A 72,089-nucleotide genomic window follows, 5' to 3' on the forward strand; every position below is an offset into this window, starting at 1 on the left:
TGCTTTTGGGATTTGGCCTGTCCTGTGCATGACGGTGGAGACGTTTGCAAGCCATTGTTTGTCCATATAGTCCCAGGTTTTTGTTTAGATAACGGGACGCAGGCCATCGTTATCCCAGTGCGTTTGGGGATTTTGTGGGTCTGCGTTTGTGTGTTATTCGCCCATAAGGGTCGCCGTGGAACAGTTTATCAAGATACAATACGATTAAAACATATCACGATTCGACGATTATTACGACATAATTTTACTATAATTGCGTGCCAAATACGCGCAATTGTACTTAACATTTTTAATCGTAACGTTTAGCATCGATGCACCTCAAGTGATAGCAAAAAAAAAGATTATACTGCAGTCCACTCGACATAAGCATGCACGAGTCTTCCCATCGTAACAATGTATAATGATCACATTGCACGTGCAGTCAGTTACACAACGCCGGTCAAATCATAAACACGCAAGAACAAAAATGATCAGGCCATGTAATCGCCGTGCCGTCTGTTACTCCGGAAATACATTTACAAGCAGCACATTTATGGGAAGCTGTATATGTAGACATAGCTTGAAATGTAGATATTTAATTGTCTCGTTTGTGAAGGAGCATTTTATTCGGAAATAAAATATTTTCGGAAAAGAAAATGAGAGTAACGATAATCACGATGAGACAATAATTTACGAAACGGACAATACGATTATCTTGGAGCTTATGTCTTAAGATCTATTGTAGTACCGTATCGCGATATCGTGGCAACCCATGCGCTCATTCATTATCATATATATAGAGAGAGACAGAGTGATGGCTCTATGGATAGGTTACTGAGACCGGCTGAAACAGGGGGGGGGGGGGGGGGGCACTGTGTCACTCGGATCAAGTGGTGTGGATCGTGACATCCTGGGAGACTCCCCGCTGCATTCCTAACATGATAAACAGGGACGCTGCACGGCAATCACATCTTCAGAGCCCTGCAGGTCAGTGTGAATGATGCAATATGCAGTGTCGGTAAGATGATAACGCAGCCGTGAGATCCACAAGCAGGAAAGCAATAAAAACAAATAATACATTGTAACGGGCCGACTCTGGCAATGAGGAAACAGGCAAAGGCTTGTAAGGGAGCACCCTTTTAGCTAATTAGGTCATGGAAGTAATGATAATCATATAGTTAAAAAACAGCATCTGACACCAACCCAGGGATCGGCAAACTACGGCGACAGAGCTGCGTGCGGCGCTTCATGGACTGCTTCGTGACGTTATGTATGTACGTGCGTATTCACGTGCATTGCGGCTCTTGCGATATATTGAGTTGTGTACCGAATTCGAGAAAAATGGCGTTTCTTGTTATTTTGGTTGCTGAACCCTGCACTAACCGGAACAACACTAGCCAACCAGACACTAGCCATAATCCTAAACCACACTAAACAAGCAGGCACTAACCCTAATCCTAAACCACACTAACCAACCAGACACTAACCCTAATCCTAAACCACACTAACCAACCAGACACTAACCCTAATCCTAAACCACACTAACCAACTAGGCACTAATCCTAAACCACACTAACCAACCAGACACTAACCCTAATCCTAAACCACACTAACCAACCAGGCACTAACTCTAAACCTAAACTACACTAACCAACTAGCCACTAACCCTAATCCTAAACTACACTAACCAATCAGACACTAACCCTAATCTTAAACCACACTAACCAACCAGGCACTAACCCTAATCCTAAACTACACTAACCAACCAGACACTAACCCTAATCCTAAACCACACTAACCAACCAGGCACTAACCCTAATCCTAGACCACACTAACCAACCAGGTACTAATCCTAAACGACACTAACCAACCAGACACTAACCCTAACCCTTAACCACACTAACCAACCAGGTACTAACCCTAAACCTAAACCACACTAACCAACCAGACACTAACCCTAAACCACACTAACCAACTAGCCACTAACCCGAATCCTAAACCACACTAACCAACCAGGCACTAACCCTAAACCTAAACCACACTAACCAACTAGCCACTAACCCGAATCCTAAACCACACTAACCAACCAGGCACTAACCCTAATCCTAAACCACACTAACCAACTAGCCACTAACCCGAATCCTAAACCACACTAACCAACCAGGCACTAACCCTAAACCTAAACCACACTAACCAACTAGCCACTAACCCGAATCCTAAACCACACTAACCAACCAGGCACTAACCCTAAACCTAAACCACACTAACCAACCAGGCACTAATCCTAAACCACACTAACCAACTAGCCACTAACCCTAATCCTAAACCACACTAACCAACCAGACACTAACCCTAAACCTAAACCACACTGACCAACTAGCCACTAACCCTAATCCTAGACCACACTAACCAATCAGACACTAACCCTAATCCTAAACCACACTAACCAATCAGACACTAACTCTAATCCTAAACCACACTGACCAACTAGCCACTAACCCTAATCCTAGACCGCACTAACCAACCAGACACTAACCCTAATCCTAAACCACACTAACCAACCAGACACTAACCCTAATCCTAAACCACACTAACCAATCAGACACTAGCCCTAATCCTAAACCACACTAGCCAACCAGACCATGACACAACCCTTAACCCAAACGCTAGGCAACCAGATGTTCACGTTAACACTACCACTGATCTTTAACCACACTCGCCAACCAGACACTGACCATAATTTGAACCCCAACAAGCTTCCATCCAGGGCCTAGCACTAGCTAAACTCCTAACCATAACCACACCAGCCCTAACCAAAAAAACATCCATATCCTTGACCCTAACAGATTACCTACCCAACCGGTCTGTAGTATTAGCCCTAACCCTAACATGGACCCAAACCCGAGCCCCAGCTCTTAGCGCCCCACCCCAGCGGCGTAGCATGGTTGGCACGGGCCTAGCTGATGCAAGGAATGAGATAGAGACCCCCGGTACCTCGTCGCTTAATCTATTCACACATCGAGGGCCTGTGCACTCAACGTCTACGCCAATCGGCCCTCTTCACTTTCGCCGTCTTTACCGAGCCCAAACGCTGCACGGATATCCGACGTCAAGAGAGGAGTTAAACGTCACAAGGGGGGATGGGGGGGCCGCGGGGTAAACTCGTGCGCTGTGGGCTCGATGCTGACGATGGCACAGACGTAACTGGGCGGGCGAGGAGGAATTTATCCGCGGCGCTCTGCTTGACGGCGCTGCGGCCAGAATGTCTGTCGGGAGCCCCCTCCCGTGGCGACATGCAAATAAATCCGCGGACAATGACCCTCCCCTCCATCTCCCTCCCCTCCCTCTCATCCCTCACTTAGGAGTTCACGGCGGGTTTCGTTTGAGGCAGTGCTTCTTCACTTTGGCTTCAGCCTTGCACCCCTTTGGTGCTCAATCGTAAAAAAAATGCATAATGTTAATAAATCCATGGGTTTGATGAAATACAGTGGTTGCGCTTACGTGCCCGTGCTTATTTTGTGTTTCGATTATGAAAATAATTATTTTCCTTCTAATAAAAAAAAAATCTGCCCATGTCTCGCACCTCCGAAAAGGGCATCTGGCACTCCCGGGGGTACGTACACCGCAGGTGAAGACGAACCACTGGCTTGAGAGATCTGCTCCGCCGCATCGACGCTAACCAATGGGCCTCACTTTACTTACGGGGCCACAGTCACGATCACGACACCAGCCAACAATAGCAGCACCAAATCCTTGGTATTTCACGCCAGTTGTTTTTTTTTGGCGCACGTTATTTTTGTTGTCAAATTGCTGTTGTCTTGTACAGCTTTGTGAGATGTGGTTTTGCATTCACTGCGCTATATATAAAAAAATAAAAGTAACGTAACATTTTATTGTAATTATTATATCATTTTTTTTCTCTGACTGGCTGTGCGTGTTCTCGAGTTTAGTGCCTCTGAGCAAATGACCTTGAATGGCGCTTTGTTCGTCCTCACAAGGACACATTTTCCCACAATGCATTGTGCCAGCAACATTTTTTGATTTGCTTTCTATGTAAATTAGTTCATTGAGTAGTAACTCTTTTCATTATTGAGGGATTTGTCTGGTAATAGCTACGATTAGGTAACTATGCATATCTATTTAAAAACTGGTCATAAAAAAACAAGTTTACAAGTGTAATTCTCAGGAGGCCCCATGGTATAAGGTGCTGTCCTAACTCGATCTGGACTCCACTTAGGTGCTATGAAGAAGGACCGTAGCCTGAATTGTCACATTATATTATTATTTTAAGACGGTGGTTGTTGATGAGTGTGTTGAGGGTATGTTCATGTTAATTGTGCTTTCACACCACTGCCAGTGCAGCAGCGGCATCACCAAGTAATTTGAATGTGCTCAATCTCGTCAGATCTCAGAACCTAAGCACGATTCAGTTTTCCTGACCTCTCGGATGGGACACTGCCAGGTAAATTCCAGCTGGTGTTGGGGGTAGATGGCAGGCACAGCAATTCATTAATTATTATCGCATTAACTTCGTTTTGACGCCGGCGACTTTGCTTTGCTCTTTGTTAATACTGCTCCATCCTGTCATTATTTAAAGCTGCAGGGCAAAAAAACGCACAGGAAGCAACAGTGCAGCAGGCACGTCCGTGAACCATCCGTGCAGATCTTTGAGAGGGTCATCTTTTAATCATGCGCGTGGGTTTCATCCAGGCACGCCGGTTTAATTCCTGCCGCACGAAGCCAAAACCCTCATTAGTGGAAATGGGCACGTATCCCAAAGTACAGGGACCACTACTCGCAATAAACATTCCTGAGACTGGGAGATGTTGTTCTGTCCGGATAGAGGGCATTCTTCATATGAGTAGAGCTTAATGCGAGCTAAGAAGGCTGGAGCCCAGTTTAATAACGTAGCACTTACAGCCTCTCGTAGACTACCGTGCATGGGATTTGATTATATATATGAAAAAAAATTCCCTCTGCGAGAATAAAAGTTACCGCTCCAGCCGAGCGGAGCAGCACGCCGGCCCTCCTTTATCAACGGCGCTCCTCCGCCTGCAGATAATCCCGGACCGGGAGTCTCAGGCGCCGCCGCCGTCCAAATGCGGGTCGCTTGCTCCCTCCATTAATTCCCCCGCAGGGGACGAAAACGCTCCGTGTGTGTGCCGTCTCCTGCCCGGTGGCCTTGAAATTAACGAGGCGTGGGGCAACACAAATTATAGCCCCCCACCCCCATAACCCCCCCCCCCCCCCACTCAAATTCCCGGCCAGATGAACGGAGGGGCGCGTCCGTCCGTTGCGCGATCGGATAGTGCAGCCAAGGAAGTGCATGCTTTTCCTGATGGAGGTCACTCCTTCTTCCTCTAGTCTGGAATTGCCTTTGTCTTCTGGCTATCCGCAATGAATACTAAGACACTTACCCCCCCCCCCCCTCCTTCCCCCTATGAGAAAATACTTTAAGACGCGGTGGAGTAATTGCGATGTCCAGGCTCAAGACTTCCCCGGATATTTTATGTCTGTGTCTGCTTCTCTCTCTCTCTGTGAGGTGTCTTTATTTACCTTCTACCACCATAGCATTGACCCAACTCCTATCTACCCTGTGGTATACTGTATATTCCTCGCAGTGGCATTTGGCTAACCATCGAACAAAGATGGTCACCACATCGAACGCTTTCAGATGCGTTTCTGTGCCCGTCTGGAACGCTCTTCCTTCCGATGTTAGGAAGCCACTGGAGCTATGCACTTTACAATCAAAATTGAAAACTCATTTCTTTAGAACTGTTTTTTATGTTTAGTTTGATGTCCTTTCCCCGCATCTCCGATTAGCACGGTTGAATGCTTACGGTGCAAAAGAAGTTCAATAAAGACAAAGATCCCCCGTATAGCCTTAACAGACTGTTGGGGCAAGTGCTGTTAGCGAGCACCTATGAAGGCCGGCACGGCACACGAGGGGGTGGATGGCCAACACCACGCCCGGCCGCCTTTGTCTCCCCAGTGGCGATGTTTGCACACCGCACCAGGTACTCATTTGAGGCTGTGTCGACCTAGGGGAGGCCGAGGACCGGTTCAGACAATCTTCATCGGTGTTGGCTGTGAGCGGGAATCGAACTCGGGACACCGGGTTCGTAGCGCAGCGCAAAAAACCGCTACACATACATACATACACATGTATATTTCTACCCACAATACTCTGCTCGAAGAAAAATCCTCAAATCACTCTCCCAACAGCCCCACTCTCCCCACTCTCTCGATGGACATGCTTCCTCTGTTCGCACAGCATCCCGAGGTGCGGTTGCATTTCAATTCTTTATACATCCACGATGTGTCCCTTCGTGTGAAACCTCACGAAGCGGGCACTGGAGTAGATAATTCTAGGTGGCAATTGTCTAAATAAATCACCTTCCAATTCCCTATTTCCACATAAAAAAGAATACCTCTTAGTTTATTGGATTTACTGCCTGATTCCGGTCCTATTTCAATCAATCCCAGGGTGTTGTGAACATACGTCTAAAATAAGGGAGAAGGGCGTATTTAGGCGGGTAGATTATAACTAAAAGAGGTCTTGTTATTTCATACGGAGGCACCACAATCGAAGGTGATTTGCTTAAATTGTAATTGTTCCTTTGGGCTGAATATTTAATTGGAATTGTTGAAGAACTGTAGGAATCAATTTCGCCACTCGCGATTTTGTCCACAATGTTAGGCCTCGCTGATTGTGTGCCAGGCACTCACGCCGACGATGAGAAACATCATCCTCATCCACCCATCCCCGCAGAGGAGCGGCGTGATTAGCGCTGTGCCTCCTTTTGCCACGTCCCGCGTCTCTGCCGCTGCACAATCATCTCCTAAATGGGCTGCTACTCTTAACAACAAAGATTACATACACACACACGCAAAAAAAGAAAGACAAAGATCCCCCGTATAGCCTGTAACAGACTGTAGGGGCAAGTGCTGTTAGGTAGCGCCTATAAAGGCCGGCACGGCACACGAGGGGGCGGATGGCCAACACCACGCCCGCCCGCCTTTGTCTCCCCAGTGGCGATGTTTACACATCGCACCAGATATTCAATTGAGGCTGAGTCGACCTAGGGGAGGCCCAGAACCGGTTCAGATAATCGTCACTGGTGTTGGCCGTGAGCGGGAATCGAACCCGGGTCGCGAGGTTCGTAGCAAGTGCGCTAACCGCTACACTACCGCTCCCCACAGCCGCAACATACACACATCAAAACGTGCTTCACTTTAAATTACGGGCCCAGGAAACATCTGACTCGCGTTGCGACCACTTCAAGCGTTATATTGCGCATCCGGCGCAAGCCTCCAATGTCCCTGCCGTTCGTGTGCTCCACGACGATGTCCACATCGTCATTATCATCAGCCATGATCAATCCACCGCTGGATGAGGGCCTCCCCCCCCTCCTCTCCCCTACCAAGCCATCGCCATCCCTCACGGTCTTGCGATGTAACAAATATACCAAGCACCTGCGCACAAGCTTCACATTTTCATCTCTCCGTCTCCACTTGGTGGACGCAAGCCCTCGCCTAACCACCCACGGGCATCATTCGATCACGTGCGAATCCAGTGTGTAAAGATCAGCGCTGGTGGGGAGACAAAGACGGTTGGGCGTGTTGCAGGCCACCGGCATCCGTTGTGTGCCGTGCCCTCATTTATGGGTGCTCGCTAACAGCACTTGCCCCAACATTCTACTAAAGGATGTACGGGGGGGGGGGGGGGTGGTGGTCTTTGTCTTTGTGTGCAAATTTTCTCCCGTTTTCCCGGCGCTTCCCAGACAGAGAATTAAATTTCCGATCAGAATCACGGAGCCGCGGTACAGCTGCATACCACTGTAGCCGCTCAGAGGTCACCGGGCATTCTCTACCCCCCCACGCCCCCCACCGCGTCCTTCCCCCAACACTCCCCATTTCTCTTTTTATTCTTCTGTTGCATCCCTTGACCTCTAACCTTTTGCGCCACTCTGTCGAGAGAGATTTATGTCTGCGCAAGGCAAGGCTTGACGGGGACGGATGCGCTCTGGACAAAGTGGGTGGCGTTTTTTGGCCAGATTGCTCCGATAAGTTAGTGCTGGCAGAGGGTAACCGGCCGAGAATGGAAGGGTTTGTCTTGTAATTGATGGCTCCAAATTAAAGGCGCATCTACTTACACGCAAAGACGTAACAAGTATCCCCTGTATATCCTATTACAGACTGTTGGGGCAAGTTCTGTTAGCGAGTACCTATGAAAGCCGGCACACCACACGAGGTGTTTGGAGTGCGTGGCCAGCAACATGACCGGCCGCTTCTGTCTTCCCAATGCTTATGCTTTACACACCACAGCCAGATACTCATTTGAGGCTGAGTTGAATTAGTGGAGGCCCAGGACCTGCTCAATTAATCGCCCGGTTTCATAGCGTAGCGCGGTAACTCTCTACGCACTAGACGCCCTCTCACGCATACACATAAACAAACCCAACTCCATTAAATGGCATTCATAATTGCTAACTTATTTTCCTTTTCATGTACTTATAGACCACGTCTGATGTAAGGCTCCCATCTAATGCTACCTGCACCTATAGTGGCATGGACTCCTACATTAAAAAAGCAATGTTCCAAGCGTATTCTAATGGCAAATACAATCACATCACTGACCCTTTTGGCCAAGACCTTTAAAACGCAACAAACAATTTCAAGTCACTATGTTTTGTGTTTCCTTTCGAGCGCGTGCGGCATATGATAGCAGCATTGCTCTGCTGTTTGTGAATTTTTATCAAGGTGCCTGTTAAAGGCTAGGCACCATTGCCTCATATTTCGTGTTCTGTTCGGAATGAAAACGCATGAAATGTTTAATTTGTAAATACGTAGTCCTGTTATTCTTCAGTCCTGCCTGCAGGTGGTTAGAGCTAACTGAAATATCGTAGCAAAACAAATGCGCCGACAATACCATTCACAGTTAGTTTATTCTGGGGTTAGATTGTGTATATTTTCAACAATAACCCTCCAATGACAACATGTAATCACGTGGGGAAATATGCAAATTGATGAGATTGTTTAGCACACCAGAGGAATGTTAAAAAGCAAGCAACATTATGCCCATGGTGTGACAACTTACTAAACTTTTATTTTTTATTTTACCAGGTAAGGCCCACTGAGCTATGTAGCTTTTTTTTTAGAAGCCAACTGACCACAAATGACAGCTCAACGGAGTGGCTTATTACGTGGAAATTTATACAGCAGCCAAACACTCTAAACACATGTTGATTCGAAGTGTGGAGGGAAAATCTGAGGACCTGGAGAACATTCCACGCGACCAGGGAGACATGCCAACTCCAAATATACAGGCGTCAGGGTCGAACCCATAGTCTCCTGCATAGCAGGTGCTTTTTTTTCTATCAGGTGGTGGTGGATTACAATATATATAAACAATTATACCAACACGATAATCATCTAACCGCCCGGCCCAATTGTCTGCCAAATGATTTTGTGATATCCTCCACGACGACGGCACTCGTGAATTATTTAGCGTTACGAAAGGGCACTTTCATAACATCTCGGTCGAGAGTTTGTTCACTCGTCGTGCTCGAGAATTGTTGGCTTTGTTTTCCACAATACGATGCGGAAGAGGTAAATTAAAGGGCCCAAGTCCATTTGTGCGCCTGGTTTTCGAGAGACGGGCAGCAGCAGCAGTCAGGCTGGAAAGCGGAGTGCACTTTGGCGAGTGCGCTTAATTATATTAATCAAAAACAACAATGCCACACAAACACGGCCGCTCTGGCACACGTCAAACTGAATTTAATGTCCGTTTAACACGTAGGCTTCCGCGACCAATATTCGTAATAAAGTTTTTTTGGGTATATATGAATGTGTCGTAACCCTCCACCACCCGACACAGCCAATTAGTAAGGGATTTGTCACATAAACAAAACGCCGATAAGTTATTACTTCAGCGCACCGGTGTGTTGGAGAGTAAATCTACAACATTTACAATTTGAGCACGACGTTTCACTGGTAATTACATCCAACATCATTGGGCGATTTGCCACCGGTGGGGCTGAAGTAATGCAGCCAAGGTGGGTGGGCGGGGGGGGGGGGTTCCACCGTCGAACACTTTCCACCCGCGGCCCGCGCAACCTCGCGCCCTCATCCCAACCAACACCTGCATCCGAAGCCGCACGGGTAACAAGGCAAAGATCCCTGCTGTCGTGGTGGTGGTGGTGTGGGGGGCGAGGTGGCGAGGAGACTCGCACATTTGCTTAAATTCTCGCGGTTGAACAGCAGGGCGGGGCGGGGGGGGGCGGGGCGGGGGGCTTGGCGTGCGTGCCGCCGAGTTGACGTCTGGTAGTGACGGCGGCGGTGGTGGCCACGCCCACAGTGCCACGGGGGGGGGGGGCACGCCCGCTGTGCCACGGGGGGGGGGACACGCCCACTGTGACACGGGGGGGGGCACGCCCGCTGTGCCACGGGGGGGGGGACACGCCCACTGTGACACGGGGGGGGGGGCACGCCCGCTGTGCCACACGGGGGGGGGGCAAGTCGCGCTGGAGGTTTAACACGTCTGGCTGCCGCCTGATGCAGCTAGTTGTATTTACTGGTGAAACGTCGTATTCAGATTGTAAATGTTGTGGCTTGGCTCTCCAACACACAACCGGTGTAGTGCTGTACCTGTGACGAATTGGCCACCTTCTTATTCTTAGCTCTTTCGGTAAAGTCACGTTGAAGGGAAACAATAAAATAATAAAATATATATATTTTATTGTTTCCTTTCAACGTGACTTTACCGAAAGAGCTAAGAATATTAATTACTGCAGTCACGAAAGCTTTAAATCAAAAATTTGGCCACGTTCTGTTTACGTGACAACCCTTCCTAGTTGGCTGTGTCGGGTGGTGGCGGGTTCTAACGACACAACATTTATATATTTACGCGATCTAACCCCCCCCCCAAAAAAAAAATCTATTATGCGGTGAAGATGATATGCGGTAGGGCCCCTCGTTAGTTATTGGGTTGGCGTGTGTTCACACTCCGAAAGGGAGGTTGGGGGAGGTTTTTGGGGTGGCCACGTTCAACCCGCCACGGCTGTGAGGAAGATTCCCATTGCTCACGTACGCACGCCGGCCGAGCTATTTTTTTTGTTTGGGTTAACTCATTCGATCGTTTGTTAAAGTGGGGCATCGTGGCCAGGTGGTGCGGTTTCTGGGGCGCTCACAATTCTCCCGTGAATGCAATCTTCACCCCGCACACGTGCACGCCCCCCAACCTTACACCCGCTGTGTTCCACTGCACGCCTCCCCTTGGTTATCCCCCGCAACAGCACCCCCCACCCCCCCCCCCCCCCCCGTGCCACGCCAGACACCCTCACGTCTCACCACCTCCAGAACCTTCGAGAAATACTCCTAAACCTTGTGCCCAAGTTGCCTTCTTCACCATTCCGATGAACACGGTTGGCTAGGTACGGTGCAAAAGAAGTTCCACATAGGTACATATATTATTCCTCTCTTCGCCTTTTTAGCCACCTCTACCCGTCCCCATATCCCCATCCTTCCCCGCTCTTTTCCTTTTCAATTCCATTGCCAATCTCCTGACCCGTCACCCCGCGCCCCACTCCCACCCGACCCTGATTCCTGTCGCGTTTTCAGAACCGGTACCTCCACTCCTGGCACCTCTATCAATTTATTCCTACGTTTTGATCCTATGGTATGTAATTGCGGTTTATTCTTACGGCATATACCTAATTAGCGGGGAGCAACTCTCTCAAGTCGTCCCTTAGACTTTGTATTGGAGCTTTAGAGTCCACGAATGAATGGAGCGTTCCACTCCTGACGTGTATATGGCGCACATGCATTATTCATATTTTTTCACGTATTGATGTGTACATTTTTTTTCGTAGGAGCGATGCTTCAGAGTTTGGCGGGGAAGACGTTTATTTTGAAAGCAACTTTGAAAGAGCTGTGGCGGCGGCATTAAGTAATGAATGAGAAAATGCTCTGATGAATGAGCGGATGGGATGGGAACTCCTCTGCATTGGTTGGTCACGAACGAGCGATGGAAATTCCACGTTGCCATGGTGGGAGTCAGTTTATCCACACAGCAAGTTGTTTAATAAATTGTTATAAAACACGAGTGGACAAATCTATTATACTGAATGATAATGATGCCCGGGCATGCTTCGCTGTTTGTAAAACGCTCTATTTTCACGGGCGTGTTATGAATAAGTTTTTTTGGCAGGAAACAGGAGTCCCCAGAGAGATAGCCATCCATACGAGGAGATAGCTCTCCTCTACATTTTAGAGTATTTGGTTTATTCTTCCAGGCTGACCGCATGTCTCGAAAGAGGTGGGACTGCCCACCATCCACCCTAGGGCACACAACCTGCCGATTGACAAAGCGCCGCGTGCCGGTGGACACTTCGCTGCCGGGTGGACAGACGCAGCGGTGGTGGGTGGATTTTGAGAAAAAAAAAATACTTGTGCCGTTGTTTCAACTGCGGGGCAGGGGAGTTCAATCGAACTGGTGACCTTTGGATTGCAAACACAGTGTGCTGACCCTTACCCCTAAACGGTAGCAGCAGCAGCATCCCTACAGGAGCTATAGCCACTCAATAGAGTAACGCGGGTACCTTATGAACACGCTGTTCCCGGCTTAACGGGGATGGCCATGCCGAGTGTAATCAATGAAACAATCAACGGCCTCCTTGTACAACGGCCCCGTGCCACCCAAGGGTGGTGACCCTGCGCTAAGCGATGAATAACACGAGGCCGCGCAGTGGGTGTCCTGCCTCTCCGTGTGCGGTGAGCGGCTGAAGTTAATGGGTCACGTCTGACCACTGCGTAGGGTTTTGCGCGGTTGTGCTGCTTTCTGCACGCTTCTCCGGTCTTGTTGTTTTCGGGTCGCCCCGCGTGTGGTTTAGGCACGATGCCCGACATTTAGCTCCCCGTGCCGGGAGTGCGGCCCACGCTGCTGTTGATGGATCGACTCTTCAACGTCACGATCGTGAGCTCGGGCCGTGGGACGCAACGAAGCAGAGGAACACCCCCCCCTCCTCTCTCTCTCTCTCCGCAAAGAAAAATTAAGTTGACTGCGTTGGCAGTGGTGGTGTCCAGGCAGAACTCAATAAAATACCCACCGCATCAATCATTACCTCTCCCCTTTATAACAAGTGCCAGCACATCATGCAATCATTTTTTGTTTATATTTTGAAAGTGCTCCGATGTGTTTCCAGGTTGCACCGCGTGTTGTTCAGCACGACGTCCGACGTTTCGCTCCACACGCTGGGTTCTTCATTGGACATGGGGCGAAACATCAGACATCATGCCAAGCGACACGCGGTGCAACCCGAAGACACATCGGAGCACGACCGGGGTCGCGTCGTTTGTTACGCTGCAGGTCAGATTCTCTTGAGCACACCTCAACGTGGAGCTCACAGAGGAATGGCCTTCCCTGCGACTCGCCATGACGAGCCCAGTCCCACACGGAGCCCAAGCGGAGAGGCCCTGGTCCGTCAGGACCCAACAACTCATCAGACGGAATTCGTTTTAAAGCTTTCGTGACTGCAAGGATTCATCTTCTTTGGTTCTTTCGGTAAAGTCCCGTAGAATGAGAATAAAATAATAAAATAAGACGATAAAATTCTCACGACGTTTCGGCCACAACACAAGTAGCCTTCATCAGGTGAAAAAGAACAGAACTGTCGGGACGACAGTGCTCTCATCAGCCGGAGTTGGCCACCCACCTCCTATGGGCCCCGTATGGGGTTCGAAGGGTGAGAACGCAGGTGGTGGAGCGAGCCAGAGGCAGGCGGTCGCCCAATACGTGCGTCTCTTATCGGGCCCGCCTTAAATTACAAACAAAAAAACATTTCGACGCGCGTTTATGCTCGTGTGTCTGAGGGGCCGCCCATAAATGACGTCACGCGATTTTTGACCCCCCCCCCCCTTCGTCACACGGCGTCACAAAAAGTCAGACCCCCCCACCCCTTCAAATATGACGTCACAAAGCTCTGCCCCCCCCCCCGCCGCGCCCCCCAAAATATAAAACATGCTTCAAATCGGACTTGATTCGAAGCTTTCGTGACTGCAGGAATGCTTCAAATCGCTTTAAACTATTGTCATTGTAGTTGCGTATTTAATGTGCCGCTGCACTCTGATGTTGTAGGAGAAAACATTTATTGAAAAGTCTATTTAATTAAGTAGAACGTGTTGTCTATATTTATTTAAAGTTGCGCGTTTTGATGTGACGTCACATTTCTCACCCCCCCCTTCCCCGCCCCTTTGTCACACATCGTCACAAATGTCTGACCCCCCCCTCCCCCCCAGGTGCGTGACGTCATTTATGGACGGCCCCTGATTCAAAAAAGAGATGGAGGTCTATTATTCCAGGGAACATTATAATTATTATTTTTGCAGGACGGTTCGATACAGACAATTATATTCTCCATAATACAGTTTTTTTTGGGGGGGAGGGGGGTGGATGAGATCGCGTAAATATAAATGTGTCGTTAAACCCGCCACCACCCGACACAGCTAATTAATAAGGGTTGTCACTTAAGCAGAACATGCTAATTCATTACTAGTACAGCACACCGGTGTGTTGGAGAGTCAATCCACAACATTGACAATCCGAGTATGAAGTTTCGCCAGTAATTACAACCAGCATCATCAAGTGACACGCCAGAAATCCTCCCGTTTCATTCTGTTAATGGAGGGATAGGTGTGGTGACGTCACTTGTTATCTCTTCTTGTGTGAAGGCCAGAGTGGGGGGGGCGGGGTTAATTAATGCATACAGATTACAATGGGTATCGTGTACCGGTTTGGTTATTCATACGGTAATCAACGCGCATTATGCATGCACGTTGTTCTTGTGCATCCTGTCGTTTGTGTGCACAAAAATAGCATTACCTCTAGATTTGAAGTTTTCGTGACTGCAAGGATCCATACTCTTGATTTATTTCGGTAAAGTCACATAGGTAAAAAAAATAATAAACTTTATCCGCCACTCTCCCCCATTCCACGTTCCCCACCCCTCCATCCGTGGTAGGGGAGCAATAGCAGGAGCAGCTTTACCATCCTGGCTCCCACCCACCCTGTGTCTGTCCTCCCTGGCTCCTTCCCCCTCCTCTTACCCTATATAATTAATCTCTCATCACAAATAGCTCTCTCTACAGTAATTTTGCTGTGCTTTTTACACCTGATGAAGGAAGCTTGTGTTGCCTCCGAAACGTCGCGATTTAATTTAGTTGTTTTCATTTTTCGATTTAAAGCTTTCGTGACTGCAAGGATTCATCTTCTTTGGTTCTTTCGGTAAAGTCATTCTACGTAACGTAAAGTCATTCTACGTGACTTTACCGAAAGAACCAAAGAAGATGTTTTCATTTTTGCTCTATTTTTTTATATTTGTTATTTATTTTTTACCTACGTGACTTTACCGAAAGAACCAAAGAGTATAGCATTACCTCTTACTCTTTGCTCACAGGTAATCCCTATTGACGTATGGTGACCTGTATAGGCATGCATTTAAACAATGTATTACTTGATGATTCGCTTCCAAGCAGCACTAAGGCGGTAGCTATCCGAACGGTTAAAGTGACTTTTATTTCTCTCAATTTCGATAGATTCTCTAATTAGTCTTGGCCAGTAGTAACTAGTTTTGCACAGAACTTCAACGTTATCAAAATCAATTGAGTGTCCTTGTTGGCACACGTGTTCTGCCACTGCCGACGGTTGTGTTTCGGAGTATTATTTATTTGGTGTTCTTTTAATCTCGTGCTGATGATTCGTCCTGTCTGACCAACATAGCATTTTCCACAAGAGAAATTAATCCTGTACACACCTTCTGTTGATAGCTTCGGTAATGCAACTTTAGTACAAGATATTAGTTTCTGTATTTTATGTACCGTGCCAAATCTGACTGGAATGTTTTGTTTAATGACTTGACCAATTCTCTGACTCGAGGAGACACCGACGCCTCGACCCAGCTGAGCCCTAAAACTTTCAATTAACTTGTAGAGAGAGGGAAAAAAAACAGAGGGCACCGATAGAACCGGAGTGCCACGCGGCGCTGGAGCACATTGGTCTCGCAGTTATCGGATCGCCAGGCTCGAGAGACCCGGACACCTGCACAGGACCAGGGCTGTAATCGCAAACGCTGCCGCCCGCTCAACAGAAAATGATTGTCGCGGCCCGGGAGATGGATGGAAGTGCAGTTGACCATCCCGAATTGCTTGTCGCCTGCCTGGCAGCGTCCGAGAGGGAGGCGGTTGAGGCTCAGAGACCGGTTGTCTGGCGAGGCGGCGGCGGGCATGGCGGGGCGGAGTTGGGCTACACCAGGGAATCAGAAAAAAACTAAATAATAAGAAGAGCCATTTTCTTTTCCGAATTCGGTAAAAAAATATAAATGAAGATTTCAAGAGCCGGCAATGCAACGTGAATACGAGACGGTGGTTACTTAATAAATCACGTCACGAAACTGTCCTTAAAGAGCCGTCGCATGCAGGTTGCCGACCACTCGAGGCTACATCAATTGGCACCGCTGGGAAGGGCCAGCGGTTGCTATCTCCAGACAGGTAAAGGTGCAGCCCTGCAATTTTTTTCTCCCACTCCTGCTTGTGGAAGAACGTCGTCCACTCTATAAGGTGGCTCCAAAGAGTCCCTCTAGAGCAGCGGTTCCCAAACTTTTTGGCACCAGGGACCGGTTTCATGGAAGACAATTTTTTCACGGACCGGGTGGGGGGGGGTCATCATTGGGTCTTTCCCCCTTTTCAAAGAAGCTCTCCAGCGTCGTTTGTTTTTTACTCATTGTGGCTACTAGGGGTTAGAGCTTGTGGGTTTACCAACACCACGTGACTGAGACAAGTGCGCAGTGCGGGAAAGAGGCGCGGACGGAAGTGGTGAATAATAAAATAATGGGGGCAGGCCACGTGATCGGACTCACCGCTCTCACCTCCTGCTGCTGCTGTGCGGCCCGGCTCCTAACAGGCCACGGACCGGTCCCGGTCCGCGGCCCGGGGGTTGGGGACCCCTGCTCTAGAGTATGTGGCCTACGCTTCCACGCTCTACCTTTTGTGTATAGCGTTTGTTGTCCTTTCCCCCGCGCTTCCGGAGAGCACGGTTGGCTATGTACGGTGTGAAAGAAGCTCAGCATGCATACCTCCAGAAATGCAATCATGCTTTTTAGGTGTGCAGGATATTGAGTTCAAATAAATTAGTCCTTATTTTACGTGCCAATATCGCCCTCAATAAAGTAGACATCAGTGCACAAACCCCATGGTTGATTGGTGCATTTTTTATCGCCCGTTAATGTTTGCGTTATCGTCACCATTATAAACATCTCAGCTTCCTTTTCTATCAATATTATTATTTTAATTGTTGCCATCATCTCAGTTTCCCGTTGTATCACCATTATCACTGTCACTATGTCAGCTTACTGTCCTATTATCATAAATTTTGCTGTAATAATCTTAATGAATGTTGATCTTCTTTTGCACCGTACGTATCCAACCGTGCCAATTGTCAGTGCGGGGAAAGGACAACAAACTAAACACAAAAGCAGTTCTAAACATGTGAGTTGTCAATGTTCATGAGCATCATCATCGCCATCTCCGTTTTTTTTTTAACCATATCAGTTGCTTTTGCATTCTCGTCCCTCCCAATTATACAATCATCCTCTTCTTTCTCTTTCAGGGGGTCGATAAAATAAGTAGCATCAATTTAATGAAGTCAGCGGTGATCATCCTACGAAAAGTCAGGTACCTGGCATAGGAATGTCGAATTTACATCACCCACCAGTGGAGATGAGCGGTCGCTCCGTGATCGCGTGAGCACAGGGACACAGCCGTTGACTCTGCTGGAAAACGCTGAGTTTCAAATGCGGTTCTTTGAGCCGTTTGTGTGCGCAGAGGGGGTTTCAGATGTGGTTACACTTCACAGTTCCCTGTAATGGCTTTTGCGTTATTTAAATTTCGAATTTTCCATCGTAAGAAATGCTACCAGCACTAATCCATAAAATGTTAGCTTAACACCAGCTGAACATTTTATTCCAGTTTTTTCTAACTCGCAATGCAAATTGACAGAATCTAAAATGACTTCGGTCCCTTTCCGTAAATGATTATTATAATCTTCGTATCTCGCTTATATCTGGCGGATTATTTTACTGCCGGGACGGCACAAAGGAGAGCACACACAATCGCCTCCGCTATTGTCCGCTCCGTCCATTGTCCCCGAAGCGAGCGTTCATTCGGGGGGGGGGGGGAAACAAAAACCATCGAATCGACCCGCTCCACACCCAAGTATTTCCAGCAAGTTAACCTTTCCGCTTCATTACACGGCCACCTCCAATGGCTTAGCCCGCCGCGGCGTGTAACGATTGGCACGCAAGAGTCGCCGCCGGCTTCCATTCCATGGCCCGGCACGGCAAATGAAACAATGGGGCAATTATGTTAAATGCCTCCCCCCCCCCCCCCCCCCGGTTCCTTCCACATAAATTGTGTTGAATATCCACCCAACAGTCGATGGGCAGGTCGAGTGTCATGGGGAGATAAAACGTGGGTACTATTCATTTTTTTTTTACATCTGCCCAGCGTTGAGGAGTAGACAAAAAAATAAACCTCGTAAGTTGTGTTCAGATTATTTTTTGTGCGCAATCATTGGTGACAGAAATGCACTCTGGAGCTCCCTCGAGTGGAGTCCCTTCCGCCAGCAGTGGCGTGAGCGAACAATTGCAGCGCTGCACCTTTGCCCTCTTACCGTTACATACACCACCCATCTGCCTCTCTCCACCCAGAACCGTACTAATCCTTCAGGGGTGTCTGTCCACTTAGCGGCACGCGCAAGACACAACGTATTTTGCGAATGGTTTATTTTTATTTTTTTATTTTACCAGGTAAGGACCACTGAGCTACGTGGATTTATTTTTTCCCAGAATCGACCCTGGCTATCACAAATAATAGCTCAACCAAGTGGCTTATCGTGTGGAAATTGATAGCAGCCAGATACTCTAAACGCGCGATTTGGAGGGGAAAAACTTGACGGAAAAACCGGAGGACCCGGAGAAAATCCACGCAACCACGGGGAGAGAGACATGAAAACTCCAGATATACAAGCGTGAGGGTCGGGATCGAACCCACGACCTCGTGCATACCAGACGAGGGAATTGACATCTCACCACCGTGGTGTCACCGAACCCAAAATGTTGAACGTGGCCGATGAGATAAACGCAATCGACCTCGATTTGCGCAACGCACGCGCCGCCATTGTACAGAAGCGCAGGAGCGACCTGACCGCGTGCGTGGGCAGCCGGTAATTGGAGTAGCGTAGAGCGGAGCGGGGAGATGTCACACTGACTGCGGTGGAGTTGCTGGAGTTTGATATTTTTTATCTTCCCCCACCGAAACTCTCAGGTCAACTTGGCCTAGGGTGTCTGCAGGTTGGTTTGTCTCGAATCAGCATCGAGTGATGAAGAATTGAAAGCGCCAATGCTGGATAAATAGCCTCAACACAAGCGGATAATCACCTCCTTAACACGAGCAAGCATCACTTATTTTGAGACCGTGTTTCAATTTAATAATGCTGGTTTATACTTCACTTTGTTACCACAATGAGGGTCTAATATGAATTTTTCTGAAAGTGATTTGAAACGAATCATATTCCAACCGTGCGATTAGTGTCATTTCTTTAAGAGAATCATTTTTTCTAAAATGTGGAACCCTCACAGTAAGCAGTGCACCTCCTTGTGTCAAAAGAGTGGCCCCATGTGATTCCTTGTCAGAAATACTTCTCAAAGGTCCTGTCAATAGATTTTCTGTTTCAACATCATGGGCACACCTTTTAAAGACCGTACCTTACACAGGGTTTTGGTTCCATGGCAATGAACCCAAAATGTTGAAATCTCAAAACAGCATTGAAGCCAAAATAAATAAAAACCCATGACTTTTTTTGACAGGACTGATGCCATCAACCCACTACACTGCAGAACCCAGTTTAATGATGGGTGGCTTTAACGCGTATTCAAAACCCAGGCTCTCAACGGTGCTGGCTCCGTTTTCTAACAAAGCCATTAAAAATCGGCGACTTCATCGATCGTCAAATTTACTCGATCGCAAAGAATGTTCGTAACCAAAACGATGCCGTTACAGAGACACGCAGCGGGCTCAGTGGTGCGGTGCTTGCTGCGCTGTGCTATGAACTTCGGCAGCCTGAGTTGAATTCCCGGTCACGGCTAACGTCAGTTGTGAATTAATCCGAGCCAGTTCTGCCCCCCCCCCCGCCGCCCGGTCTTCATCACTCTGCATTGACCAGCGTGGTGGAGTATGGTTAAAAAAAAAACACAGTTCAACACGGCATGTGGAAGAACTTTTAACCAAGAGCAGATTCGCAAACAGTTGTACTTTTTGGTTTTTCACAAAGTAATCTCTCTGTGTGCTGTGCCCTTTCTCAAAGACTTTCACAATCATGGCCTTCCATTTAGCTCTGTCCATGATATTACTCAAGAACGTTTTATTGGATACTCCTAGTCGCATCCAATTTTTGAAATTGGCCGTGCAACTTCATTTGCTGTCTTCTCCGGCTTTTTGTTGTTTCTATAATTTTCACAGTGAAAACATTTACATTCAATATCTTATTTTCCCATTGAATGTACAAGAAATTGATAACGTGCCTTTCCCTAATTATGTTTAGTAATTTTACGTGTTGTACCTGCTATTCGTAATACATTCAATTTGCTCATCGTGTGTCTGTCTGTGAGCTATTTAACATACGTCTTCTTAGAAGCCACATTTCTGCTGCCTCCAGTTTGCTTCGTAGGTAATGTCTCTGCAATACTAAAACCAAATGCCCTTCAATTTTACCATTCGAGGGGAAAGTCACTCGGCACACGAAGCATGGGCACTACTTAGCATGAGGAATATTAATATGAGCGCTGGAGGAACGCGGCTTTGTGTTTGGAGAATCGGTGGCTTGAAACCTGGTTCCACAAGACTGGGAAATCCAGTTTCATTTTCAATTTTGTTGATGAGAACGAAACGAAATATTAATTGAACACGTAGGTTTTCGCAGCCAATGGTACAATTCATAAAAAAAAAGATTGTTCATGCATCGTAAGAACTTTTTTGCCATTCTAAGACGGTGACATTCTAGAATTTAATTACATGCCAGTCTCACAATAATACGTATATAGGTTCAACAAAAAAAATATATACTTACAAATGTAATAGCGTGAAATATTTTAACCTTGTATAAGTATGACAAAATACTTATCTAAATTAAAATATTGGGCATAAAAAATAAGTGAAATTCTAATTAAAATGTATGCAAAATTAAATGAATTACAGCCGTTCTCAATCAACAAATGGAGGAAGGACTCCCCACGCCATGCCGAGCATAGGGGTTCTAAAAATATATTATATTGCGCATGATGGCAGAAATACGTTAAGGACGTGAATGCTAATGTCGAGGTCTGCTGGCCATGAGAGGGCTTCAAAAGAGAGTTCGTGTAGCTTGCTTATTTCTCCTTCGTTGTATACAGAGATACAAAGTAAAATAAAACGTTTACGTTGTAAGAAGATATTTTAAATAAGCACCACGAATCGCTGTTACAATTTTTTTCACACACCGTGAGCGCAAGGATTATTTTGTCGTCGATTAGTTTGCTTTGGCTGCAGGAGGAATTTCACCGCAGGTTGTCCCTGATGGGCCTCGCACAGGTCAATGTTAAGTAAGGCACATTGTCTCTTTTCGCGAATCGCCACTCCTGTGGACAGGATAAACGAAGCGCACCAGACAGAAACAACGTGGCGACAAAAATACAAACTGACAAACTTTTTTTTAAAATCGCTACATGCGTGGACGCAAATAATTCCTGCACAAGCTTTTTTCAACTTTGATCACATTTTGACAAGACCGCCGAACGTCGGCTAAATTCGTCGGGCAGACATGCCATAGCAGCAAGCACCCCCGGTGCTGTGCGATTAACGCACATAGGTGTCTGACTTGAAATCGAATCTTGTAACCTTGATTTAAAAGGATGGCCTTGGAAGATGGCATCATAGGACTACTTCTAAAGCCACTTCGATATCCACACTTGGGGCATATTTTTTTTAATGCCCTGGAAATGTCATTTAATGCGATGCGATTTCTTGAGTGTGCAGGCATTGGTGACAGGGCTGAGACCATCACCTCACTACACCTGAGAACCCAGTTTAGTCACGATCACTTCCTAGTCAACCATGTTCTCCAGCAGGAATATATAAGCTTTTTTACGCGGAATCTAATAATGTAACTGTTCAACCCAGTGTGTGTATTTTGCTCAAAGGGCAGTTTTTGTAACGTGTAATTAGCGAGGTCCTAGTTTTGAGCGCACACACTGGATCATTCAAATAAGTAGCTGGTGCCATTGAGAGCTTATGAAGCACAAGTGCGGTGAGATGGAGTAGGTCACCGTGGCGTATAGCGCTGGCTGCTGGCAAGATGGAGCTCGGCTGCCATAGCCAACTTGTCGGTCAGCAGGTGATGGGGTAGGCGGGTGGAAGGGTTGTGGGAAGAAGGTGACGGAGGGGGCAGGAGAGAAGGCTCGGGAACCTTCTAGGAGGTTCGAGAAGGGGGGCGCAGCAGAGGCGGAGCGAGGCTGCGCTCAGGGGGATAAAAGGGGGACCCACGGGAGAACTCGTGGTCGTCGTTGGAGTGGCCACCTGGAGCCCGTCCAGTCTTCGTCATCGTCTTCACCATCGTCTTCAGCGTCGTCTTCACCATCGTCATCGTCTTCACCATCGTCTTCAGCGTCGTGGGTCAGGCAGCCCGTTGCTGTCCTGACCCAAGTATAGTTATTCCCTGTGCCTGCGAGGGCTATACAAAACAGAGGGCCTCCTACTATAAGTGTCCCTGAAGTGCATCATTACACAAGTTTAGTTGTATGAGTGGTATACTCATTTAACATACTGATTTGTCCGCCTGGAAGCTAGTCATGTGCTATTAAAAAAACTGGTCATCAGAAAACATTTTAAAAACTAAATGTCGTCAGGCCCCACGGTGTAAACTAGTGCAGTCTTCAACTCTTATTATCCACTATATCTTTCTGGCCTTTCTTTTTTTTATTTGCTATAAAGAAAATGTTGCCGATTTTATATATATATCTTTAATTTTAAGGTCACAGTGTTATTGACGAGTGTGATGAGTTTTTTTTTTGTTATATGTCAGCTTGAGTATTTATTGAACGTAATTTTTCACTCTGGCCATGCCACGAATTGCTTTCGTCAACCGAATCGAACGCAGCAGCCTTCAGTGGACACACATCGTCAACACAAACAATGTTCACACGCTAACGATGTTTACATTCAATGTGCGGCCATCGTTCACTCATGCTGCAGTGAAGCATCGTGGGTAAATAAGTCAATACAGCGCCCCCCCCCCCCCCATTCCGCATTGCTACGTGAACACTCTCGGTCTGGAACGCTCTCCGATTATTGGGAAGCCACCGAAATCTGCCACCCATTCATCCATCGCGCACCGTCACAGCGCCAGGAGAGTTGCACCCAAACGCCGTGCGACCTCTCGCGAGAACATTCCCACCGTTCAACAGCTCTTGCATTGCCCCGTACACCGGTCGCGTCTCGAGCGATTTTCTTTGATCCCACGCATCACGGCTGGTGCCGTGCACGGGGAGGCGGCGACGTTCCTTTGAGGGTCGCTGCCCTCGCTTGGAACGTTGACCGCCAAGCCCGAAGTGAGCGCAGTTTTGCCGCAGGAGGTTCGCGCGTCGAGACTGGGCGAGCAATGAACCTTTCAACGTACGGTAGATTGGAAACCCATTTCTTCAGAATCGCTTTTTGGTGTCTAGTTTGTTGCCCCCGCCCCGCCCTGCCCCGTCGCGCACCTCCGATGAGCGCGGCTGCGAAAGAAGTTCAACATACAAACTAAAAACAGTGATACCACGTTTTGTTAAGTCTATTGGACCGGTTGGCCTCCCTCGCCTTCTCACTATTAATCGGGGGCATTTGTTCAAGCAAACAAACTCTCATAACTGGCGCGACCTTCTTTCTGGGCCTCGTCGTTATCTCGGCAAAGTCAGGCTTCCTTAAACAAATAACCGCCGGATCATCGTTACGTTATTGGCGAGGGCTATTAGCCAACTGCTCCGTTGTTCATCGGCAGCGCTCTAAAAAGCAGCAACTTATGATTAATCCAGCGGTGTGTTTGCTTTAGCAAGTCAGTTTCAGTTTTTTTCAGTTTTTTTTATTTTGGTATAACCCTGTGAGCCATTTGGCTCTTGAATCGGGTGCAACCACAACAAAGAAAAAACAAAAACACGAACAAGAAAACATCTTAAAGTGACTATGTGACTGTGCAAACAGAAAATCCATGAAATAAAACATCAAAATATTCCTGAAAAAGCACCGTACACCAACGCTGTGTGCAGAAAATCCCAGTGGGATGCAAGTCAAACAACAACAACAACCACAAGAAAACTTAGATTAAGGCCATCAGTCTAACTCCGTACTACAACAAAACAAACATGTCCAAACCAAAAAACTTTTCGAAATCACCAAAAAATAAAGCCATAATTGCAACGTAACAGTGATCATAGGGACTGTGATCGAATTTTTACAATAAACTACATAAATAACATGTAACACCAAATCCTAGACCCATAGCTGGCTGCATGAGTTACTCCACAACAAGAGACGCATCAGTCGGAGTATCACATTTTTCAATGCACCTTTAAGATCAGCACGCTAAATCTAAATACAGATATTACTTTGCAGCGGTTCATCCGGAGCGAAACATTTTATTTTATTTTACGCCAATGAATAGGAGTGGCAGCTAGGGGTGTACAACTCCTCTTGAGCAGTTTTGAGAGAAGATCTCATTGGTCGCGATTTAAGTTGCAGTTTATTGGCAATAGCATTCCAGACCCTGGGGGCATCAATAGCAAAGGCCCTTCCTCCAGTTTTTGTACGGCAATAGGGAATGTGAAGCTGGTAAATGAGTGAAGACCTGAGGTCAAATTTGTTCTTTGAAACAGAGAGGAGATCCAGCAGGTAGTCTGCGGATTTTTTTGTAAGTACATCGTGAATAAATAAGATATGGTGCACAAGCCGTCGAACATTAAGATATGTTAAGTTTGACCCAATGTAGAGATCACAGTGGTGAGTCCTATATGGGCAGTTCAATGTAAATCTTAAGGCCGAGTGATAGATGGAATCAAGCTTCTTCAGTACAGTACTTGGGGCTGATTTATACACGATGTCACAGTAGTCAAGTAGAGGCAGTATGGTAGCTTTTATCAATTCCAAACGGAACATTGGGGGGAAGCAGTGCTTGTGTCGATACAGAAAACCAATTTTATTTTTTGTCTTTTTACCAATATAATCAATGTGATCTTCAAAAATTCAGTTTTGAATCCAGGATGACCCCAAGATACTTATAGATCTTGACATGCTCTATTTGATAATTATTTAAGGAATGTAGTTGGGGAAAAGTAACTTCCTGCCTTACTCCTGGTGAGAAGCATAGCACCTTGGTTTTGGAGGTACTCAGGAGTAGTTTAAGAGCAACTAGCTGATGTTGTAGTTTGTTGAAATCACCATGTAGCTTAGCAATCACGTCATCCGCTGATGTTTGTCTAACAAGGCGGGGGATGAGAACCCGGAAGGTCAAAACGGGCCTCGGAATTTGCGAGCTTAAACAAATATTATTTGATTTTTTAAATTGTTTTTTAATTGTTTTATATTTTTATTATTTTATTGTTTCCCTTCTACGTGACTTTACCGAAAGAACCAAGAATATAAATCACTGCCCGGTTATCTTTTCAGTGTTTTATCTCCGCGAAAGAGACGTCACTGCGACACACTTACTCCGATACTCCTGACGCGTTCATCTGGCTTGACCCACCTTAATGTGAAACTGTCGTCGTTGCTCTGAATCTACATCAGCCGTACGAAAGAAGATCTACAATTTTTGTTGTATTTTATCAGGCGAGGCCCACTGAGCTGTATAGTTCGTTTTTCGGAAGCGTCCTGGCCACAAATGATAGCTCAATTAAGTGGCTTATCACGTGTGGATATTTTCAGCAGCCAAATACCCTAAGCGCATGTTTCTAAATTTGGAGGGAAAAAAACCGGAGGACCCGAAGATAAATCCACGCGACCACGGGGAGAGAGACACACGCAAATTCCAAATATACAGCAAGGCGTCAGGGTCGCGATCGAACCCACCACCTCCCGTATACCAGGAGAGGTAGTTAACATCTCGCAACCGTGGCGCCCCATAACTGCGCTTGACCACCTGAATGTGAAATTGGAGTCGTTGCTCTGCATCTATAGCAGCAGCCATGTGACGGCGACGGCGACGAGAAGAAGAACAACAACAAGTTCGACGTGGAAATTCGGCCGGAAAAGTAAACCGTGTTCATGCTTTCCTTTGTTCCATTGGCGATGCACACGCTGGCGGCGAGTGTCCGCGCGGGCAAATGTCTCGGCACGGCCTCGGGCTAGGGGCAAGGTGCTGTGAAGTTCCCTTAATCAACGACCCTGCTGTGAGGGGTTGACCCCTAGGGGGTGGGGAGGGGGCGGTGTGGGTCGAGGCGCTGGCCCTTTGGCACTCGTCAGCTCTCACGTGGCGCGGCATTACACGCTCGTCAAGGACCCCCGCCCACCGCCGGTGAAAGATCGCGATTTGAGCGGCTCCGACGCGGCTCGCAGAGCGATGGCCTTGGTCCCTTGTGACCCGCCCAAGTAGTCGTTTGCAAATGGGGGGGGGGGGGGTGAGCGACGGCGGGGGGGGTGAGCGACGGAGGGAGGGGGGGTGAGCCACGGGGTGGGGGGGGGTGAGCGACGGGGGGCGGGGGGGGTGATCCACGGGGTGGGGGGGGGGTGAGCGACGGGGGGAGGGGGGTGAGCGACGGGGGGAGGGGGGTGAGCGAGGTTAACGGCTTCTCGCCAATGACTCTGATGCGACTTCAGTGGTAGCGGCGCCTCGCGATGGGGTGGGGTGGGGGAGAATTCACTCACCCCTTCGTTCTTCGGGCGGTTGCACACACGGCAACGCACGGCCCCATTCGGCCTCATAGATCGTCGTTCGGGCCAAGTGCCGCGAGCCTCGTGATGGGGCCTGTGCGTGACCAGCTCGCACCACGCCCAGCATCCATTGTATTTTGTATTTACAGCGTTGTGTTGTGTGCGTGGGTTTTTGGTTTTTACCCAAAACACCACGCGGGTAAATGTACTCATTTGAATCGGAATATTTCGTTATCCTGGAGAAATCTCGATGAGCTATGAAGCTCTTTTTTTTTCACAGGTGTTCAGTAGGGGCGGGTCAGAAAGCTACATCAACAAACAATACGAAAAAAATAAACAATATGAATTCAAAGTACAGGACATGTAAGCAAATCACTAAAAATACATAAATTAAAACTAAACTTTATTTTACCACATCATGGGACCTCCTTTGCCAGTACCAACATATGAGAATAAGTTTTTCCCCTTTTATCTGGCAACAAAACACCAAACTGAAAACCTTTTCCAAGGAATCATGTCTGCATTAACCACAATACTTGTGGTCAGAATGCAAACAAAAAACATACTCTCATAACATATGCATCGTCTTTGAAACTGATTTATTTTACCAGGTAAAGCCCACTGAGCTGTTAGTTCGTTTTTTGACAAGCGACCGGGCCACAAACGATAGCTCAACGAAATGGCTTGTCATGTGGAAATTTATACCAACCAAATAATCCAAACATTTAAGGCTGGGTCAACCTATGGGAGCTCAAGTACAAGTCCAGATACCAATTGCCAAGAATGTGCATGACTGGGGATTGAACACGTGTCACGGATATTGCTTTACCACTCTCCTCCACGCACACAAAGACACGCACACTAACATGCAACAACAGAGATCTCTCGTGTAGTCGTTAACAGGCTGTTGGGGCAAGTGCTGTTAGCGAGGCCGGCATGGCACACAAGGGAGTGGGTTGTTGGCTGCACCACCACCCCCGGCCGCCTTTGTCTCACCAGTGCTCATCCGTGTGCTAAGTGAAGGCTGAGTTAACGTAGGGGAGGCCCAGAACTGATTCAATTATACGCTAATGATCGGGAATCGAACTCGGGTCATCCACTTAGCAGCAGCACGGTGCACTAACCACGACACTACCGCTTCCTTGACACGTACATCCACATGCACACGTACACAAACGCTCACAAACATGTTCAGACTCTCTCGCACACACACACGCACACAGAGAGAGAGAGAGAGGCACACACACACACACACGAGACACAGGCTCTGTGTTTACTACATCAAGTGCTCCGGGCATTCAGAAGGGATCGTTTTGATCTCTATGTGATTCACACGGATCGCCCCCCACCCCCGTCCCCCGCCACTCCTCCACCTGCTCACCCACCCAACTCAGTCTCATCCATCCCGCACATACGCAGCTGCTCCAGGGCCACTTAAGGCTGTGGTCAGCGTCGTGCATCGGAGGCGCCTCTGAGTTTAGCCCTTGTTCTTGGCAAGGCACCGTTCTCAATTCTATCCGTCCAATTTCCCGGGACCTTTTCAAGACCGACTTCACATCAGGGCCCCCTGATTGTGCCCGGCTCTGGATGTTTAAGCGTCAGCTCGGCGGACGCGAAATAATTTGCGGCGCGCGCAGCCGCGCGGCACTGCGCTGGCCGGGTTCACTCACACGCGGGTTCACACACACACACGCGGGTTCACACACACACACGCGGGTTCACACACACACACACGGGGTTCACACACACACACGCGGGTTCACACACACACACACGGGTTCACACACACACACGCGGGTTCATACAGACACGCGGGTTCACACACACGCGGGTTCACACACACACACGCGGGTTCACACACACACACACGGGTTCACACACACACACGCGGGTTCACACACACACACGCGGGTTCACACACACACACACGGGTTCATACACACACACGCGGGTTCATACAGACACGCGGGTTCACTCACACGCGGGTTCACACACACACACACGGGTTCACACAGACACGGGTTCACACACACACACACGGGGTTCACACACACACACACGGGTTCATACACACACACACACGCGGGTTTCACACACACACACACGCGGGTTCACACACACGCGGGTTCACACACACACGCGGGTTCATACACACACACGCGGGTTCATACACACACACGGGGTTCACACACACACACGGGGTTCATACACACACACGGGTTCATACAGACACGGGTTCTCACACACACACGCGGGTTCACACAGACACGCGGGTTCATACACACACACGGGGTTCATACACACACACGGGGTTCTCACACACACACGGGTTCATACACACACACGGGGTTCACACACACACACACGGGGTTCACACACACACACACGGGGTTCACACACACAGACACGCGGGTTCACACACACACGCGGGTTCATACACACACGGGTTCACACACACACACACGGGGTTCACACACACGCGGGTTCACACACACACGCGGGTTCATACACACACACGGGGTTCACACACACACACACGGGGTTCACACACACACACACACACGCGGGTTCTCACACACACACGCGGGTTCTCACACACACACGCGGGTTCATACACACACACACACACACGGGTTCACACACACACACACGGGGTTCACACACACACACACGCGGGTTCACACACACACACACGCGGGTTCATACACACACACACACACGGGGTTCACACACACACACACACACGGGTTCATACACACGCGGGTTCACGCACACACACACGGGGTTCACACGCGGGTTCACACACACACGCGGGTTCACGCACACACACATGCGAGTTCACACACACAGGTTCGCACACACATAGGAGTTCACATACACAGGTTCACACACACACACACACGGCTTCACGCGTTCGTGGGTTCACAAACACACACGGGTTCACACACACACGGGTTCACACACACACGGGTTCACACACACACACGGGTTCACACACACACACACACGCGGGTTCACACACACACGGGGTTCACACACACACACGGGTACACACACACGGGTTCACACACACACACGGGTTCACACACACGCGGGTTCACACACACACACGCGGGTTCACACACACACACGCGGGTTCACACACACACACGGGGTTCACACACACACACACGGGGTTCACACACACACGGGGTTCACACACACACACACGGGTTCACACACACACACGGGGTTCACACACACACAGACGCGGGTTCACACACACACACAAGGGGTTCACACACACACGGGTACACACACACACACGGGTACACACACACACACGCGGGTTCACACACACACACACGGGTACACACACACACACGGGTACACACACACACACGCGGGTACACACACACACACACGGGTTCACACACACACACACGGGGTTCACACACACACGGGGTCCACACACACACACACGGGTTCACACACACGCGGGTTTCACGCACATGGGTGACGCCGCGGCGTTCCGTGTTTCCAAGGCCTCGCTTGCAAAAGTGACCTTTAGTGTTTTTTTCAGGCGTAAAATAAATGAATGGCAATGCGGTACAATTTCAGTTTGTAGAGCATCTGTACGGAGTGAAGCGGTGGTGGGGCAGTTACACTCCGGCTCACGACTAACATTGCCGTGGTGGTGAAGGAGATTGCGGTGGCGAGATGGGGCAACTGCGGTGGCTGAATGTCAAATACCTCTCCAGGTATGCAGGAGCGCATGGGTTCGATCCCGACCCAGGCGCCTGCTGTATATTTGGAGTCTGCATGTTCTCCCCGTGGTCGCGTGAATGTCTCCGGCCTCTTTCGGTTTTTTTCCATCCGCATTTAGAAAACGTGCGTTTAGATGCTTTGGCTGCGATGAATGTCCACGTGATACGCCTCTCCGTTGAGCGTTAATTTTTGGCCAGGTAGCTTCTGAAAAAAACAGCTATACAGCTCGGTGTGCCTGATCTGGTAAAATGTAAAAGTTTGGTTTTAGATCATAACTGGTCTTAGGTACTTCTCGAGGTCGATTTAGCCTTAAAGGAGTAGCCACACCCTACCCCTCCATTCCCCTTCACATGCTGGGACTAACCAGTGAAGTGTGGTCAAGTGTTCCCAATGACCGACATGACATGGGAAAGGGAATTTCGTCCGCAGTTGCTTGACGAGGAGACTTTTAGCGCAATAAATTACAGTGCTTAGAATAAACCACATCTCAAGTGGGACAAATGCATCATGCTGAGAAAGAAGGCCTCGTTACTGAAACACAGGCAAGCCTCTTATAGCGGCCGCCCCATATAACGCGGATCAGTCCCCCATATATGGAAGTGGGCCTGGCACCTCCTGTAGGGGCGCTGTCTCTGCCCATATATGGTCTTTGTGGAACGGGAATCGAGGCGTGTCTTGTATCGATCCTGCTCTTAGTCGATGCGATATACACGGTAAGAGTATCGATTCGTCGAGGGTTAAGCACCGCATCGATTAATTGACGACCACCACGGATCGAGTAATCCCATTGTTTAGCACTGTAAAGTGGAACGTGTGCTCACGGCAGAACGGTGGTTCGTTCATCTTAACGCAAGCTCTGACCGAATGCGTTGGTGAGTACACAACTCATTGCATTGTTTCAGTGTCATGATTTAAAAGTTAGTATTTCCTTTATTTATGAAAAAGCTTTAATAGATGTATCATTATTATTAAGGCTATTGCCGATACCCCCAATGACGCCCTCGTATGTCGCCCATAGGTACAATATATATAGCGGTGGAGAACGCATCCCCCATTGGAACCTTGTGACAATGACCTCCTATAGCGCCGTTTCGTATAGCGCTCCGGTTTTTAAAAAAAATCAAGAACGCATGCTGGGGCGCTACCAAGATGTATAATGCCTGTAAAGAGAAGTTTCAGTCATCGGCAGAGGAAAAGAGGGAAGGTCTTGAGCCGACCTCAAACAGAGAGGGAATGGGAGTTGATGATGGGATCAGGTCCGTGTGGGGGTGCCGGGTGGATTGTCAGCCCACACGGCGGCGGCGGCGGCACGGGGGAGGCTTTCATCTAGCAGTGGATTGATCATGGCCAACGACGATGATGGTTGATTGTGATGATGATGGGAGGGAGTTCCAGATCATGCGGGCAGCAAAGTAAGGAAACGTGACCTGCCACAGAAAAAAACATGTGTGTGCATCACCATTTACTAAAATAATGAGCCAAGAATGTCTGTGTGTAACGCGCGTGACGTCACTCCACGTCGACCAGCCCCCCGTCATTAATAATCATGAACAGGTGGGGTCACATTTACAGTAGCCTTGATAATAAGCAGTACTCTGCCTGTCTTTTTCTTGACCTGTCCAAAGCTTTTGATACAGTAGACCACAACACCCTGCTTAGTAAACTAAGTTGCCTCTGTTTTCCCGAAAACGCAGTAAAATGGTTAAAAATTACATCTTTTCTCGCACCCAAACTGTATTTCCAGATGGTTGGAGGTCAAACAGTGTTAAGATAACAAAAGGGGTTCCACAGGGTTCCATCCTCGGCCCCCTCTTGTTCTCTCTTTATGTCAATGACTTGGGCACTGACCTGGATCATTCCTGGGTACATCTTTTTGCAGATGACACGATACTGATTACTGCTGGCCGCTCTCCGGATGACGTGATTGCTAAGCTCCAGGGAGATTTCAACAAACTACAAGATCAGCTAGTTGTCCTTAAACTAGCTCTGAATACCTCCAAAACCAAGGTGCTATGCTTCTCACCGGGATTAAAGCAGGAAGCTATTTTTCCCCAATTACATTCCTTAAATAATTATCAAATAGAGCAAGTCAAGATCTATAAGTATCTTGGGGTCATCCTGGATTCAAAACTGAATTTTGAAGATCACATTGATTATATTGGTAAAAAGACAAAAATAAAAATTGGTTTTCTGTATCGACACAAGCACTGCTTCCCCCCAATGTTCCGTTTGGAATTGATAAAAGCTACCATACTGCCTCTACTTGACTACTGTGACATCGTGTATAAATCAGCCCCAAGTACTGTACTGAAGATGCTTGATTCCATCTATCACTCGGCCTTAAGATTTGCATTGAACTGCCCATATAGGACTCACCACTGATCTCTACATTGGGTCAAACTTAAAATCTCTTAATGTTCGACGGCTTGTGCACCAGATCTTATTTATTCACGATGTACTTACAAAAAATCCGCAGACTACCTGCTGGATCTCCTCTCTGTTTCAAAGAACAAATCTGACCTCAGGTCTTCGCTCATTTACCAGCTTCACATTCCCTATTGCCGTACAAAAACCGGAGGAAGGGCCTTTGCTATTGATGCTCCCAGGGTCTGGAATGCTATTGCCAATAAACTGCAACTGGAATCGCTGCCTATGAGATCTTCTCTCAAAACTGCTCTAGAAGAGTTGTACACCCCTAGCTGCCACTGCTATTCAGTGGCCTAAAATAAAATTAAATATTTTGCTCCGGCTGACCGCTGCAAATTATTATCTGTTTTTTGATTTAGTGTTCTGATCTTAAAGGTGCATTGAAAAATTTGATACTCCGACTGATGCTCCTGTTGTTGTGGAGTAACTCATGCAGCCAGCTATGGCTCTAGGGTTTGGTGTTACATGTTGTTTATATAGTTTATTGTAAAAAATTCGGCCACAGTCCCTGTGGTCACTGTTACATTGCATTTATGGCTTTATTTTGGTGATTTCGAAAAGTTTTTTTTTGTTTGGCCATGTTTTTGTTTATTGTAGTACGGAGTTAGACTGATGGCCTTCATCTTAGTTGTCTTGTGGTTGTTGTTGTTTGACTTGCATCCCACTGGGAGTTTTGCACACAGCGTTGGTGTACGGTGCTATTTCAGGAATATTTCGATGTTTTTTTTCCTGGATTTTCTGTTTGCACAGTCACATAGCCACTTTAAGATGTTTTCTTGTTCATGTTTTTGTTTGTTGCGGTTGCACCCGATTCAAGAGCCAAATGGCTCACAGGGCTATCTATACCTAATAAATGGAACTAAAATGGGTCCTCCACGTGGACTCCCCCCCCCCCCCGTCATTGATAATCATTAACGGGTGACGTCACTCCGCATGAAGGTGGAGCGGAAACGAACATTTGTTTACGCAAATTACCTTTCATTTTGACATTTCTTTATGTAAAGTAAAGCTAATAAAGAAATCAACGCAGCAACTAATGTAACGAGCTAAAAAAGGCTGTGTGTGTGTGTGTCCCGCGCGTGACGTCACTCCACATGCCCCCCCCCTCCCCTCATTATTATTAAGTCACGTGTACCTGGATTTTTTTTGACCAACGCAGAAGAGAGTCGAGCGGCTATGATAAAAAAAAGTACGCAAATTCGCTTTAAATTTCACGTATCCTTATAGAAAGTGAAGTCAGTAAACGATCCTACGCCGCATCGCAGTGCATTTGGCGCCTTTATTTATTTCCTTCGGCGCGTCCAACAAGAGGCAAGTCGACTTTACGCTTCCAAGTGATGCTACGAGAAACACTTCCCTCCTGCTTTGCAGACGTTGCATCGAATTCCAATTGTTTTCAAACCCCCGGCGAGCGAAAGCGAAAGACAAGTGGGTATGAGTGCAGTGGATGCAAGTAATTGAACGTCCGTTAAATGCGGTACTACTGTGACATTTCGATTTAAAGCTTTCGTGACTGCAAGGATTCATCTTCTTTGGTTCTTTCGGTAAAGTCACGTAGAATGAGAATAAAATAAAAAAAAATTGATAAAATAAAATAACACAATAATATTCTCACGACGTTTCGGCCACAACACAAGCGGCCTTCATCAGGTGTTTTATGGCTTAGTCGCGTGCAGCAACCACTGCCATTAATACAGTGCTACAGTTAAGTGCAGTGAAGTGTTTGATGACATTCTTTTTTTCAATAGTCCCTACATTTAGGCGAGATAAAATTACACTCTGATCAATTTATTGGTAACTCTAACGCTTCTTTTTGGTCTTCGTCATTTGCTAAGTTGCTTCAGACAGTAGCGGCACTCGACTTTAATCGCCCTTCGCTGTCAAGCGGCAATCGGCGAAGATAAATTTGTCAGGTAACAGCTTCAGGTGATTTGAAAACAGTGCTAAAGTGAAGTTGCGGGGTTTTTTTTCAAATTGTACATCCACAGAGATTGTTGTTCGCCTTTGCAACCGAGGCGAAATCGTCTTCATCCCTAGACTCGACCTAGCCCCAAGTGATGTCACTCTTCCCTACGTACTAAAACGACAACAAATTCCGATAATTCCTGCGTATGCGATGGCGATCAACAAGTCGCAGGGTCAGACTTTTGAAAAGTTGAGTATTACATCTCAATGAACCCGTATTTTCCCATGGCCATTTGTACGTGCCTCTGTCTAGATGAAAATATCCTCAGCGGATCAAAGTGTTCATCAAGGATAGCCAACTGCAGGGAAAGCTTTCGAACAGTGATAAGAGATTCACACAAAATATCCGATACCGAGAAATCTTCCAAAGTCCTTAATTTAATTCAATAAGTTAAGAATAAAATATTTATGTGCTACATTTCCTAATAAAATAAAAAATCACAGAATATAACGTTAACTTACATCTTTAATATTACAGCTTCCGTCCTAGGACGGGCTAACAAGCTAGTTACTAATATGAGCCAAGAATGTCTGTGGAACGTGTGACGTCACTCCACATGGAGCACCCCCCTTCATTAATAATCATGAACGTGTGACGTCACTCCACATGGAGCACTCCCCTTCATTAATAATCATGAACGGGTGACGTCACTCCACATGGTGCACCCCCCTTCATTAATAATCATGAACGGGTGATGTCACTCCACATGGAGCACCCCCCTTCATTAATAATCATGAACGGGTGACGTCACTCCACATGGAGCACCCCCCTTCATTAATAATCATGAACGGGTGACGTCACTCCACATGGAGCACCCCCCTTCATTAATAATCATGAACGGGTGACGTCACTCCACATGGAGCACTCCCCTTCATTAATAATCATGAACGGGTGACGTCACTCCACATGGAGCACCCCCCTTCATTAATAATCATGAACGGGTGACGTCACTCCACATGGAGCACTCCCCTTTAATAATCATGAACTGGTGACGTCACTCCACATGGAGCACCCCCCTTCAATAATAATCATGAACTGGTGACGTCACTCCACATGGAGCACCCCCCTTAATTAGTAATCATGAACAGGTGACGTCACTCCAGATGGAGCACCCCCCCCTCATTAATAATCATGAACGGGTGACGTCACGTCACATGGCGCACCTCCCCTCATTAATAATCATGAACGGGTGACGTCACTCCACATGGAGCACCCCCCTCATTAATAATCATGAACGGAGTGACATCACTCCACATGGAGCACCCCCCTCAATAATCATGGACGGGTGACGTCACTCCACATCGAACAGCCTCCCTAATTAAGAATTAATCATGAACAGGTGACGTCCTTCAAATGGACCCCCCCCCTCATTAATAATCATGAGCTGGTGATGTCACTCCACATGGGGGGGAGGTGGGGGGGAGGCGCCTCCTCCCCCCTCCACAGCGTCAACTCACAACCCTCACTACAAAGGCAGAACCCTCACGTCACGTGATCTCCGTCACGCTGTTGAGACATAGAAGTAAAAAGGACGTTACGATGAACATTGGATTATAACCTTTAAACGAATTAAGTCTGCGTCACCGCGCCCTTACAAATTTCACACAAATGGATGCAATGAATATCACGTCACGGTCTGCTTTTCGCTTGAATGTTTCCGATTTACTGCAATACACCCGTCCTTGGACGGGCTATAGGCTAGTTAGATATAAAAGCAATGGCTTGCACCTCGTTTATACTAACAACGCTAAAAGAGCGTTACACTAGATCACGAGACGAGCGTGACTTAAGATTTATTACGTTTAAAATGCAACCCGTTGTTGGGATCTGTTTAATTGAATTTTTTTTTATATATATATCTGGCTCGTGCCTTGCAAGTGAAGTGTGGTAATTGAAGGAGCATCTCTGTCGGTTTGGAAACAATGGCACAAAGAAGTGGCAGTGGAGACACGAGAGAGAAGAGAGCGAGAGTGCCGGAAATTTGACGGCAAGATGTCCGATGACATTTCATGCACAGGGCTCAAACCGATTTTTCCTCAAAATGCGTGCACTTATCCTGCAATTTAGCGCGCAGCGAGGCCTGGCGCTTGCCTCATTTACACAGCGCTTCGCCATCCACGGCTTAATGAAAGCCGGGGCGGTGGTGGCTGTTGCGCACGGCTGCCCGTGATCCAGCACTGTGGGAGGCAGCAGCAGCAGCGATGTGGGTTGGTGGATCACACGCGGATGCGGTGGACCTCCAATCCCGCGGGCGTCGAGGAGGTGACATTAACGCCTGGCTTGCCAGGAGAAATGCGGTATACATCGAAATGCCGACTAATATATAATGTCCCTTCTCTCTGCCCCCTTGCAAGCGTGGGTTTCCTGCGGGTTGCTCCATTTTCCTCCAACATTAGTTAGATGAAAACATCTTAAAATATAGGAGACTGCAGAGCTTGGGTAATTATAAACTAGAGGTTTTTGGATTAGATCACGTAAATATAAATTTAAACCTGCCACCACCCGACACGGCCAACTAGTAAGGTTGTCACGTAAACAAAACTTGCCAATTCGTTACTAGTACAGCACACCGGTGTGTTGAAGAGTAAACCCACAACATTTACAATTCAAGTACGACGTTTCGCCAGTAATTACAACCAGCATCATCAGGCGGCAGCCAGAGTTGTGGAGAAATCTTCCTTCTGTTTCGATCTTAAATAGAGGAATAAATGTGATGTTATCACTTGTGAGCCATTCATGTACGAAGGCCAAATTTGATCAGGCAAGGCCCACTGAGCTATGTAGCCCTTTTATTCAGAAGCGACCTGGCCACAAATGAAAGCTCAACGAAGTGGCTTATCATGTAGAAATTTAGAGCAGCCAAATACTTTAAACACATACTCTGGTTCTTTCGGTAAAGTCACGTTGATAGAAAAAAATAATTAAAGAAAACACGACGTTTCGGTCGTAACACAAGCGTCCGTCTTAAGGTGAGAAGTATCTGCTGTTGTGGCTTTATATAGGCACGGAAGGGGGGTGGGGAAAGGGGGGAAGGAGTTTTGTCTAGTTGTGGCTGTAGGAGTTCACAGGGGAGGGGGAGGGTTGTGGCGTGCAGGGAAGGGTGGGGGCTGGCACAGGGGGGAGAGGGGGGAGGGTTCAAATCAAGACTCTAAACAAATGTTTCTAAATGTGGAGGGAAAACCCGGAGGACACGGAAAAAAATCCACGCGACCACGGGGAGAACATGCAAACTCCAAATATACAGCAGCAGCAGGCGTCAGGGTCTGGATCGAACCCACGACCTCCTGTATACCATGCGAGGTAGTTAACATCTCCCAGCCACCGTGATGGTGATAATTTGTTGGCACCAGCTCACCACCTGGCTGATGCATTCCCGACCGTGTGCTGGGTTCCCCGTGCCTCCAATTCGCTCTCTCCCTCCGCCGAGAGACAAACACCGTGCGCGCCACAAGTTGAGACCATCACGTGACCCCACTCACCATACTGGCGAGTGTGGGCCGGTGAAGAGGGCGGACTGGTGGAGATGTCACTCGCAACTGACGTTATTAACCCGCGGCCCGGAACCGAGCTCGGCTTCACCTGACTCAAGGTTGATAACCACTGCGCCACCTCTGCCCCCACCCCACCCGTGCATGTTTATTTAGTTTAGTAACCGTGTTTATTTATACATCGTAATATAATGTCTGGAGGCTAGTGCGGTTTGCCACCGGGGGTGGTAAATTGCAAGGGGCTTTTTGTGGCACGAAATTATCGCGCAGCTCTTCTGTAATGAACGAACCTGCGTTGCGATTCACCGTTGCTTTCGCCGAAGGTCAAATCACCCTGAATGCACACCAACTCCCCACCTCACCCTAAGCGGGGGCTGAGCCGATCGTTTCGAGAGGTGGCTGGCCGGGGTTTGCTGGTAAGACGAGAAGTACCGAGCGCCGTTCCCACCCCCCTCCCCACCTCGTGGGTTTTTCTCCGTGGCCTCCCGGCGTTTTCTCCAGCGCACGACGCGAAGCCAACCGGCGCCATGGGAAGTGGCGATTTGCCTTCGACGCTTGGGCTTGTGGCCGAGCCGTTCTTGACGCGCCCAACCTTGTCAGGTGGCGTCAGCCAAACAGGTGTAGGGCCCGGATGGGGACGTCAGGTGTTGTTGTTGGCTTAGGCTGTCACGGCAGCCATCATATCGCGACGTGGAAGTGTATTATTCTTGAGTGCTGCAGGAGAGATTTGACGTTGTTCTGCTATTCCTCCTGCGTTGACGGGGTGCGCAGGCTACGACGGTGCACTCTACGGGCCACAGTTTGGGGGAGGCTGCGGGTGGGCACGCGGTGTGGTAAGAGCCGGGTGCTTGTCACCTCCGCTCCTCACCGTGAGCGATGACCTCGCATTAAGACGGCGCCCCGAGTGAGGCTCGTCGATGGACGGCGTGCCGCCAGGACCACAACAAGCCGTGCCAAGTGACTCATTGTGTCTGCATCTCCTGGCCGAGGGGCAGGTCACCTGTGGGGGTTTTTTTTTTTTTTATATCTGCCCGCTCTCTAACGGGCGGAACGAATAACAAAGCGTCCGTGCCAGGCAACGCATTTGTTTCCCCGCCCGGTCCAACTTTGACACCCGGCATTACGGTTGTCAGACACCATTACCTCCAGAGCAGCGGGAGGAAAACCCCCACGAGCGGCAGAATTTCCTCCTTTCGATTCATCTCACGATTGTTATCGCGCCGTGTTTGCGAGACGCAGTGTCTGTCCGGAACCGTCGCCGACGAGCCGCTGCGTCCATGCGCAAGGCCTTTCGTGCCCTACGGCCAGAGCAGTTTCACCGGGGGAGGTGGGGGGGTCTCAGGCCCCGAAAGGCCTGGGACTCGAGTTGCCAGCGCATGTTCCGGGTTCCGTCTTGGAGTCACTTGCGCAACGGAACCTGAAACAGGGCCGTTCCAAAAGATGGGACTGAGTGTGATCGGCGCGAATTCGTGATGGACCGGACTCGGTTTAGGTTCCTGAGTCGACCCTAGGGGAGGCCCGGGACTGGTTACAAATTATTCGCCACTTTTAATTGGTCGTGCGCGGGAATGGAACTCGAGTCGCCGGGTTCGCAGTGCAGTGCACGAACCACGACGCTCCAAGCTCCCTTACGCAAGCGTGAGCAAAAGGTTTTGATAATGAGATACTAAAGAGTGACACCAACCTGGAAAAGATAGCCCGCCACTGTGAGCTGATGACGATGTGATTATGACAAATTATTAATAGGGGTGTCGATATTTGAAAATGAAGTGATAAGTGTGACTCGGAGTGCTTTTCGCACCTATTTCTCACTTGTTTAATGTCCCCTCACATGTATAATTGCGGCTTTTCGATGCATATATTTAGCAATGCATTCGAATTAACAATTTGGATTCAATGCTGCCTTTGCCAAACCAATCTTCAAGCACCTCCGATTAGCACGGTTCGCTGCGAACAGCGAGAAAGAAGTTCAACATACGTGCATATACATACTGTTATTACTGTTCCTACTGCAATATTCGACCAATATGAAAGCAACAGATGTGTTTGTGAGATACACTGGCCGGATGGGGGGGGGGGGGATGGGGGGGGGGGAGGTAAGCTGGGGGTCACTGCCTACTGCCTCGTGCCACCTGTACGCGAGCTCTCCATCCTCCCCCCCCCCCCCCCCCCCGTGTGATTAATTGCGACGAGGGCACTTATCCTGACGAACCCTTCAATTAGCGGTTCCGCAAATGCAAATTCCCCCATCCGCATAAATTATCATCGGGGGTGGGGTGGAGGGGGTGGAAGGGGAGAAGCGACTGCGCACTGAAGCGGCTTTCCTTCTTCTCGGTTGTGCGGCTGCTGGTGTCGAGGATGGCCACAGCGACTCCTCTCACTTTGCATCGAGACAATCGGGCCCCCAGACCGCTGCGTCGGGAGCAGACCTCGCCGAAAACGCGCCGCCTGCTTGCGTGCGTTGAACTCTTTTTCGTGCCGTGCGTGACCAGACCGTGCTCATCATCGGAGGTGTGTGTGGTGAGCGAAAAAGGGATCGTCATCGTCGTCGTCGTTTTTATTTTGCGGACGTCATTTTTTCGGCTGGATTCGAGGAGGATGGAGAGGATGCGAGGTTTGCAAAGCGAGCGACCGTCTGGTGGAAGCGCGCTCTCAAACTGTTTGCCCCCACCTCCCCCCCCCACCCCACAAACGAAATATGAATCAACTTGCCCGCATTTAGCAGAAGCATCTTTCTGTTTGGCTGTTGAGAAAAAGAATATAAGCAATCCTGTCAAACGGGAGAAACCGATAATGCTATGCATGCTCCAGCCATGCAATTAAATATCGGACAACGCTAAGAGTGTGCGTTGCGCGCGTTCGTTCGCCGCGCCTTTGTATCCGCAATTATCACGTGTTTTTTTTCTTCCAGTTTTAATCATGAGTGAATTCGAAAATTTAAAATATTAAAAGTTTGCTGACATTCACATTTTAATCTGACGCCGGTTTAAATTTCATTATCACAAAGAAGCATTTACTTACGCAGGAAACTACACACAGACACGGATCCGACCAGAACCATAACAGCTCTAATGACAGCGTTTTGTTTACGTCCACTTCACCTCGTGTGGATTCTTTATTTATTCGAAGCACCCAAACAAAAGCGGCCCTCTCACCGCGGCGTGGCCCTTAAATTGCACGGGATTAACCGTGCCCGAGGGTGGTCGTGCAATGCCACTTCAGTGCGATGGGATATGAGCATGATATTGCAATACAACGCTGAACCCTATTACGGCTTTCAAAAGAAGTAGGGGAGGCGGAAGGGGGGGGGGGTCAGAGAGGCGGGCTAATTAAATGAGCCATCTGGATTTTATTTGCGTGCAGATTGATTTCGTGGTCCTGAAACCGCTTGCAAGCGGGACTGCTGGCGACCGTGTGATGCGAGTGCACACGTACATTATGTCGAACTTCTTCCGCGCCGTACGTAGCCAACCGTGCCGATCGGAGGTGCGGCTGCAGAACCGATACGGCGGACCGGATTAGTAGAAACGTACCTGCGAATCCGATCGATCCGTCAACTAGAATGGCTTCTAACACCGACGACACGTGCCTTCCAATTGCGCGTATCGTGTCGTCGATTCTGTAATATTCACGATCTGTTCGCAGCATGAGAACAAAAAGAATCATCGACCGGTGGTCCAAATCGCGAGCCTCGAATCGCAGTGATTGCGAATGGATGATTTGTGAAAGGTCGACTGAACCCCTTGATAATGAACTCGTTAAATGAGCATGACATGAATACTGTACTTCAATTCACAAAAAAAAACTATTAAAATGCTAATGTTATAAAAACAATTACTAGCAGCAGCCCGCTTTGTCAGTCCACTGTTGGATAAATGTTTCCCCCCCATGTCGTGTTCGTTCTGGGGTTTATTTGAACCTCACTTTACCTCACTGTGGTTTGATGAAGGGGGGGGGGGGCGGCACCAGTTTTCGATATCACTCGGCCGCCACTGATGTTAGCCGTTGCCGGGGATCGAACTGAGATTTCAACTATTTAAAAACGATCTCTTTTATTACCAGGTAAGGCCCCACTGAGCTATACAGATCTTTTCTCGAAGTGGCCTTGTCACGCGGACATTTATAGCAGCAAAACTCTCTGAAATGCATGTTGATTCTAAAAGTGGAGGGGTCGAACCGACGACCTCCTGTATACCAGGCGAGGTAGTTAACATCTCGCCACCGTGGCGCCTGGGTTCATAGTGCATGCGCGCTGGCCACTGTTACCATCACTCCACCGCAACACGAGGTTTACCTGGGAAAAAAAAGCTAATTATTTTGTATAATTTAGTTTTTTCAATTAAGTAGATTCTGCAATACGATTATTAAATAGTAATGCGATTGCAGCCGCAGTCGCCGCTAATTGGAGACATTAATTATTCCGCTTGCTGTTCTGCCTTGGGGTGTCAATATCCTATTCCTATTTTTATCGGGGCTTCTGTTTACCCGGTGATCAAGTGCCGAGGCCAACACTTCCCCGTATTTGCCGCGAGTGTTCAGGAAACGGCAAACCCCACCGACAAATCTTACCACGACCCCTCATTGCCGCCTCCGCACCTGTACGGTGCAGGGCAGGGCTAAGCAAACACCTGAGTGTACGTGCACATTAAGCCTCCGCTGCAATCAAAGAAGAAGTGAAACTCGCTCGCGCTTTTCTCATCAGGGGCACCCGCGGCTCTCGCCGACCCGCCGTGCACAGCGACGCGACAAGGCAGGGAACGCGCGAATATTGAACCTGTGGCCTGGGAGGCACGCAGATATAACGCTGAGCGGTCACTGTGGTCCAATTTGCTCGTGGTATTGGCTGGGGGCTGGGGGTGGGGGAAGTCGGGCGGTGTTAGGGCTAGAGCTCTTGACTGGCAATCTCAAGGATGCGAGTTCGAATCCCACTCCCTTGAGGGTCCGCTCAGCCTCTTGGCTGTCCGAGCTCCACACTTGAGAGCATCAGCACCGTTGGCCGCTTCGGTTTATTCGGGGCTGTGCTGCATAGCGCCCCCTCCCACGCCCCCCGCGGAGCGAAACGTTGGACGTCGTGTCGAACGACGGCACGCGGCACGGATACGACGTCGGAGAAGCCTCGTGGCACCGCAGCCGCGCAAAAAACCCCTGGGCCGCGTCATAGCTTCAGCCGCCCGCGACGCAGCGACGTTCCACTTGCGGTCATCTTCCTACGGAGACACCGACCCCCCCCGCCCCCCCCCCACCCACCCACCATCGGGTCGTGGAACTTCCGCCCCGGGCGTGTACAGAAACCGGCCCCGTCGCTCATTTGAACTTTTCTTTTTAGGAGGAGGAGGAGGAGGGAGGGAGACGCTTTGACTTTGACCAAAGTTGAAAGCATCCCCAGCAGCGCACCTGCGGACGTGCGAGCTAGGGACACCGCGGGAGGGAGGGAGGGAGGGAGGGAGGGAGGGAGGGAGGGAGGGAGGGAGGGAGGGAGGGAGGGAGGGAGGGAGGGAGGGAGGGAGGGAGGGAGGGAGGGAGGGAGGGAGGGAGGGAGGGAGGGAGGGAGGGGCTCACGGGCAAGCGCCGAGCGCGGCAGCAAAAGGGGTGCCGGCGGCACGCGCGGTGCCTCTGACGGCGGCCTCTCTCTCGGACCGCGAGCGGCGCTGCCTCGCGGTTTGCACCACCCACGCGGCCGCGCGCGAGAGGCGGCAGCAGCAGCAGCAGCAGCAGTCCCCGTAGCCCGGGGGGTGGGGGGAGGTGGTGGTAAGGGAGGTGGGCTGGAGGCGAGCTGATGAGCCGTCGCATGCATCCTAAAAGCTCAACGCGTGCCCTCCCCCCTCGCCCCCCCCAGCTCGCCTTTTTTTAAAATTCTTACAGTCAAGCAAAACCTTGTGCAAAATCAAAAGGTGGTGATTAATATTGATTTGAAGCTTTCGTGACTGCAGGAATCCCATACTCTTTGGTTCTTTCGGTAAAGTCACGTGGTAGGTAGAAAAAATAATAATAGATCACGACGTTTCGATCGCAACACAAGCAATCGTCATCAGGTGAGACAACTACAGCAAGAGAACTGCTGAGGTGGCGATTCACAAAACCTCCGTAACCCCGTGCTTTGGAAGTGGGGTTGGTGGATCATGCAGAGATCAGCGTTATTATTAACGAAGCGTGCATTTCTTTAGAGTAGCTTTTAGTCTTGTGTTAACTTTCTTGTCCTCCGATGAGTATAGCTGGCTACGTACGGTGCGAAAGAAGTTCAACTTGTGTACCTACTCAAGCAGATTGCACCCCTACTCAAACCGCTTCAGCGTTTAATATTCGTTGAAAGTCTGATTGACGTTCACAGTGACGTGCCCCCCCCCCCCCCCCCTGAGTTATTTGTGCCCCCTCCCCACCACCATCCGACAAGGTCACTCGCGCCGTGGCCGAGTGGCAGCGGTGGTGACAGCGGCACTTTGGAGCTCCGGCTGAGCGGCGTAGAAGAGGTGGAGGAGGAAGTGGAGGAGGAGGAGGTGTGATGGAGTCGTGCGAGCGCTAAGAGGTGAAAGCCAATTTTCAACCGCAGTTAAATGTCATCAGCGAGGCCGCGTATAAATCGCAGGAATTGCAGGAGGTCTCAATTCCAGGGCAATTTGGTGCTCAGTCAAAGCACTCATGCTGTAACAAAAAACTAAAATAGGCACGTTTAAAATTTTTTCGAGTTCTCAATTCTGCGATGTCCTCCGTTTGTGACGGTGGGGGTTGTGTTCGGCACATCCGCTTAATAAGTCTCCCACATTTTTGTTTTTATCGCGTAAGAATTTTTTTTTTTTATAGCACAAGGGAGACCTTGGCGAGTGTCAACGATTCGCCACTTTGAAGAACTCGGCTGGTGCAAAGAGACAGCTCGGCGTGGAGCGACGACGCTCCGGGCGGAGGCAGGGTGGAGGGGGGGGGTGGGGTCAGGAAACGTTACGCACGGCCGAGAAAGAGAGCGAAGTAAATTAGCGATGCTATTGCGTACATCTACAGCGGTGCACGTGATCCTGCGGTCCCCCATCTGCGCGCGGGGTCACAGGGGTCGATGCCTTTCCGCGCGCACGGCGCTGCTCAGCCTGCCCCGGCGCGTGCCTCTCGGTTTGCGCAGGTTGCCTCTGCGCTGTTCATGTTTACAACCGTGGCCCCGTTCAGCATTTTGAGATGCTCATATTTATGTTTTAAGAAGCTATAAACATTCAGACCAATATCGCGTTGTTGGTAATGTTTGTTTTTCTCAGTGTGATCTGACCCGATTGAAAATAAAGAATCAATCACCAAAATTATTTCACCTTGTTTTTTTCTTGCCAATACAACGCGATCCATATTTGTCACATGCCCCCCCCCCCCCCCGAAAAAAACAAATATGGATCAGCGAATAATTTGTAATATCGCTGTTAATTTGTTTAAATATTAAAATAACGGATCGATCGATCGAAGAAGAAACCCATCGCCGACCGGGAAGGAAGGCAGAAAAGCTAACGGAACAAATCTACGCTTAAACACAACGACGGGCGTTCTTCATTATTTCACTGAACCTGTAACTAACATTCAGCGGTCTTTGGGCCATTGCGCAAGAGAATATCGCGGGGGGGTTGGGCACCATTCTCGCCCCCCCCCCCACTCCAGCCGGATTGACGGCAGTCGATGGCGGCGAGCGGGAGAGGAGAGGCTCTCGCGCGAGCGACAGGGCCCGCTCGCCGAGCAAGACCCCAGCACGGCGTCGTGCCGCGGCGAGTCGATTGTCGCTCGCAATCATTGCAATTCTGTTCGAGTGCAGCGCGAACGCCATCAATAATTGCGCACGGTGGACGACGCGAGGCTACCACGTCGCGGGCCGCGCCGTGAATGTCACAACACCCCCCCCCCCCTTTAGGGCGGTGATTTTGTATGCGAGGACGATCTCCGTGCTCGCCGGGGCCCCAAATATTTACATTCAATGCAGGACTCTGGAATATTGAGAGGAAGTTTTCACGCAGTTTTGCTCCTTTTTTTCTCAATTCATGTCATACCCCACCCCATCCCAACGTCCCCGGCGATCCCCCCCCCCCCCCCCCCCCCGCTTAGTCACGTCAGCTTGCAATGTAAAATTAATACAGAGATACAGAGTTGAAACGTGGCCTCTGGTTGTTATGACTTGCAAAGCCCGCAGGCTGTGTCCGCCCAAAGAATATTAAAATTTAAAAACCATTCTCTTCTTGCGCGCGGCAATACGGTACAGGAATTAAATACCAATGTCGAGGTCCACTGGCCATGATGAGGGGGCTTCAGGAGAGAGAGAGTTCGTGTCGCTTTGCTATTTGTTCTCCTCTGTTGAAGGAGCGCAGACTACCACAGTGGGTTTACTGTGCGGTCCATAGTTTGGGTGACGTGGTCACAATCGCAGAACGGCGAATCATCTTCAGAGTATCTCTAACGGGTCTCTATGCATGTCTACGAGTCTTTATGCAACTCTTAATTTATATGGCTTTACTCTGCGGTCCATAGTTTAGGTGACGTGGCCACAATCGCAGAACTGCGATTCATCTTCAGAGTAATCTACGGGTCTTTATGCATGTCGACGAGTCTCTCTGCAACTCTATGAATCTCTATGGGTTTACTCTGCGGTCCGTAGTTGGTCTGCACGGCCACAGTCGCACTGCTGTAGATCGTGCCTTTAATTTTACATTCATGAAGGAGGTGTGGTGCAACATGGGCCTGCCGATGATGATGTTCTGATGCGGTTGATGGTCACACCACCAGGGTCTTCAAGGAGGAGGAGTGTGAAAGCCAGGATCAGGTGTGCGATGATAAGGCAAAGTAGACGTGAGCCCGCGTGGCTCAAGGTGGTCGCATCAACGAATCGGTCACCACGTCTAAGAACCTGGGTTCGAACCCAGGTTTCCGCCACCTGCGATAAAGCCAGATGAATCTCAAGCGAAGCAAGTTGATAACCTCAGCCCGGTTAACGATGGCCTGAAAAAAAATCCTCCATCGTGCTAGATTTGATTTGTCCTTTATTTTGGGTTAAATCCCAGCTATGACACTTAAACATTTCAGTTTCACACGCGATGGGTACCCTTTACAGGGCGTGTTAAATTGGAGAGCCTCCACTGGATAACGAGACTCACCGCTGCGATTTCAGAAGCACGGCTCCTCCACACAGTTCATACGAGGCCACCTCACGTCCAATCCCCATTTGGCGACAGCTCCCCCACAAAGTCGCACTTTCCCATACAGATGGGACAGCTGGAGTGACAACATCTGCATCGCCGCCTTCCCCGTGGCGAGCCAGGGGGTAAGGACACCACCTCGACGCCCAATAGGAAGTGAGAGTTTCACAACATTCACCCGATCCACACCGACCTCCCCCCACCTCCTTTCGCTGCCTCCACACAGTGCTGGGTTACAGGCCACGTGCGCAGCCACATCAATGCCCAGCGAATAATCCACGGCGCTCATCTCACGCTCGCCTCCTAATCGGGAGAGCGATGTTTCACGCGCCGGGACGAGACTCCAAACATCGTGGCCACTGTGCTGACAAAACTATTTACAGGCCGCGTAACTTCTCAATTCTCACCCGCGCACGGCGCCCGGGGGCACGGTCGCCTTCAAGGAACGCGAAAAACAAACGCCGAACATTATCTCGGTGAAGGCTGTCGCGGAGTAAGAGGTTGAAATCTTCAGTCTCTGAGACAGCCAAATTGGACCTCGTGGCGACGGAGCGCCCGCCCGCTCGCTCGCTCTCTCGCTCTCTTTCCGTCTGTGGCGATGCAGGGAGGGAGTCTTGCCTGCCAGAGATGGAGCTGGTTTATTACGAGTTGCGATTCACAACTACGCTTCCCCTGGTTGGGGGGCTTTTTTGTGGTTCCCGCTCAGCCGTGTTCAAATAAATAAAGCAAATACGGCCGCCCCCCTCCTCCTAGCAGATGCTAATTTAAAATTTCCATCAGATTTACGGAGAGCTTGGATGGAAGTACGGCACCTTCGATTAGCGCGGTTGGCTACGTGCAGTGGGAAAGAAGTTCAACATATATAATTCTATACACTCCACTACTATACAATTCACTATACGCTACACGACTACACACGATACACTACACCACTATTCGATATTGAAAACTATTCGATATTGAAAACTATTTTCTTTAGAACTGCTCTTTGTCTTTAGTTTGTTGTCCTTCCGGTGAGCAACGACAGACTTTGCCCGGATATTTTATGTCTAAGACTGTTTCTCTCTCTGTGTCTGTGAAGTGTCTATTTACCTTCTACCACCATAGCATCGACCCAATTCCTTCTCTGCCCTGTGGTATATATTCCTTGCAGTGGCTTTTGGCTAACCATCGAACAAGTCGGTCACTGCATCACACGTGTTTAGATGCACTTCTGCGGCCGTCTGGAACGCTCTTTCTTCCAATATTGGGAAGCCGCTGGAGCTATGCAATTTTAAATCATCATCTAGATTGAAAACTAAATGTATTAAGGAGTGTTTTTTTTGTGTTTAGTTTGTTGTCCTTCGCCCCAGCACCTCTGATTCGCGCGGTTGGTTACGTACGGTGCGAAAGGAGTTCAGCGTACACACATAGATCTAAAGCAGGGGGGAGGAACCTTTTTTTCTGCCAAGGGCCATTTGGATATTTATAACATCATTCGCGGGCCATACAAAATTATCAACTTAAAAATTAGCCTGTTATATTTGGTCAAACATTTAATTAACTCACCCCTAATGCGATGGCTGGAACTGCTTCTCTTTGGCGAGGCATGGTGATGATGTTAGCTGGTATTGATGATGTTGCTGCTACTCGCAACTGCTTTTCCAGGTTTGCTCCTAGACTTATTGAATTTCGAGTCCCGCCTGCGGTTGCCTTGGCAGGGCCAGAGACCCAAATGATTTTGCGGGCCTTATACGGCCCGCGGGCCGGACGTTCCCCACCCCTGATCTAAAACAACAACAACAACGCAGATCATCCTCTTCCTATACGCGCGAGAGCACGTTTTCTCAGATTTCCGCCAACTTGTTTGGTTGGCGCAGAGAATCGCCCGCCTAGCGGCAGTTACCGTCCCGCCGAGCCGCGGGCATAAGTCAACACACGTTTTATACTACTCCCACACACACACACGTTTTATACTACTCCCACACACACACACGTTTTATACTACTCCCACACACACACGTTTTATACTACTCCCACACACACACACGTTTTATACTACTCACACACACGTGTTATACTACTCACACACACGTTTTATACTACTACTCCCACACACACACACGTGTTATACTACTCCCACACACACACACGTTTTATACTACTCCCACACACACACACGTTTTATACTACTCCCACACACACACACGTTTTATACTACTCCCACACACACACACGTTTTATACTACTCCCACACACACACGTTTTATACTACTCCCACACACACACACGTTTTATACTACTCACACACACACGTGTTATACTACTCACACACACGTTTTATACTACTACTCCCACACACACACACGTGTTATAATACTCCCACACACACACACGTTTTATACTACTCCCACACACACACACGTTTTATACTACTCCCACACACACACACGTTTTATACTACTCCCACACACACACGTTTTATACTACTCCCACACACACACACACGTTTTATACTACTCACACACACACACGTGTTATACTACACACACACACGTGTTATACTACTACCACCCCACACGCACGTGTTATACTACACACACACGTTTTATACTACTCCCACACACACACACACGTTTTATACTACTCCCACACACACACACACACGTTTTATACTACTCCCACACACACACACGTTTTATACTACTCCCACACACACACACACGTTTTATACTACTCCCACACACACACACGTGTTATACTACTCCCACACACACACACACACGTGTTATACTACTCCCACCCCACACGCACGCACCCCCAGAGTATTCATTGCGCCGCACTCACAATAAACGCCGCGGTCAGCCAGCAGACGCGCGCGGAGGGACCTATAACGCTCGACGTTTCGTCTTCAAAAAGTTGAGCGAACGTCCCAACGCGATGGAGAGATGCGCCTGCTGCTTGCCCCTGCGTTGACATCATTGGCTCGAGCGCCACAGGAGAGGAAATGTAGGGGGCGGGGGAGTCGGGGTGGGGAGGGGGTAACACCACCACCCCCTCTGTATGTACTCCAATAATATCCATATTTTTTTATTAATCCAAGCCCTGACCAAATCGCCCACAATGCATCCCAGTCTTATTGGATCGCAGAAGCTAAGCAGGCTGCTTTGAGCCTGGATGGTGCACGCAAATTTACAACTCGCCGTCATTCAGCGTAACCCGAGACGGAAACTTGGATGGATGGGTGGGGGGGTGGTGGATAGATGGGTGATCTTTCGTCCATTAAAGCAGATTCGAAAGGCTGCTGCGGCACGGATACTTTGTGGGCAGGGGAGGGTAGGCAGTGCAGCAATACCCATCGTTGTACTGTACCGCTATGCTGCCACGTCAATGCGCTCTGGCCTTCAATCCACACTGACCTGTAAACTTTATTCTTTGTTGTTGTGGATCGGTGAGTGTGGTGATCTACATTTGATTCCCGGCCACAGCCAACAATGAGTGGAGAGATGTTAAATACCTCGCCTGGTATGCAGGAGGTCGTGGATTTGATCCCGACCCTGACGTCTGTATATTTGGAGTTTGCGTGTCTCTCTCCCCGTGGTCGCGTGGATTTTTCTCCGGGTCTTCCTGTTTTTCCCTCCATATTTCAGAATTGACATCACGCATTTAGAGTTTTTGGGTGCCATAGATTTCCACGTGACAAGCCACTTCATTGAGCTGCTATTTGTGGCCAGGTCATTTAAATAGTTTAAAATAACCCTTACATTGCATGGAGAGGCTTTTAACCAACAGCGAATTATGGGCTGCAATGCAAATGATTATTTTTATTGTCTAATACTCTGCACATTAATGCTAGGTGAAATAACGCTACAAAACGAACAACAAAATAAATACAAGACAAAAATACAAGGCCCTCATCCAGCAGTGGATTGAAATGGGATGTTCATCATCATAAACACCACAGGACAAATAGCCGTAACACGGCGAGGGATTCCCTCATCCGGCAGTGGCTTGGCCTACTTCGTGCCCCTCGGCTCGTGTACAAACGACGCAATCGCTGGGGAGGGCCGCCAACTTCATTCGCTGGAGACCAAAGCCGCCACGTGTACACCCGAGTCGGCACTCTGTCTGTCGCCAACATTGTACTGCGACAAAGTTCAACGCAGCGGTACCAGACCCCGGGCACAAATCGATCCCCGCCACCCGGCAAACACAGAGACCAATGGCCCTGGGGTGCGACACTTGTGCGCAGGCAAAGCGGTGGGGGAAGCGGCGATGCGTTGGCGTGTGGCGGTGGGTAGAAGCGGCTTGGCACTGCAAGACGCTTCGCCCCCCCACCCCACACCACCTCCGTGGGCGCTCGTTACTTCGGCGACAGTGATTAGCGGGTAGGTCGCTCTCGATCAATTCAAACACCGCGGAACAAATGCGAGTGACCCCGTTGACTCGCGCCGTGATTGATTTCGTACCCCCCCCCCTCCCCCCCCCCAACAACCCCGTTCTTTTCTTTCGTTTAACATTTTCCTATCTAATTCTGCGAGGGGGGCGGCACGCGGGTTTTAATGGCGCTTGGCGGCTGTTAAAATGTTCCGGGCGAAGCGCTCAGGGGAAAGGTGACCATCGCGAACCGGACGGAATGCATTCGGCGGTCTCGGACGAAGGAGCATTGTGATCCGTAAGCCTTCACCCCCTTTTTTGGGGGGGGGGGGCGGGGGTGGGGGGGAGAAGCTTACTCGTGTCACATTAGAAAGAAGACGGCGACACACAGATGTGGAAGCCAACCGCTGGCAGTCAACCCCTTTTGTTTTTTTCCCTCCCCCATCCAATTATTTTTCCACTCTACCAATTGGCTTCACGTCATGAGACGAATACCTTTACATCGGAGCTCACAGCAAGCAGTGCATCATGCTGTTGCCAGAAAATGTCCCCGGATGATGATGATGATGATGATGTCACCGCATTGTGCGGGTTTAGGTGCGCTTCTGTGGCCGTCTGGAACGCTCTGCCTTCGGATATTAGGAAGGCACTGGAGCTGTGCACTTTAAAAATCTACATTGACTAACTAATTTCTTTACAACTGCTTTTGGTGTTTAGTTTGTTGTCCTTCCCTACCCCCCGCACCTCTGATTAGCACGGTTGGCTACGTACAGTGCGATAGAAGATCAACATACATACGTCACTGACGTAACTGCAAATTACCTTCAATATGCCCTCTTTATGACAATAAAATTTACATTGTTATTCTCAGAGCTGGAATAGGCCAAATGAAGTGGCAAAGCAAATGTCATGCGATGGTGGGTGGTTCTTTTTTTTGGTTCCGTCATTAGTAATCTGGGAAAGACCATGAGCTCGCAACATCTGAGAACACAATTTAACCACTGGCGGCTGAATCCCACGTCTGAACTCGGCTTTTTATGCCCAGTGCTCTGATATCGTAAATGCTGCTAATCATCATCATCATTATTATAATCATCCTTGATGATCATTACCATCCTCATCTATCCATCATCCATGTATGCAAACTACGTGCATTACAAATTATAGTTTTTAAAGATGCAAATTCCATGAATAATGCAAAATAATGATACATTTTTATTATCCATCCATTGGCATCATATGTTAATTATCATATATCCATGCATTATCATCATCAGCATTTATTCATACTCACCCATTAAAATGTATCAATAATCATCAATCATTAAACATCATAATCCTCCATCCATCATAAAATATCAATAATAATCATCATATGTCCTTCCAGCCATTACGAACAACTATCAGTCATCTTCTTTCAATCGTAATCATCATCATATCCATCCGGCCATTATTAATAAATCATCATCATTATCCATACATCCATATCATCGTCATCATTCTGCTTCACATCAATGAGCCTGCTCTGGTCGCCGTGGTGGCGAGATGTTAACTACCTCACCCGGTATGCAGGCGGTCGTGGGTTTTATCCCAAACGTGACGCCTGCTGCTGTATATGTAGAGTTTGCGTGTCTCCCCGTCGTCACGTGGGGTTTTCTCCGGGTCCTCCAGGTTTCTCCCTCAAAATTTTGAATCAGTTGGGAGTGTATAGTATTTGGCTGCTATACATTTCCACGTGATAATTAGTTGAACCACCATTTTGTGATGGCCTGGTCGCTTTTGAAAACAATATCGCTCAGTGGGGCCTTACCTGGTAAAATAAACATAAAATAAATAGTAGTGTCAATCAAGTCATGTGAATATATATATACATCCAGCCATTATGAATTATCAACCACCACCACCATCATCATCATCCATACATCCATGTCGTCGTCATCATCATCGTCCTGCTTCACATCAATGAGCCGGGTGTGTTGTGGCAATCAAGCGGTGTAAATATCACAGCAGGAAGGAGCGACGCCCAGGTGCCACCCACACACGCAGCAGCCGCCGCCGCCGCCACCGTCAGGCACCGCGATCCGCCGCTGCGGCACTGAATAACGGCACAAGGTCACCCGCACTCAAGGCCGGCTGCGACTTAACTCTGGCGGGTTCCCGAAGCGAACGACGAGCGTATGTGCGTGGCGGGTTGGGGGGGAGGGGGCTTTCGCTTCGAGTTAAAGAGCGAGTTACTTACCCGCGAGCGTGGCGCTCCCACCCCCCCCACGCCCCCCGGGGCAAACTAAGGTGCGAGCCGCGCGTTTCCCTTGGCTGAGGTCACGCCAACCTCGCTCACGTCGCACGCCCGGCTCCCACCACTGACTTGCCACAGATTAATCGAGGGCCGTTTTGAGTCACGACTCCACAAATTAGCTTCTGCCACGTGGGAGGCTGGAGGCTGGTGGATGCCGCGTTTCTAACGGCTACTGGGGCGCCGTGGTGGCGAGATGGTAACTACCTCGCCTGGTATACAGGAGATCGTAGGTTCGATCCCGACCCTGACGCCTGTATACAGACACTCCTTGACATACGCAATAGATGCGTTCATGGAAAAGCGGGCGTATCTCAAAATCGCGTATGTCAATAAAATGGCTAATTCCAAAATTGCGGATCGCAAAAGCGCGTAAATCGAGGACTGCCTGTATTTGCAGTATGCATCTCTATCCCCCCCGTGGTCGCGTGGATTTTTCTCCAGATCCTCTGGTTTTTCCCTCCACAATTTGAATTAACATGCATTTAAAGTATTTGGCTGCTATACGTTTCCACACGAAACGCTACTTCGTTTGAGCTATCATTTGTGATAGCCAGGCCGCTTTCGAAAAAGAGCTACATAGACTGAGTGGGGCCTTGCGAATTTTAGTTTAGTTAAAAGTGGGTTGGTGGACAGTCTGGGTGAGTGGGCCTTGGCCTTGCGAGCTTTTTTCTCACGGCAGGGAGCTCCGTACGGGGGCCGGGTGCCTCGCTGTCCGAAGGCAGCTGCTGGCATTGAGCTGGGCCACCCTTGACGGCGGTCGTGACTTGAACGTCCGGAGGTCACGGTGTCTCCTTATTTAATATGCATTTAAAAAACAGAGCTGAAGGTTGTAAAAATAGTGCATTTTAGTTTGGGGGAAGCCAATGTTGTGTTAAAATTAGCTGAAGATAAAAACATAATTAAAGTGTGACCATCACTTACCTCTGGCTTTGGAGGGAATGAGAGGGGGTGGGGTGGGGGTGCAGGGGGGGTGGAGGTCAGGGTTCAAGGCCATGGCAATCCAAGCATCGGAACAAGAAAAACAATTCAAGAAAGTCCGGCACGGATCGGCGTTCTCAGAATGGCCATGGAAACGTGGCGGGATGCAGCAGCTGTGGCGGCTTGACTTGTGGGATCGCCTCGGCACCTCCGTAAAACATTTGTAACGGACCCTAACGAACAAAGACTCAAATGAATATCTCGGGCCAGGCGCGGGTTAACGCGCAGTTCAATTGGGCCATATTAGGCTGAAGCGGTAATGAATATTTTTTAGGAGGAAAGTAAATGCACACACATGCACGCACACATAATATAAAGGGGGCTTAGTGAATTATTAATCGACCGAGATTGCTTTAAGAAAGGAAGAAAAACCTGAAATGTGATAACTTACACGGAGCCCTTCAGGGGACCTTTGCCGAATAATGTATTCATTTTTCCCTTGATCAATAGACCACCCCCATCTCCATCTGTTGCTGCCTCCAACCATTTGAAAAGTTGTACCCTAATAAAGAATGGCAATTCCCAAACAATTGCACATAAGGGTAATGAATGGCCCAGCGTGTGATCTACAGCCCAGCTCGCTGGGCGCTAGGAGCAGTGAAACTAATATGTGTTTTGCACACACACACATACAGATGCACACACATTGTGGTAAGCACTACAATACCACTAACCACCACATACATACAGAAAGGCAGACAAAGATACCCTGAATGGCCTTACCAGACTGTTGGGGCAAGTGCTGTTAGCGAGCACCTATGAAGGCCGGCACGGCACACGAGGGGGTGGATGGCCAACACCACGCCCGGCCGCCTTTGTCTCCATAGTGGCGATGTTTTACACATCGCAGCAGGAACTCATTTGAGACTGAATCGACCTAAAGGAGGCCTAGGACTGGTTCAGATAATCGTCACCGGTGTTGGTGGTACTACCTCTTCCCACGATATGCACACTCTCTCTATATGTATGTATGTTGAACTTCTTTCACACCATACATAGCCAACCGGGCTAAGCGGAGATGATGCTGGCGTGATGTATTGGTCAGCACACTGGACACTGTAATCCAGAGGTCACCGGTTCGATTTGATCTTCCGTCGTGGAAGTTGAAACAACGGTACAGGTTTCTTAAATCCCCCAAACGCCTCTGTCCGCTCGGCAGAAGTAGATAGGTTAAACGCATTCTAGATTTGAAGATTTCGTGACTGCAAGGATCCATACTCTTTGATTCTGTCGGTAAAGTCACGTAGGTGGAAAAAAAATCACGACGCTTCGATTGCAACACAAGCAATCATCATCAGGTGTGACAACCACAACAAGAAATATATTTTACTTTTCCCTCCCCTCCCCTCTGAGTTATCTAACTGACCTAACTCTGGCTTCTCTCCCACTTCAGTAAAAAAAATATTTCTTGCTGTGGTTGTCACACCTGATGATGATTGCTTGTGTTGCAATCAAAACGTCGTGATTTAATTGAACATTTTTTTTTATTATTTTTTCCACCTACGTTACTTTACCGAAAGAACCAAAGAATAAGGTTCAACGCAGTTAAGTCGATCGGTTGGTTGTGTAAAGTGTGGGTACACCCACCTCTTCCAAGACATCTGGCCAGCATGGAAGAGTAGGCCAAATAACCTTCCCCTACTGGAAATCTGTGAAAAGAGATTTCTAGCTCATCGGATTCCTCCAGTATGAATAAATATTGCGGTTCTGTGACTCCATCTAGGGAATGCTCTTCTGGCAGCAATGTCAGGGCTGCTCCTTTATCATTGGGAGTCATGGATGAGCATGGATGCACTCATTAAAGCAAACCCAAGTAGAGCAGAAAAATCAAGAATGTCGCGGCAACCGCTAATTACAAACTGCACGACACAACTTTGCTCTGTCCAAGTCTCTCACCTTCGCCTAATTAATAATAATTACACGGCGGCACGTCGCATGCTTGCACTACAAATAATACATCCATTAAAATATAAATTTCAAACCATTTATCCTGTGCCAATGCAATTACGGCGTAGTTCAAATTACATTGCCTTTGTAAATGTTTGAGGCTTTTTTTGTTGTTGTTGTTATATTAAGATGGTGAGCTGTGTGTTCTTTCCGAAATTAATCTTGAAGAAAGAAAATAAAAGAATCCTGTAAAGTCGTAGGACCGAAGTGAAGAGGGTCCTGGCGACTGCTGGTGATGTCCTGCATCATCGCACCGCACTGCATCCTTCGCCCTGTCCCGGCACCACATCATCAGGTATCCTCTATCCACTGCTGGGTGAAGGCCTCTTCCACGTGTCCGGCCATTCAGTGTAATTTATATATATATATATTTTTTTTATATGTGCTTACCTTTAGTAACTTGCTAACCTTTTCTCTTTTTTTAACTCCTATAGTTTTTTTTGTATCGTTTGTGGTTGTTGTAACTTGCGCCACGGTGGTGAGACGTTAAGCCACATTGTTGAGCTATCATTTGTGACCAGGTCACTTCTGAAAAAGAGTTATGTAGCTCAGTGGGCCTTATCCGCTCAAATATATATTATCAACAGTTTTAGTTTGCCCAAGCACCACTTATTTTCTCTCAACACTCAATACGACGTCTCTAACTTGCGGATGCTCTCTCATCCGTGTGCCCCCACTCCCTTCCCTGCCTCTCGGTGTAACCTCCAAGCACGCACCTCTCACTCTCCCTGTGCGTCTCTGCACGTGATCTCACAGCCGTTGACAAGATTGACGCCCGACCTCCCGAGGACCGCTCCTACAATCTCGTAATCTCCGAGCCTTCGATTTCGTTGTGCAAGCACCCATCCCCCTCCGCGCCGCGCCGGTGTAAAACACTCGCCCGTGAAATCATCAGCGTGGCTGCCGCTTCCTTCCCCTTGATGGCACGAGCATGTTGATGCGCGTGCTCGTCAGCCGCCCCCCATGTCACTCTTCTATCGCTACCAGCGCGGTTACCCGTCCCCCCCACGTGCTTCACCCGTTGATTCGTCCTCCCGTGTTGAGGTTCCCAGTCTGTCGAGCTGTCCCTCGCGCTGACCGCTCCGCTCTGGAATTCTCTCCCATCTTCTCATCTCTCCAAGCTCTGATGGTAACAATAAACCTCGCTCAATCCAAGAGACGTGTTGCCCTCTTAACCTATCGCAGCTTTGGCGGCGCTGTTTGTTGCCGGCCGCTTGGCATTTTGGGCCTTTGGGTTCATGCTCGGCAAACTGTGTAAGGGATTCCCGACCTGGGGGGGGGGGGGGGGGCTGGGGGCAGTGTGTGGGGGGGGGGGGGGGAGCTGGCTGGGTGCGGGGTATCCATCACACACACACACGCTGGAGGCGGTGCCACAATCGATCGGTCGGTCGGTCGGTCGCAGGGGGCCACTCTAGCAGCTGTGGCATTGGCGCCGCTCGCAGTGGCCATGACCGGGCCACCAGGCGCATGCCCCCCCCCTCTCCCGTCGCCGCCGATGGATTTAAGCAGCGCGGTGCATCTGGGGCTCGGGCAGACGCCGACCGCCGTCGTTGACCTGTCGTGCCCCTGGTGGACAATTCGTCGGGCCCAGATGCAGGCCGCTTCAAGCGGGAACTCCTGCGCAATCCCCCCCAGCCCCACACCCACTCCCCCCCCCCTCCCCCACCTGAACATTTAAAAATGAATTCGAAGGAACAAATGTTAAATATGGTCAGCACCATCGGCTATGGTCAGTCCGCTGCTGTGGACGAAGGCCTCCTTCCCAAGCTGCCACCATCTCCGGGGATCTCACGATTTAACCATCCACACCGTCTCGCGGTTGACGGCCCCGTCGGAGGCGCTCCATCCCTTGGCTTCCAATCTGTCACTCTTCTTCACCATCGACCATGATCCATTCGTGCGACGTGTCCTGCTATAGCCTACTGATTTTTTTTTAAATATATTTTTTACGCACGTATATGCAATGTTTGTAGGACTGAAACAATACGAAATTGGGCTGCAATACCGTGGGGTGAAAATGCCAGGGTGGAGTGAGGACAGCAGTGATCACAGCACCATGAAACCGATTTTTTTTCTCTTTTATTCAGATAATGATACGTGACATTAAATCACAGCGTGCGCCACCTACTTCTGCCGATGGGACCTCGTCATTTTGAAATGTCACCGGCTCGCGACGCCGAGAGGCGCGAATCCTCGAGGAAACGGATTCCCGCCGGGCTCATATCGCGCCATCGTCACCGGCCCAAATCACAGAGAGCCAAGCCAGTTGCAGAACAAAAATGACTCTTTTGCAAATACGTGAACGCGCGCCCTGCGCAGCAGTGCCACCAGACAAAACGCCACGTGGGTCACGCGCATGGCGGCATGGCCACGTCGACCGCTGCGTCTGAGCGAAACTTCTCGACGATGGGATTTATCCATTCCAAGTTGAGGAACGGCCTGGCGCCCAGCACAGTCGAGAAGCTCGTCTTCATTAAGTCGAACCTCAACGCGTTCCACCTCTACCCCGACGCCCGACTACGGCCACGACAACACCGAGTCCAGCGGCGAGAGCGACGACGAAGACGACGCGGCGGCGGACGACGACGACGAGGAGGAGCAGGATTGAAGTGTGCACGAGACGCCGATAATAAAACCAGGATTTAATCGGCAAAATCGGGTTTAATTCCATTAAAACCAATAAGCCGATTTGTCGGGCAAAAAAAATCGGGTTTTTCCCACCCTTGGTGGGGGTTGGTGGGGATTGGGGGTGGTGGGTGGGGGATTGGTGGGGGTTGGTGGGGGTGAGTGGGGGATTGGTGGGGGTGGGTGGGGGATTGGTGGGGGTTGGTGGGGGTGGGTGGGGGATTGGTGGGGGTTGGTGGGGGTGGGTGGGGGATTGGTGGGGGTTGGTGGGGGTTGGGGGTGGGGGATTGGTGGGGGTTGGTGGTGGGTGGGGGGGTTGGTGGGGGTTGGGGGTGCGTGGGGGATTGGTGGGGGTTGGGGGGGGGTTGGTGGGGGTGGGTGGGGGTTGGTGGTGGGTGGGGGATTGGTGGGAGTTGGTGGGGGTGGGGATTGGTGGGGGTTGGTGGGGGTTGGGGGTGGGTGGGGGATTGGTGGGGGTTGGTGGTGGGTGGGGGTTGGGGGGGTTGGTGGGGGTTGGGGGTGCGTGGGGGATTGGTGGGGGTTGGTGGTGGGTGGGGGTTGGGGGGGGTTGGTGGGGGTTGGGGGTGCGTGGGGGATTGGTGGGGGTTGGGGGGGGTTGGTGGGGGTGGGTGGGGGTTGGTGGTGGGTGGGGGATTGGTGGGAGTTGGTGGGGGTGGGTGAGGGATTGGTGGGGGTTGGTGGGGGTTGGGGGTGGGTGGGGGTTGGTGGGGGTTGGGGGTTGGTGGGGGTGTGTGGGGAATTGGTGGGGGGGGGGGGTGCCCGCCGTTCGCCGTCCATCGACGCCGTCGGCCCCGCTCGGCACCTGCCCGGCTCGAAGTCACGTGCTCGAAGTCGCGTGCGGGGGGACGCGAGAGAAGCTTGGGAGCTGCCTGGCGCTTTGCCCGTCCAAGACGCGCCGCTCGCTTCGGGCCGGGGGTGTTGGGGGGGGGGGCGAAAGCCGGCGCGACATCGGGGCGGGGAATAAACTCTTTGACCGCAGGGGAGGGGGGGGGTGCCAAGCCCCCCCTCCCCTCCCCTCCAAGTTGTCATAGTCAAGTGACAGTATGTGAAAGTGATAACGATAGAAGTCGCAAGCTTTTCCTCGTATACGCAGCGGGCGAGAGTCGCGGCTGAGTTGCATGACGGACAAAATGAGATCGTGTCATCACTCGTTCTGTTTATCGTTTCGCATTTGTTTAATGTTTAGTGGAGCACTGATAGTTGTCATGCCCCCCCCTCTCCCCCACTCAAAGTTGTTGTGTGCCCCCCCCCCCCATTAAATAAGGTCACGATTCAGGGTTGTGCCACGCGATGCTTGTACTGGATCACTGATTATATATATTTTTAATCACAATGAGTTAAACTCTTTCAACTAATCGCCGTGTCGCAGCGTCGTGAAATTAGAGAGAAGAGAAAAAAATATATCAATTTTCTACCCGGCGATGCCCAACGACGGAAGTCAACAAACCCTAACAGGTCACGCTGTGTCACGTGTTATCAATTTAATATTTGCTTGCTGTATATATATTTTTGATGAGTCACGGCCAAGAAGCGAGTGTTTTTTTTGGAAAAAATAAAAATAATGGTGGGGGTGGGAGGGAGGGAGGATAGGGGGGGGGGGCGCACGAAAGGAGACACGTGAGAGTTGCACCGTTCGCCGCGTCTTTATCATCGTAATAAACGAGGGCTCCTGTGACACTCCGTTAGCTGACAGCTTTGCAATCTCAAGTTGTTCAGCAGCCTTCATTTACAATTCAATTCCTTTGTCTAACCCCCCCCCCCCACCTTGCAAAGGAAGCCCTCGGAATCTATACGAGGGAGGCGGGAGAAAATCTCGCCGTGAAGTAATATTGGAATTTGAGATTCGGGCGATGATGTAGGTGACTATGTGGAATGGGCCAGCTCTTGACAAATGGCACCACGGCGCCGGGTATTTAAATTGTGGGATATCGCAGCAGAGTTTTCCCGTCAGTTGGTATTTGGTGCGTGGGAAAAAACAATTGTTGTGGGATCATGGCCCACACGGCCACTTACACATCTGTCATAACCAATTTTAGGATGCTTATGTCACCGTAACTCTTGAAAATGTTTTATTTAGAGGTCAGAGGTGACTGGCGTGCACTTCAGGGGGTCAAAGCAACTGAACTGGCACCGCCGAGATCCTGGTTTCAGATCCCTATAATGTTGCGTTAATAATCATGACCGATCATGACGACGACGATGATGCTGGGAAATCACAATGACCCGCGTGCAATTGACGGACCACAACGCAGATTGGCGGACAATTGGTCGTTTTCCACAGCCGAACATAAAACCGGAGCCACGGCGTGCTTTGTATGTTAAGATGACGTAACTCTTTTTGTTCGCATTCTGCACCCAGCCGCGTGATGCTCCACCAGCTCAATAGAGCCAAGCCGATACAGCTGCTCAACCCGAGCTGTAAATGCTCCGATAGGTGCATTGTCTTTGTATTGTTCGCCTCTTCGAGCTCTGTGGTCTCACACTGGTGAGACAAGGCCACGAATAAAAGCGTCTCTGGTGTAGGCCAATCAGTTTCAAGTACAATGCAAATAAAATTACCGGAGCCATGTTTGTTTGCATGTCCACCACAAGTGCGTGTTACTATTGCAGTACTTGATTCCTTGCAAAAGGATTCTGTTCGGTGTTTGATCATCTTAACACCTGGTTTAATTCCCAGAAAGGTTAAAACCTATTCTTACTTTTAATACTTTGATTACCGGCAAAAAAAATGTCCCATGATAGGGCCAAAATGTTTTGGATTTTTCAAAAAAAATATGGGCAGCACAAGGAAAACAAAGCAACCGCGTACCGGTTTATTTTTTTTTTAATTTTCAGTACAGTGTAGTCATCGCTGCCAACTCCTCGCTATTTGGCACGCACAATTATGCGGTTTGTCTCACTGAGATCCAAAAATAGAGGCAATGATTAAATGAGCACCACAAAGTAATTTGTGCGTTTGAGCCACACAAGCATTCCGGACTCTCATTCCGACGAGCACGAGACCGGCCCTTCGTCTTCGCTGGCAGTCGGGAACCAGCTTGGAACGGGTCTCTCGCCACACTGTTGCCGTCTCACCGAGTCGCAGTCGCCCTTCTGGCCTCAGAGCGGCGATGCTGCTGCTGCTGATGTCCTAGACGATGGGATGACTTGACCTCTAACCAGGGTTAGTGAACTCGTGCCCTTTCCAAATGAAAGAGTCTAGGGCATTCCGCCAGCAGAGCCACCCGGGGTGAGCAACATTTTTTTTTTGCACAAGGTATGTTTTGAAGATAGAATGTGAAAACATGGGGGTTTTATTTTGTATTTCTTTGTGCGTGTGTTTTTTTTTTACTTCTCAAATTGGGCTGGCAGCCTCGTAACGAGACACGTGTTGTTAGATCGACCGCTTGTGCCCGGGACACACGGCAGTGATGTGTCACTCATCCACGGGCACCTTGCTAGCGACACACGGCAGTGATGTGTCACTCATCCACGGGCACCTTGCTAGCGACACACGGCAGTGATGTGTCACGCATCCACGGGCACCTTGCTGGCCGCGTTCTCCACGGGCACCTCGCTCGCGACGCGGCGTGTCATCGCTTCTCCACAGTTGTCTGCGCAGACGTCAAGCAACGTCCGTCAATCGCCGAGCACGGTTTAGACGCACGCCACCAGTGCCGCACAGGCCAACGCTACGCACGCCAGAGTTAACACCGGTGTTGTTGGCTGTGGTGGCTATGCACGGCCTATGCTTTGGAGGCGAGGGTTGTTGGATCACACAGATGTTGGGAAACTCCCCCTTCATTGTGGGTGTCGAGGAGGTGCCATATGCTGGCTCGCCGGAAGGCGTTAGAGCAATGTGGACCTCACCTGTTCCGTCTGCGTGGGATACCGTGTTGCCCATTTGAATTGCGTGGGAGCGCTGCACTTTCCTCCCACGTGTTAAAAAACGCTAATTAATTCGCTGATAACACTTTGATATAGAGAGGACCACAGAGCTTGGGGGGGGGAGGGGAGGCGCCGGCTCACTGAGTGGCAGCTGCTACCTTCCCTCTTGTCTGTGCTTCGCCTGAGCGCCTCTGAGTCGCTCTCTCTCTCTCATTCTCCGAAAGTGAGCGAACACTGCATAATAATAGTACACAGAGACGAAGATTTCCCCCCCGTGTAGCCTTAACAGACTGTTGGAGCAAGTGCTGTCAGCGAACAGCACCTATGAAGGCCGGGACGGCACACGAAGGGGTGGGTGGCCAGCATCACGTCCGGCCGCCTTTGTCACCCGAGTGGCGATGTTTACTTCACAGCGTCCCAGGTACTCATTTGAGGCTGAGTCGACCTAGTGAAGGCCCAGGACCGGTTAAGATATTCGTCACTGGTGGTGGTCGTGAGCGGGAATCGAACCCGGGTCGCCGCAGTACGCTACCACTCCCCACAATACACACACCGCCCCAATGCTCCAGAATTACACTCGCCAATGGTAAACACACCAATAGCTACACACACCAACGTTTGCACACACCAATTCTAGACGCACCGATATTGCACGCACCAATCCTACAGCAATGTTACACTCACAAACACACACAACACACACACACGTTGTTAAAGAAGTTCCACGCACTGTGCATGCACACGCACAGCGATTCCAGACACACTGACGACGCTTTAGCACGCACGGGTTGCAACATTTGATGGAAACTACTGGACCATCCCGGATCGACCATGAACGCAGACATTTGGACAGATAGTGCGCATCCACGCGAATGGATGCGCCTATTTAAAGAGAGGGCCCTAATTAAAGACGTAAAATCAGTACCCCATTGATTGAAAATAGTTTGCATTGTGTAACGAGTTTAATTAAACTCAAAGGCAAGGAATTGGCAATGGCTTTTGTTACGTGGCTTGTTATCTATCCACCGGTTTTTCATGCTGGTGGAGAAGCCAGAAGGCTGCACTCTTGTTACACGGGCGCAGTGCATTGTGGGGCACTGCAGTGGGGAAATGTTAACTACATCGCCTGGTGTACAGGAGGTCGTGGGTTCGATCCCGACCCTGACGCCTGCTGCTGTATATTTGCAGTTTGCGCGTCTCTCTCCGGAGAAAGACGTGGATTTTTATCCGGGCCCTTTGGTTTTTCCCTCCACAGTTAGAATCAACTTGCGTGTAGAGTATTTGGCTGCGATACATTTCCACGTTATAAGCAACTTCATTTGCCTATCATTTGTGGCCAGGTGGCTTCTGAAAAAAACAGCCCTATAGCTCAGCGGGCCTTACCTTGTTAAAAACAAAAAAAATGTTTTACTTTAGTTTAGAGCGTACACACAGGCACGGTGTTCTTCACACATCACTCCCGGGGCTTTGGTATCATTGCATTATTCACGTGTGGACAAAACGAATGCACTCTCACATCATCCGTTCGCCTGCTCACATTGTTACGCCCGTCTCTTCGCATTGATTCTGAAAGGCGAAACGCGCGCGTTCGTGCCAGCGCCGTGCCTCTGTTCGCACCGCGCCGAGCGCCGAGCGCCGAGCGCGGCTACCCGAGCTCGAGTCCCGGCTCGCGACCAAAGGCTAACGGTGCCGAATACGTTGCATGTCGGTCCTGCGCCTCCCCTAAGTTGACTCAGCCTTAAATGAATACCTGCTGCCGATGTGGTACACTTCAGCACCGGGGAGAGGATGGTGGCCCCGGGCGTGGTGCTGGCCACCCCCCCCCCCCCCACCCCGTCAACCGTTCACCACGAGGGGGGGGGGGGCGGGGGGTCAACCTTCTTCCTCCCATTTGTTCACAAAGGGCCCCCCCCCCTATCGCGCCACCCGTCGTCAGTTGTCTCCCGCTGCATAACGTGGAGCAGCGGCGGAACTGGTCTCCGCTGAGAGGGCGCCCTTTGCCAGCGGTGGAGTGGCCGGCGTTCTACTCAATTCAATTTGCGTGCCAGCTCGTTATCCGCGGTGCCATCGCCACTATCCACCACCACCACCACCCATCTCTCTGTTGCTGGAATTTGCCGCTCCCCCCCCTCCTCCTCCCCACGGGTCTCTCTTGCCAAGGTCCAATTACTTCGCGCGATTCCAGGGCACCGTTAATCCTCAGCTTCTCCCCTATCACGAGTGCTCACTCTCTCACTCCCTCTCTCTCTCCGTGTGAAGAAGAACTTTGTAGTTCATCGGATTCACACGTGTGTAAGTAAATATTCAGATTGTGTTCGCCGTCCTTTGGAACTCCCTCCCACGGTTCTTTCTTGCTCCTCCCCCCACCTCCTCCACCCCAAGCTCCCGCAACCTCGCCGCAAATCAATAAACACGTTCGCTCTTATCTGCCATTCGGTCGTACGTCCTTCTCATTTGCCCAAGTTGAACTACCTTCTCATCATCTCTGTTTCGCAAGCCGCTACAACCACGGGGGCCAGGCTCAACGCACGCGCGTGTGTGCTGGGGGGGGGGGCGTCCATAAATGACGTCACGGGCCTAGGGCGGGGGGGGGGGGGGTGAGACATTTGTGACGATGTGTGACGAGGGAGGGCGGGGGTTTGAGAAATGTGACGTCACGTAAAAATGCGCAACTTTAAATAAATATAGACAACAAGTTGTACTTAATTAAACAGACTTTTTAATAAATGCTTTCTCCTACAACATCAGAGTGCAGTGCAACGCCACATTAAATACGCACTACAATGACAATAGTTTAAAGCGATTTGAAGCAGGTTTTTTTTTTGGGCAGGGGGGGGGGCAGAGCTTTGTGACGTCATATTTGAGTGGGGGGGGGGGGGGAGGTCTGACTTTTTGTGACGCCGTGTGACGAGGGAGGGAGAGAAGGGGAGTGTGAAAAATGGCCCAAAATCGCGTGACGTCATTTTACGGACGGCCCCTTAGTCCTTGTGTGCTGTCCTGGAACCGCTCTGCTCGTCTCGCACACACGGACTGACCGCCGTTTCGTCTCGCGCGTCACACCTGCGTTCAACCACCACCGCCGCCGCCGCCGCGCTTGGAGGTCACAACCCTGCTCTCGCTGCCCTCTTCTCCTTTCACTGCCGACCCATCGCCTCTTCCCCCCCACCTCCCACCAACCCCCGAAGTGCGTATAACCTTGCTCAATTAGAGAAACGCGTTAACTACGATCCTACGACCCATTACAATCTGCGCATCGCCGCATGTGTTGCTCGCTGCTGTGCGTTATGATTGCCCTTTTGGCCCCCGCGTTCAGCAACTGCGATTTGTATGAAAACAAAATTAACAACCCCATCCCAAGCAGATCAATTACCCAGCTGCTCGGATATTGCAATTCGACGACGTCGAACACCAAAAGTAGATTAATAAATGTCAGCGCCGTGGATGGACATGAAACAAGAAATGGGAGAGGGAGAGAGAGACAGAGGGGGGGGGGGAAAAACATCCCCGGGAATAATCAAAGCTCGCCCCGTCGCCCTGGCTGACAGCGAGGGCGGTGGAGGGGGCGGCTGCGTCTCCTTGCTGCGTGGCGCAAGTCCAAAGAGAAGCTCCTTCACATCACCCTAATCGAGTCCACCTGTCAAGCGAGTGGCACCAGCAGCTCGTAATGAAACGGCGCGCGCTGCACGCTCGCGGCACCGAATTAAATACAGCACGCCGCGTCTTCGGAGCGCTGTCCTTCCCTGGGTGGTAGTGGTGGTGGTCGGTGGTAGGTTGTAGTGGTGGTGGGTGGTGATGGTGGGTTGTAGTGGTGGTGGTCGGTGGTAGGTTGTAGTGGTGGTGGGTGGTGATGGTGGGTTGTAGTGGTGGTGGTCGGTGGTAGGTTGTAGTGGTGGTGGGTGGTGATGGTGGGTTGTAGTGGTGGTCGGTGGTAGGTTGTAGTGGTGGTAGGTGGTGATGGTGGGTTGTGGTGGTGGGTGGTGGCAGGTTGTAGTGGTGGCGGTGGTGGGTGGTGATGGTGGGTTGTAGTGGTGGTGGGTGGTGGTGGTGGTGGGTGGTGGTAGTGATAATAGTGGGTGGTGATGGGTTGGGGTGGTGGCGGGTTGTGTCGGTGGTGGTGGGTTGTGGTGGGTGGTGGTGGTTGATAGTGGGTGGTGGAACGGGGGTTTAAATGACATGTTTTGAGCTACAAGGCTCGGACGAATACGCCAATCGGCCAGCAATACATAACGCTCTTGAAGTTGTAATTAATACAAGTGCATAGGTTTCTCGAATTGAGTAATCTTGGGGGGGGGGGGGGGGGAAGAGATGATGGGAACGAGCAAAACGTGAGTTGTGACCTGCATTGGGGTCGTGGTGGTGGGTGGTGGTGGCTTGCAGTGGGTGGTGATGGGTGGTGGTGGTGCTGGTTTAACACTGTGTGTGGGTGAGACAAAACGGTCGGTCTGATGGACCGAGCTGCCAACAATCTTCGAGGAGGAGGATGAATCAATGAGTGGAGTTCACGGGAAGAGTTCCCATGGTAGTCGGGATAGACGAGTGCTGGGAAGACGGATTATGCGTCTGCTTGTTTTTGGAGCCGATATATTCATCATTGAGGTTTCAAAAAGTCACCCCCCCCTCCCGCCCTCCCGAGCTTCAGTTGTTGCCAACGCATACTCGGGCAGATTGTCGCTCGAACAACAACAACAACAAAAGAACGTTCCAAAAAGAATGTCCACGACACATGCGCCAAAAAAATGTCACCGCTAAAGAGAGCAAGCGATTGCACAACACGACATTGTGAGTTCCTAAGTTAAATGAAAGTTGACTTATACCCAACATCGATGGGCAGTCATCAAGACGCGCCAGAGGAGGAGTGCCTGTCACGAGGGGCTACCAGGCGAGCACATTACCGTCTGGTTATTCTGATCCAATTTAATCTAATCTAATGCTACATTTCTCGAGAGCGCATTCGCTCAAGGCGCTTGACATAGTAAACAAAGCAAAAACGATGTCAGGATGTAATTATTTAAATGGCAAGGGGCGTGCTACAGGGATTGAGGAATGAGTGACGGCGATAGAGAAGAGGGGTAATTAGGGGTCTCGAGAGGGTATGGGGAGGGACGGGAAGGAGTGGAGGGGCGATAGAAAAGAGGGGTAATTAGGGGTCTCGAGAGGGTATGGGGAGGGACGGGAAGGAGTGGAGGGGCGATAGAGAAGAGGGGTAATTAGGGGTCTCGAGAGGGTATGGGGAGGGACGGGAAGGAGTGGAGGGGCGATAGAGAATAGGGGAAGCTTCACGATTCACGTCTCCTATTCCCGACTCAATCGGTGGCGCGCAAAAACTAAAGTTCTGTTTGGAATCGAACGCATGCGCCTCGCGGCTTGCCGCGGCTTATTTAGTGTAGGTTCCCAATCGGACGGTTGCGAGAACGCAAATGTGAGCCGCGCGCACAAACGAAACAAACACGCTGTTCACTCGTCCACCGTCATCGCAGCCGCCACAGCACAGCCGTGCACCGGCTGTTGTCGCATCGCTGCGTCACGTGAGGTTTGGGTGTCCGCGTGGTGTGCAATGCACCGCGGCGGTTCGAGCACTTCACTACCAACCTGGTGACCCGAGTTCGATTCCCGCTCACGGCCCAACACCGGTGACGATTATCTGAACCGGTGCTGGGCCTCCCATAGGTCGACGCGGCCTCGAATGAGTGCCTGGTGCGGCGCGTAAACATCGCCACTGGTGAGACAAAGGCGGCCCGGCGTGGTGCCGGACACCCACCCCCTCGTGTTCAGCGCCGGGCTTTGTAGGTGCTCGCTGGCAGCGCTTTCCCCAAGTCTGTTCAGGCTCTACGGGGGAATCTTTGTCTTGCACCGACAAAGGTGCTACTCGCGAACAGCGCTTGCCCCAACAGCCTGCCAAGGCTACACGGGGGAACTTTGTGCCGAGGAAAGCTGAGCCAAAGAAATCGCTGCGAAGAAGCGCAACGGAGAAGCGGGGAGAGAGGTGCACGCGTTCGGAATGGCACCGAGAGGCGGGAAGGTGAAACGCGGGGAGCAAACCACGATAGTTTGCAAGTAATAATACATCGGCTTGGGCGGGAGGCATCGCTCGGAACGGATAACGGATTGAGAAGGCGGCAGAGAGGACGGCCACCGTGGAGACGGAGCGGACAGAGGGAGCGGTTTAATCTGCAAAAGCGAAATGAATTACGAGCCGTGAGTGATGGTGACGGCGTGGGGGTGGGGGAGGGCTTCATCAAGCGGTGGATATAGCATAACTGATGATGGTGGTGATGATGACGCATGTACGTTGAACTTCTTTCGCGCCGTACGTAGCCAACCGTGCGAATCGGAAGTGCGGGTGGAAGGACAGCAAACCAAAAGACAAAACAATGTAAAGATGACGGTAATTGGACTATTTTTAGGAGAGCTATTTGCAGCACCTCTTCATCACCCCCTCCCCCCGATCCCCCCCCCCCCCCGCCCGTGACGAGGAGACGCGCGAACGACGAGGGCGGCGTTTCACACCTCGCTGGTCTGCACCGCTACGTGCGCCGACGTCGCGGTACGGGAGGCCAATTTTCGCGAGCAGCATGCGGCGCCACGGTGTGTTTATGAAATCAATTCTGCCCAACTACAGGGTGCTTTTCGTTTACGGGGGTGGGTGGGTGGTGGTGGTGGTGGTGGAGGAGGAGGAGGAGGAGGAGATCAAGCTACAAATTTAACAATTCTTCCATTTTCAAGCAGGTGATATATTTATTTTTTTGACACGAACAAAAATGGAATCGTCACGTTAATCCAACAAAATGCGAAGCGCAGAACTTCTAAACGCGACCCGCATTGAGGCTTGAAAGAACAGGCAGTGGGTATCGCAATGTGCGCTGAAGGCTTATGTTTGTATAATATATTGCAGGCAAGGTGTGATAATATTTTTTGGTATGAAAGACAATTGTTAGGGAAGGCACGCGCTTAGTGCCAGCTGTCATTTGTCCATACGGTCGCCGTGACATTAAGACACCCGTGCACATCAACTGGACGAGGAGGAAATCCACCCGATGGCCACGTACGGTGCGAAAGAAGTTCACTACACATACCTAAAGTGGAACTTTGTAACGGTGGACATCAGCTCAGGTTTATTAGTAGAGTCCCTATTTAGTAGTGGTGAATTTAGTTTTCGGTGTATAGTATGGGTCCTCATGGGACCCAACCAACTATCCACTTCTGGATCTTGACTAGAATTAATTTCCAAGCTTATCCGATCCACCGCAGCTCCACCACAGTCAGATTTGGAGCGGGGTCTTTCAATGCTATCCGACTGATTGGTATCAGATGTTGTTTTATCACGATGATTGCGTGACACACAGCTTCGCACGGTGGTGGAGCGGTGACGAAGTGGTCAGGCGCCGACTGTATTATAGACACACCCAGGTCAATTCCCATCCACAGCTAATGACGGCGGTGTCTGATCTGCTCCCTGCGTTTCCGCGATCCAGCAGCCCGCGCTGACTCGTGCGGTGAAGTATGTTCGCCCAATCCCCCGCGACTGACACGGCACAGCTGTGTGTTGACAAGGCACTCGAAATAATAATGATTCAAATTTATAATGCGCATTCCATCCTAGGATCCCAAAGCGCATTGCACGAAAAGCAGGAAACAAAAAGCAGAACCAGGGCAACCAACCAAACTGAAGAGGGAAGGCCACTTCATAGAGATGGGGTTTTCAAAGCAGACTTCCATATATCTACCGGCTGCGATTGCCTGATTTCAAGTGGCAAGGCGTTCCATGGCTTGGGTGCCACGCTAACAAAAGCCCGATCACCAAAAGAGCACAAACTAGACCTGCGAGTGCTGAGCAGTTGGAGGTCAGAAGATCTTCAGGACCTTGATGGAAAATAATAAATGTATTAGTTCCTGCAAGTAATGTGGGGTGAACCCTTTGAAAGCCTTGTAGGTTAATGGCAGTATCTTGAATATGATTGGTAGAAGGAAGAAAAGGGTTGCACATAGAAGAAGACCTGATGATGCAGGCAGCGATGAGAAGGAAACTGGCACTATTTGGACACATGTATGTAGGCAAATGGAAAGTGTTGTTGTTGTTGTTGTTCAGACAAATTTAAGGAACTGGAAAGAGAAGAGGATCTCAGAGAATGGCTTGACGACATTTTGAGGGATTGGTGCCAGAAAGATGTGGCCACGACTTGAGAATATTGGCACAAGACAGAGGAAAGTGGAAACAAATGATGAATTGTGCAGTGGACACCTACGGGCTATCTGCCCAG

General features: G+C 49.8%; 1 long non-coding RNA gene across 1 annotated transcript; it reads left to right on the forward strand.

Moving 5' to 3' along the window:
• Positions 1-31,370: 31,370 nt before the first annotated feature.
• On the forward strand, positions 31,371-58,578 carry LOC142924437 (uncharacterized). The gene is made up of 3 exons (XR_012941660.1): positions 31,371-31,583; positions 57,487-57,613; positions 58,028-58,578. It is a non-coding gene; the product is annotated as an uncharacterized LOC142924437 (long non-coding RNA).
• Positions 58,579-72,089: the final 13,511 nt, after the last annotated feature.

This window comes from Petromyzon marinus, chromosome 13 (assembly GCF_048934315.1).
Source record: "Petromyzon marinus isolate PM22_M1 ecotype Great Lakes invasive population chromosome 13, UKy_Petmar_22M1.pri1.0, whole genome shotgun sequence".
NCBI classification, from domain to species: Eukaryota; Metazoa; Chordata; class Hyperoartia; order Petromyzontiformes; family Petromyzontidae; genus Petromyzon; species Petromyzon marinus.